Here is a 72,089-nt window from a genome sequence, read left to right as displayed (position 1 = left end):
AGGCGGACGGAAAAGGGCAAACAAAAACAAAGGGTTAAGTCGAAGATCCAAGGGCCTATTTTATTGGTAAAAATGGGTGAGGCTAAAAACGAAACAAACGTTAATGACCCGGATGCACTTTTCTTACATATTGCAAGGTTTTTTGACAGGATCTTTTTGGAAAATTGACTAGATTACCCTCATAATCGTTTAGAAATATCCGAAACATTTGTTTCCTTATTTGAACCCTTGAGTCCAAAGGGTACCCTTCGATTTGATCTAAATGGCTGGTATTATTACTATTCCCTCAATGAGGCGTAAAACTTACTTCGAAATCACAGGCGATGGGCATCCATCATGCCTCTTGTGCATGGTGTACAATACACAGCCGGGGCATACGCCGTCAATTGTGAAGTTGGATGGTGAAGATGGCTGGTAGTTTTAATTACGGGCATTTTAACTCACTCTTGTGGTTTGTTTTGACCGTCCATTTGGAGAGATAATCCTTGGGAGAGAATCGGCAATGGATGCCTCACCTCTATGTAGTGTATCACATAGTTATCAAGAGTTGGGGGCTACACCGGATTGGCAATTCAAGCAGTTCCACTGCCAACTGGTGTCTTAGCCAGTTTGATATGATAAAAATTATGTTTAGTAAAAAAGTTTGCCAAATCTAGTTTTTAATCAGTATGGCCTCCTGCTTTTGACGAATTCAATCATATAAAAAAAGTGAGCCACTTTTTTTCTAATATATTTACTTATTTTAAAACTATTGCCGAATCTCTCCCACGACAATCAAATGATTTGATCAAATGATTTGATCCGCAAACCAGATTGGTTTTGATTTGATCCGCAAATTAGCTTGGATTTGATCCGCAATCAGCTTGGTTTTGATTGAATTAGACCCTCATTAATTCGATGAGCAGGCAAAATTGTTATGCCAGACGAATATAACATGTTTTAAGGTATATTTATCAAACATATACGTTATATAGTATAGGTGTAGATATAGCTATTAATGAAAGTTATTATTGTGTTTTTTTTAGTTTTAAAAATTGCTGAGTTAACTCAGAATCTCTCAAGTCGACATATAATTGAGGGGTCGGCATTTCCATTTGAGGATCCCTGGGATGACCAAACCGATTTCTAGAACCATGGTGTTTTACTAGAGAGAAGTATCGTATGCCACACTATACACACTAGGGCCAAATCTTTGTATAGGATTCCCAATAGAATGGAGATGAATCGTAGACTTTTTCGACTTATAATCCAGTTGATATGATGAAGTGTGGCTCATCTCCACCGTCTATTATTAAGAGTGAATTGTTGATAGATGATATAGCTTACGTGTATCTATGTCAAAATGATTAAATGTCCTCCTCCTTACAGCGAATATGGCGTCTAGTTTGTGGATGTATACGTATCATTAGAACCAGTGTTTAAAAAAACGCCAAGTCAAACCGGACTCGTCCGGTTCGACTCGAGAATCGCCATGGACGGATTGAATCGGCGAAAAAAACGGGAATCGTCCGGTTCTAGAGAGAGCCGGACGATTTCTACACAGTGACGCCCCGATTCATTGTACGGAATCGACGAGTCATGTACGGATTTTTTTTTTTTGTTTGTTTGTTTGTTTGTAATCCATGATAGATTTTTTTTTAATACTTGATCGATTTTTTTGTAATCCATGATCGAATTGTTTTTTTTTTTTTTTTGTAATCCATGATCGAATTTTTTGTAATCCATGATCGAAATGTTTGTTTTTTTTTCTTGTAATCCATGATCGAATTTTTTTTTTTTTTTTTTTTTTTTGTAACCCATGATAGAATTTTTTGTAATCCATGATCGAATGTTTTGTAATCCATGATCGAAATGTTTGTTTTTTTTTTGTAATCCATGATCGAAATGTTTGTTTTTTTTTTTGTAATCCATGATCGAATTTTTTGTAACCCATGATAGAGTTTTTTGTAATCCATGATTGAATTTTTTGTAATCCATGATCGAATTGTTTTTTTCTTTTTTTGTAATCCACGATAGAATTTTTTGTTTTTTTTTGTAATCCATAATCGAATTTTATGTAATCCATGATCGAATTTTATGTAATCCATGATCGAATTTTATGTAATCCATGATCGAATTTTTTGTAATCCATGATAGAATTTTTTGTAATCCATGATCGAATTTTTTGTAATCCATGATCGAAATGTTTGTTTTTTTTTCTTGTAATCCATGATCGAATTTTTTGTTTTTTGTTTTTTTTTTGTAACCCATGATAGAATTTTTTGTAATCCATGATTGAATTTTTTGTAATCCATGATCGAATTGTTTTTTTTCTTTTTTTGTAATCCACGATGGAATTTTATGTTTTTTTTTTTTGTAATCCATGATCGAATTTTATGTAATCCATGATCGAATTTTATGTAATCCATGATCGAATTTTATGTAATCCATGATCGAATTTTTTGTAATCCATGATAGAATTTTTTGTAATCCATGATCGAATTTTTTGTAAATTGGTGATTTTTTTTTTTTAATCCATGATTGAATTTTTTTTTTGTAATCCATGATAGAAATTTTTTAAAATTTGTTATTTTTTTTTTTTAATCCATGATCGAATTTTTTTTTGTAATCCATGATAGAATTTTTTGAAAATTTGTGATTTTTTTTTTTAATCCATGATCAATTGTTTTGAAAATTTGTTATTTTTTTTTTAATCCATATTATTCAAAAAGAAAATGAGATAGATGATGATTCTGAGGCCACCCTATCCCAGCCATATTATTCACATATCGAGTCCCAACAACAACAGTGTAGGGATGAGCACGACAGTGCAGGTGAGCATAAAGGATGGACAAGCTTCAGGGATTTTAGATTGGAAACACAACAAAACGCTAACACTCAGGGATTTGGGAATAGTTAGACGCCTGCTAATATCGATGATTCGTTTTTAGATCGAATCAATGAATTGTTAAACGAATTCAATCAATGGCACCAGCGTGACCAAGAAGAACAATAACGTCGTCTATCATTTTATTTTTAGATCATATGTTACTAATTTTATGCTTTATTGTAGTCTATGTATGTTGATATACTTATTCCATGATAATTCTATGTTTATCCTTTTGTGTGATGTAAATTAAATGCTGAATGGCGGTTCATGCTGGGAAAGAACATATCAATATTCGCATATTCATTCAAAAACATGAAAATTCTTAATGGAGTACCCTCATTTCTTATTGAATTCCTAAAAAACAATATTTATAATGAATTTTAATATGTTTTTCGGATTTTTTTTAAACTTTATTCTGACCAATTCACCTGATTCCCTATCCGGATCGCCGATTCGCCGATCCGGATCGATTTTTTGGGTGCCCGATCGGGGTCACCGATCTGTTTTTTAAACCATTGATTAGAACAATAACTATACCAACCGTCCATCTCAAGAAACAACATTGGATGTCATGCTGTGGATACTCGAAGAATATGGATAAGGTGCTGATTGTAATGTATTTTATTATGTTTTCCAAATTTGAGCAGATAATGGGCATCAATCGGAAAAATAATGTGGGCGGGTTTGATTTTAAGAATATGCGGTTTTGAAACCGCATTTTCTTAAAAATGGTTATCTCGAGTTCCGTAGTCCAACAAGGACCGGTAGTATCCACTTTTTCATCTTAAATATACGTATCTAATACTTATCCATTATCAAACAATGAAGTACTGTAGTATCCATGTCCTCCAAAAATCAGCCCTAAAAATAAAAAGAATTTCCCATGTACAAAGAAATGAGGATAAAATGGTCATAATCAACCAACAAAGGCTTCAGGGCTTCTTTTAAAGAATCTAGTCTACATTCCTTGATTTGGGGCATTTCTGGAAACAAAATCTAAAAACAAGAAGATTCGCCCCCTTGTAATTAGGATATCCTGTCATTTGAGGAAAAAGTGAGGCTTTTTTAATTTCTTGTAACGAGTAGACGTTTTTGATATTTATGATAAAATAAATTGACATTTTGGTACTTTTCCTTTTTTTTTATTTATTTTTATTTATAACCAAGCAGAAGTGCATCGAGTTGTCGCCTCGATACCCTCTGACACGTGGAGCCTATCAGAAAGGTCTTGCCACGTGGCATATAGGCAGACGCCTCTATATATAGGCCCCACAATTTCATGGTATTTTTTTACTCAATGGATATTTATCGTACGATTGAGAGCCTAATAACGACGCTAAAGTCGATGGGTAAACATAATTCAACCGTTTCAAGATAAACTGATATGCCTTCTCTCTCTCGCTCTCTCCGAATTTTGAATCACGGATCCATGTATCACTTCATGCTGCAGGCTTCGATCAACCAATTTTGATGCGGGTTCACACATTTTAATTGTCTATTTAGTTTGGACGGTGCAAATCAACTCGATTATCGATACATAGCGGTTGCAAATAATATAAAAATAGACAAATAGAGTTTATATAACATATGCAAGTCTTGACATATTGAATATTTTGTTTTTCTCATCATCATCAAAAAAACTTCCTTTTCTATTCTAGCACCTGTAAAAAAAAAGATCAATTACTTTGTAGGCCTTGATGCGCTTATTTACTGGGGGTTTGCACATCTGGACTATTTATTTAGTTTGGAAAGTGTAAATTTAGTTCAATTATCACTTAATAATACTTAAGAGTTAGAATTGATTTACATTATGAACAAACAATACGAACATCAAAATCCATATAACATATACAGCCCTTGATGTATAGAACACTTTACCTTTTTTCATTAACATTAGCACCAAGAGGTCAATAATACAAATATTCTCTTTTTCTCTCTGGACTCCATGAGGGATGAAATTGAGAAACATAACTTTTTGTGGCAGCATGATGCCAGTGAGAAGGAAAAAGTTTATATAAGGTTGCAACTTTAAAATGTGGAATTATATATGCACCTCAAAACTCTACCAGAAAAAGTTATTTTAATGTCTAATCGATCATCTCGACAACGAGATAAATGAATATAAAAAAAAAAAAAGATTTTGAGTCTTAGATATAATACATCTTGCAACATAGTATCTAGACAATTCATTTTCAAGATTTTCACATATTTATAGATCTACTAGATTTTAATCATTTTTTAATATCAAATTTTTATAACTATTTTAAAATAATCTTCAAAATTTTTTACACTAAAAATATATATTATCATAAAATTTGGAGGTGTGTATTGCTTAAGGTTGCAACCTTATAGAAGCCACACCCGAGTGAGAAAGGGACGGAGTTTGCAAGGGAAAATGGTGACGAGGACATGGGCTTTTGGGTTGACCAAATGACGCACTCACTCTCTTTTCTTTATTTTTTGTCTCTTTTGCTCTTTATGGGTTGATCGTGCGACGCGTTGAATTATGGGCGAGTGCAGCTCGCAATTACTCTCTTCCACCAATCTGCAGTTGAAATAATAAATGGGACGTAGGTTTTTTTTATAGGAGAGTGATCGGAGCAACCGCCTTGGATTAGGGCTAGTTTAGTTGCCTGATTAACGCCCCCCAACCCTACCAATATTTAACATGGGACTTAGTTGTGGCTTAATAGTCTCTTTAAAAACTGAGTCTCTAGCATAGTTATCAAGATTAGATCGGACAGTAGGTGTGTCCCATCATTAGTCAAATAGACCAAAGTAATAATTAAATTTGGTTAAAATTTTGTTAATGTCTTATTAAAAACTGGTTATTTTTAATTGGTTAGTCAGTTGAGTCAACTAGTTTTGACTTTTTAAAATGATTAAACAAAATTGGATAAAATTTTAATATATTTGATTATAATTTTTTTATTCTTTATAAATCTAGTCCAACCAACTCGATCAAGAGTCAGTCCACTTTTAACTATAGACCGAACAATTCATTGATTGGTGGCCAATCCAATCTTAATAAAATTGGTATTAACTAGGGATTGAAAAGTTATGCCAAGTAGTTTCTATTCTGCCGAGTTACATGGGCTCAAACTCTTGCTGAGCCCGAGATTTCTCGAGTTGGGTGTCAAACACGATGATTTTTAAAAAATCATAAAAATAAGAAATTTATTTGAAATAGAGTAATGATTCTATGAGACCTTCCCACACCCATGTGTGTAGGATCATTACTCTTTGAAATATGGTTTTTTATGTTTTCTATCATTTTGGTAAAGAATGGAAAGTGTTTTAACCATAATTTTTTTTTACATATTCAATCTTTTTAGATTATTTCAAAAATACCTTTAGTCACAAGTTGATTTTTTAAAAACTGTCTTTACTACATTTTTAACATCATTTTGAAGTGTTTTGATTAATCATACTTTAAACATATATTTATTATATTTTGGATTTTTTTATATTTTTTATGAATTTTTAACCTTTTTTTTTGCTACGGCAGTACTTGGCATTGATCAGACCAAGTTATCAGACTCGGCCTCTGTAATCGGCTCGAGCTAGGACCAAGAACTCTATCCGAGTCGCAATTTTTTTATGTTTTCTATCATTTTGGCAAAGATTGGAAAGTATTTTGATCATAAATGTTTTCTTTTACATTTTCCATCTTTTTTATATTATTTCAAAAATATCTCTAGTCACGAGTTGATTTTTGAAATTATGTTTTTACTACTTTTTAACATCATTTTGAAGTTTTTTTTACTTAATCTTATTTTAAACATATATTTCCGATTGTTTTGATTTTTTATAATTTTTTAACCTTGTTTTTGTTGCAACAGTATGTGACACTAATCGGGCCAAGTTACTCATACTCAGCCCCAGTAATCGACTCAAGCCAGGACCGATTACTCTATCCCAATCACACTTTTTTATATATTTTCTATCATTTTGGTAAAGATTGGAAAGTGTTTTAATTATAATATTTTTATATATTTCGAAAATAACCCTAGTCAAAAGTTGATTTTTTAAGTACTATCCTTTTACTACACTTTTAACATTCTTTTGAAGTGTTTTACTTAATATTATTTATTTCCTAAATTGCTTTTTAATTTTTTATATTTTTATAATTGTTTAGCCTTTTTTTTTTGCTGCAAAAATACTTGACACTAATTGGGCCAAGTTACCCAGACTCATCCCTAATAATGGGCTCGGGGCAAGACCGATTGCTCTATCTAAGTCGCACTTTTTTTATATGTAATCTATAATTTTGGCCTATGTAATCCATAATTTTGGTAAAAATTGGAAAGTGTTTTGATCATATATATATATCAAAAAAATATTTTACATGAAAGACATTGACCAAAATACCCCCGAAACGTTTCGGGTCAATTTATTTTTCGTAAATTATTTTTTTATATTTTTATTATGTGCATCTCACTAAGATGTACACATGCTCGGGCAATAATCAGGCCAAGTTACTCAAACTCAGCCCCAGTAATCGGCTCGAGCCAAGACCAAGTCGCACTTTCTTACACTGGTATTAACATATGGATTTTGAACCAAAAGTTTTACATGTTGATAATCTGAATCACCACAACTATGAATTTGAAAAGAAATTGAGTTTTGAACTTAAAAAATAAAGTATATGAAATTTTGTTTTTTTTTTTTGTTTTTGTTTTTTTGTTTTGTTTTTTTTTTTTTGGTTTTTTTTATTTATTTAATTCTTCACACTCTAGCATTGTGTTTTTTAGATGCAAAATCATGTATCGACGGCAGAAACGATCTAAGATGACTTAAACTCCCTTTAACATATCGTAGGAAAGGAAAGAGAACATGTATTATATTACTACAAGAGTAAATCTCTACTCTCTTCTATCTATCATATGATGTGTGTTTGTAATAATCATTTCTTCAAGTCAAATATCAGTGATCGAATGGCTAGACGGATTCTCAGCTTATTTCAAAAAGGCTATTTCGAAAGTTTCGATGCAAGATTTTTGTTTTGAAAATTGGCTTTCTTTGTTTAGTCGTTTATTTGTTCACAACGGCAAACGGTTTGCCACTTCTATGTCTCCCTTCTCAGTTTCATTCTTGCTCGCACGGACCTTGTTGCAAGTTTGATATTCTAGAACTTTTCCTTTTTCATCAGTAGTTGAAATTCTTTGTTTTTTGAGCAATTTAGTAGTAGGATTCGAACTTGAGATTTAGTGTTGTAATTAGTGTTCGAAAAAGCAAATCGGACTCAGCCAAGTAACCGGTAAACCGGCCAGTGCAATTGGCTAACTAGGCAGGTTTCAAAAGACTCCTAATGATTGATCAACTCAGGCGGAGAGGGATGATTTTAACTAATATTTGCCTCTTTTGTAAAGAGGACGAAGAGAATATTGACCATGTGTTCTTTACTTGCCTCTTTACTGCTCTTATTTGGGCCTGGTTGTTCAGTTTGAGTGGCTGGAATGGGCCGTGGTCCCAAGATGCACTCCAATTTATGCATCAAATATGGAATCCATCCTTCTGCTCAGTGGGGTTGCACCCATGGAGAATCATGGTGGCGGCTTTGCTGTGGATTTTATGAAAAGAAGGCAACTTCATAACTTTTGAGGGTATTTTGAGAGATGTTGAATCATTGAAGATTGTTATTGACCTGTTGGCAATCTCTTAGGCCTTTGCCGCCCTCCCTCTCTCTCTGTTGTGTCCAATTTATTTCTCTTTGCCCATTTTGTGATATCATGAAGCTCAAGAAGAACCGCCTGTTGATTTATTATATCTAGGTCAAACCGCCGATTGGATGGTTTAAGTTGAATTTCAATGGCAGTGTTTGCGATAACCGCTCAAGTGGAGTACTTCCACGGGATCACCAAGGAATAGTTCTTTGGTTCCTCTCGGAGAGACTTCACCTATGTGAGGTCAATGAAGCATAACTATTTGCTCTTAGGATGGGGTGCTGCGTCTTGACTCTTCCTATTCCAAGATTATTCTGGAAGGTGATTCAACTAATGTTATTGGCTGGTGTCGACTACTGGCTCTTGTTGCTTGGAGGCTTAGTGGTGCCATGGATGAATAATCTTGGAACATGACTATGCCTTGCATCTCTCCTCTCGGAGAGACTTCACCAGTGTGAGGTCAATGAAGCAGAGCTATTTGCTCTTAGGATGGCGTGCTGTGTCTTGACTCTTCTTGTTCCAAGATTATTCTGGAAGGTGGTTCAACTAATGTTATTGGCTGATGTCAACAACCGGCTCTTGTTCCTTGGAGGCTTAGTGGTGCTATGGATAAAATTCTCTGGACCTTAAGGGAGTGGGAAGTTACTTTCAACCTTATCTACATATGTGCTAATTCGGAGGCCGACTCTTTAGCAGCTTTGGCTGCCGTCCATTAAGCGGCTTCTTTCTTCCTTTTCCTTTTTTTTCTTTCTTTTCCTCTTTCTTCCCCTATTTCGTTTCTTTTACTCTTTTGTACTTCTCGAAAGAAAAAAAAAAAACCTTTGAAACAAACCTTTCAACCTTCTCAAAAAAAAAAAAAAACCAAGCATGTCATGGCTTGTCAAAAAAGTGTCAAAAATAAAAAAATACAAATAAAAGCTAAAAACCTTTGAAAAGTATATTTAAATCATAATTAAACGAAGTGCATTCAAATGAAGTCGAAAATTAGTGAAAAAAAAAGATTTTAAATAATTGATTAGTGTCCACGATTATTTTTTATTTTTTCTAAAACAGATGAGGAAATATAAAAATAATTATTTATGGCCAATACACTTTACTATTTTTGCCAACATGATAAAAATATTCAAAAACACATTACAAACCAATCCCTTATTTTTTAGAATATTTATATATATATATATTTTAAATTTTTATTTAAATACCTGCCCTGATCACCAAAACCAGATTGACCATGGTTTAGGTTTGACCACCCAATTCCACGTTGGACCAGCTGAGTTTGTGAACACTTGCTGCAACTAGTTATGTTCCGCTGCGCTAGAATTTGTGATCGGCCCTCTCAATGTCAACTCAACTTGGTCACATAGGCTTGCCTTTGCCTGCATCAAATCCAAACCATACGGCTCAAGGAAACCACCATGCACTTCCATGGAAACACTATTACAATATTTATTTTCAATTGGATATGATTCCTCCTTAAAAACATCTTTGCCCGGAAGCTTGGTTCATTTGTCTTCTTGCATCCAGCAAATAATGTCCATGAAGGAATTAAAATGACAAAATAGAAAAATAAAGCAAGCACTACAAAGCATTCAAAAGAAAGAAGTAAATAAGAAAGGTACACAGAAAACGTACCGATTTTAAAAGAAAAAATATATAATGAGACAATTTACTTTGCATACCAGATGATCACAATTAATCTTGACCATTGGATGTGAAAGTAGATAGCTGCATTTATTCCATTGGTGCAATTGGTATAGGGGTGCATCCGTAGCCGTAGAGGTAAGGTGCACCTTCAAATTTTATCATGGTATATAATTTTGATGTAAAATGTTCTTAGGATTATCTCAAAATCTATTTTTATATCTAATTATAAAATTTTAAACTTCAAAAATGGTTAAAATCAAATAGATCTATAAACATATGAAAATCTTGAAAAGGGACAATGTAGATAATATGTTGTAAAATGCACTATTTCTGAGACTTAAAATCTTTTTATTTTTCATGGTCATACATCTCGATGTCGAGATTATCAATCAAAGGGTTTTTCAACATTAAAACTACCTTTTCCAATGGATTTTTGAGGTGCATCCGTAGTTCTATATTATAAGGTTTCATACTTATGTAAACTTTTTCTTTATTCTATTGACCAAGCTCAACCTTCAAAAAAAAATATCTCGAACTTTGTGACACACCCAAGTTTTTCAAATTTCACATCGGATAGTTGTACATAATTGGGACCGCCTTGTATAAAAGGTCAATGCACTCATTGTATCCAATCTCTTCTTAAAATTGGCTCTACATGCATATGCGCTCAGTTTTTATGTGCACATGTATGCTGACTTCAACATCAACTAACACATGTAATATTTAGGAAGTGTTTTTTGTTTTGTAATCTTTTTTTTTAGAGCTTTAATCTTTGGGGAATATTAATGCCCATATCTCCTAAACCATTGGGTGTTTTTTTATCAAATTTGGTGGAGATGTTGTTATGATGAGCCTTACAACATATGAAAATTTCGTGATTATATTTTTTAAGGGAATCTAGTTATTCCTCTTATCATTTGCTGATTTCTGCTCGGAATGATAGCCGAAATGCCTTAACTTCAAAGAGGCACAGCTCTCTCGATTCTTATCCAAATTGGGTTAGACTTTGACCATTTTGTTCACTATCTTCTTGCAAACTTTCATGATAAAAAGATTTCTCAGTGGAGGCTTATAGCCGTTGGATTGAAGCATGTTTAGTTAGACAGACAGTTTTGACAGTTGAAGCCTTGATATATCTTATCTCCTGAGCTTTTTCATGATTCAAACTTGTTCAAAACATGTTTGTTTTGGTTTGAAATCCAAATTAAAATTGAAAGAAGTCAAATATATCTAAAGAAACAATTGTAAAGGAAATTTTAAAATCAAAAGGGTTCATTCTTATTTGCTGCAACTATCAGAAGAGAGATCTACGGATTTTGGATAAGCACAGTGGAATCCAAGTCAATCCATCTAGAACAACTCTCACAATCTATAAATACACCCGCTCACGCAAATTTGATAATATTGGATTCCATGCCCTAAGTATAATATATATATATATATAGGAAAAAGCTGGAGTTAGCCCACTAGCTTATATAAACATATGAGCCCAATGATTCAGATTGAATCTAGGCCCATCTGACGATTACGGATGTCCGATAGTATTTGAATTTTATTTTTCTTTCTATAAATCCAAATCGCTTGAAATTTTATATGTGTGTTCATAAAAAATAGGTGAATCTTTGAAAAATATAAAAAAATTTTATTTTACATGAAATAAATTGACCGAATACCCCCAAAAATTTTCGGAAGGTATTTTGATCATTTTATTTTTCACGAATAATTTTTTTAATATTTTTATTAAGTGTGCCTTGATGAGAAGAACTCACATCTAAACTTTCAAGCGAGTTGGATTTGTAGAAAAATAAAATAAAATTCAAACACTACTAGACATCTGTGATCGTCAAATCGACCCAGATTCAATATGGGGCGTTGAGCTCATATGTTCATATGAGCTAGTGGGCTAACCCCAGTATATATATATATATATATATATATATATATATATATATATATATATATATATATATATATATATATATATATATATATATATATATATATATATATATATATATATAAGCAACCACCATTAGCTTTAATATTATTTCATCAAAATAATATGGATAATAGAAATAGCCAAAAGGGCAAAGAAATAGTTCCAGCTTATCCTGCTGAATCACCGATAATTAGTCTACCACAATGTAGTCCAAATTATCCTGAATATTCGAGCCAGCAAAGCCCTTCTCGAAACCAATCTCCAATCTTTATGCAGTCACCAACACTCAGAAAAACACCTACTATGGAGAGAGCCCAATATGCTGATACAACATTCTTGGTAGACTCGGTCATAGAAGATCGCCATGCTATGGAAGATCCAAGCCAGATCGCAAAAATTTACTTACATAATAATTTGAACCCTTCCAATGGAATCAAAAGACGAAAATAGTATGAAGCCATTCTGTTAGAAACTGGTTTTGTTTCAATTGTTCATTATCAGCAACCTATTACCAGAATGATAGCATATTCCAAAATACTGATTCGGAAAATATTACCTTATAGTGAATGGGGTCAGAACCCTCGAGAGCAAAATAATTGCAAGCCCAAGATTTTCCAAATAAATATTACCGATATGCCGAATATATTGATGCTTGGAGCAAAGTCTTAGCCCTCCAAAATAATTATAACTCTCATATCTGGTTCATACAATTCAAAATGCATATAACTGAACCATTTCCTAACTGGTTCAGAAGTTGGTTTTCTGTCTGGGGATCTGTCGCTCAAATTTTACCAGAAGAATTACAAATATCTCAGTCAAATTTCATGGATGATAATGGAAAAGACCCTAATGTCGACTACCATTTGTACTTTATAGCCATGTATCAGATACCCTGGATAATGAGGTGGCAATTTGCCATATCCAATAATGCTTCTGACAATTATGAATATATTCCCAAAATAGGAAAGAAAATATCCATAAAATGGTGGGACATATTTGTTTATGAAAATTTAAAGCCAGAAAAAATAAGAAAGAAAAAGATTCCAGAAGCAATAAGAGCCTTTGTATATGACAACCCAAATAATTTGACAGATTATATTAGGCAAATGAAAAAGAAAAATCCGCAAGTCACAAAAGAGGAATCAGAAAAACAATTGCTTCAAATCTTCGAAGAAGAAGCTGGAGCAGAAAGTGCCCAAAATGAAGAAGAGCATACTATGGAAGAAGAAGAAGAAGTCCAAACGCTTCATGGTTTCTCACAGAAGCAGACCCTTTACTAAAATCCGAAAACCAAAACTCGACAATATCCAAAACAACCATCCAGAACTCTCTAGAACCTTCCATAAATTTTTAGAATCTTCCAAGCTACAGTAAAAAGTACCGTCTACATCACCGACAAAATAAAGCTCCACTACCAACAGTAACCTCCACTTACCTAAAAGAATCTTGCCACCTGTTCACCTTTTTGACACCTGTCTCGCACAAGCTAAAGACGAATCATCACCCACCAGACATCTGTCTCGCACTAGCTAAAGATGATTCCATCTGTCGGCACTAGCAAAAGATGATTCCGTCTGTCGCACACCTGATAAAGGAACCCCATGGATCACCGCCACCTGGACCGACAACGCAGATGCCTGCCACCTGTAATAAAGAAGACTGAATACAAGGTTCAGGTCCGCCTCTATAAAAGGGAGTGAAGGCCATTTGAAGAAGTAGAGTTTTGAGAGTCCAAGCTCAAAAGCCATATTCCAGAGACTCTTCGTAACCTAATCTTTGCTCTCTATTCTTCTCTCTTCCTGCTCTCTACTCTTCTTAGTTTTTCATTTTATGTGTGATTGTAACTACAACAACCTTCCGAGTAACTGTCCATTCGAATGGAGGTCTTTCTCTAGCTACTGTATCTGTAGACTGTAAGTGCTTTAGAACAGTTTGTTATAGTTTGAAGTTTGTAACAGTTTGTTATAGTTTGAAGTTTGCAATAGTTTGTTATAGTCTGAGTTTGTAATAGTTTGTTACAGTTTGAGTTTGTATTAACAGTTGGTTATCTGTAACAGTCTTTGTTATAATAAAGAGTTTGTTTTACGCTTGCAACAATTTGCTTGAACTAGTTTTTAGATCAGAACAATTTAAGATATATGATGCAACTAAAAGCAATTTTTAAAGTTAAAATTAGACAAAATACCTATACTACTTGGATTATTCTTGATATAGCACCATTTCCTATCATTGTTTTCTTATCTGTATTAATTTACTTAGGTTATATTAGAATGCTTGCATAAATATTTAGCATAAAGTTTCAGTATAGTAGATCTTGGTCAGTTATGGTATCAGAGCCATTAGAAACTTTATTCTAAGGATTATTAAAAGTTGATTTTAACCTCTTAAAAGATAGAAACCTAATCAAATTCTTCCATTAAAGAAGTTAGTCCGATTGTTAAGACTGTTGTCGCCCTGTCCAGAAAGATCGTTAAGGCCAGGAAAGAGCCGCTGAGGTCGAAAAGAGACATAAGAGGTTGACTAAAGGTTATAATAAAATCGGCTATATAATTTAAACATCCTAGGAATCGTTGTAATTCTGTTTTATTTAAGATTATATCAAGGAATTTATTTGAAAATTCAATAGCTCGGTCTATTGGGATAATGGTTCCTTGAAAACTGTTATGTCCTAAAAATCTGATTTTGGTTTGACAGTGCTTCATTTTTTGTGCTGATACTACTAAACCTGCATAATTTATCGTCGTCAGGAAGATATTTAAATGCTTAAAATGTTGATGAATATCCTCTGAAAAAATTAGCACATCATCAATATACACAATCATGAATTTTTCTTATATGGATTAAATATGTCATTCATAATTTTTTGAAATTCAGAAGGAGCATTTTTTAAACCAAACGGCATTACATTTCACTCATATTGTCTGAATGGGACATTAAATGCAGTTTTATATCGATCCTTGTCTTGTATTTGTATTTGCCAATATCCTGATTTAATATCAAATTTTGAGTATATACAAGTATTGATTAGTCTATCTAATAAATCTTTTTTATCAGGTTTGGTATAAAGAATCCATTTTAAGCCTATTAAGGGGTTTATAGTTTATAACTAATTTAGGGACTCCCCTTTCCTCTTCAGTTGCATTTTCAACATAGAGAGCAGCACAACACTAGGGTGAAGAGCTTGGTCTTATTAATTTATTTTTTAATTGATCATCTATTTCATTTTTGCAAATTTCGAATAAACTGGAATTCATTTGTATTGGTCGTGCTTTAGTAGGTATTTTATTTTCTGTAAATCCTTCTTCATAAGGTAATTCTATCATATGCCATTTCCTATTCCAAAAAGCACTTGGTATACCAAGGTCTACTAACTGAAACTTTATTCTAAATATTTATGCAAGCATTCTAATATAACCTAAGTAAATTAATACATATAGGATAACAATGATAGAAAATGGTGCTATATCAAGAATAATCCAAGTAGTATAGGTATTTTGTCTAATTTTAAAACTAAAAATTGCTTTGAGTTGCATAATATATTTTAAATTGTTTTGATCTAAGAACTAGTTCAAGCAAACTGTTGCAATCGTAAAACAAACTCTTTATTATAACAAAGACTGTTACAGATAACCAACTGTTAATACAAACTCAAACTGTAACAAACTATTACAAACTTCAAACTATAATTAACTGTTACAAACTTCAAACTATAACAAACTGTTCTAAAGCACTTACAGTCTGCAGATACAGTAGCTAGAGCAAGACCTCCATTCGGATGAACAGTAACTCGGAAGGTCATTGTAGTTACAATCACACATAAAATGAAAAACTAAGAAGAGTAGAGAGCAGGAAGAGAGAAGAGGAGAGAGCAAAGATTAGGTTCTGAAGGGTATCTGGAATATGGCTTTTGAGCTTGGACTCTCAAAACTCTGCTTCTTGAAGCCTTCACTCCCTTTTATAGAGGCGGACCTGAACCTTGTATTCAATCTTCTTTAGTACAAGTGGCAGGCATCTGCGTTGTCAGTCCAGGTGGCGGTGATCCATGGGGTTCCTTTATCAGGTTTGCGATAGACAGAATCATCTTTTGCTAGTGCAGACAGATGGAATCATCTTTAGCTAATGCGGGACAGATGTCTGGTTGGTGATGATTCATCTTTAGCTAGTGCGAGACAGGTGTCAAAAAGGTGAACATGTGGCAAGATTCTTTTAGGTAAGTGGAGGTTACTGTTGGTAGTGGAGCTTTATTTTTTCGGTGATGTAGACGCTACTTTTTATTGTAGCTTGGAAGATTCTAGAAATTTTTGGAAGGTTCTAGAGAGTTCTGGAAGGTTGTTTTGGATATTGCCGGGTTTTGGTTTTCGGGTTTTTAGTAAAGGGTCTGCTTCTGTGAGAAACCATGAAGCGTCTGGACTTCTTCTTCTTCTTCCATAGTATCTCTTCTTTATTTTGGGCACTTTTTTCTCCAGCTTCTTCTTCGAATATTTGAAGCAATTGTTTTTCTAATTCTTCTTTTGTGGCTTGAGGATTTTTCTTTTTCATTTGTCTAATATATTCTGCCAAATTATTTGGGTTGTCATATACAAAGGCTCCTATTGCTTCTGAAATCTTTTTCTTTCTTATTTTTTCTGGCTTTAAATTTTTATAAAGAAATATGTCCCACCATTTTATGGATATTTTCTTTCCTATTTTGGGAATATATTCCTAATTGTCAGAAGTATTATTGGATATGGCAAATTGCCACCTCATTATCCAGGGTATCTGATACATGGCTATAAAGTACAAATGATAATCGACATTAGGGTATTTTCCATTTTCATCCATTAATTTTGACTGAGATATTTGTAATTCTTAGGGTAAAATTTGAGGGACAGATCCCCTGACAGAAAACCAACTTCTGAACTAGTTAGGAAATGGTTCAGTTATATGCATTTTGAATTGTATGAACCAGGTATGAGAGTTATTGCAAAAATTCACGCGTAAGAAAGTCAGGGAGATAATTAGTAGAACCTCGGAGATGTTCAATTGTAAAATCAAAGGATGAAAAAATGGCTTGCCATCGAGCAAAACTTTGTTTTGATATAAGATTTTGAATATCTTTTAAAAGAATGTCTTTGGCGGATTTGCCATCGGCGCGTATTAAGAATGGAGTATTAAGAACATCGCTTTGAAATTTGGTTACACAATGAACAATATGTAATATTTCTTTCTTTACCGTGGAATAGTTTTGTTGGGTACTATTCCATGATTTGGAAGTATATCGAACTAATTGTTCAGGGCCATTAACCAGTTGTTGTTTTAGTATACCACTTAGCCCAAGCTCAGAGGCATCATAGTCAATGATATTGAAAGCATTAGGATCGGAAAGAACCAAGCAAAGAAGTTCCTTTGCTTTGCCTTTAAGGATTTTAATAGCATTGGTATGCTCATCTGTCCATTTTGGAAGATTCATTTTTAGCCATTCATATAATGGTTTAGCTAAAAGTGCTAGATCTTTAATAAAATTGGCTATTTAATTTAAACATCCTGGGAATTGTTGCAATTATGTTTTATTTAAGATTATATCAGGGAATTTATTTGAAAATTCAATAGCTCTGTCTATTGGGATAATGGTTCCTTGAAAAATGTTATGTCCTAAGAATCTGATTTTGGTTTGATAGAGATTCATTTTTCGTGCTGATACTACTAAACCTGCATACTTTACCTTCGTCAAGAAGATATTTAAATGCTTAAAATGTTGATGAATATCCTCTGAAAAAATTAGCACATCATCAATATACACAATCATGAATATCATATATGAATTAAATATGTCATTCATAATTTTCTGAAATTCAGAAGGAGCATTCTTTAAACCATACTGCATTACATTCCACTCATATTGTCCGAATGGGACATTAAATGCAGTTTTATATCGATCCTTATCTTGTATTTGTATTTGCCAATATCTTGATTTAAGATCAAATTTTGAGTATATACAAGCATTGATTAGTCTGTCTAATAAACCTTTTTTATTAGGTATGGGATATCGAATCCATTTTAAGACTTTATTAAGGGGTTTATAGTTTATAACTAATCTAGGAACTCCCCTTTCCTTTCCAGCTGCATTTCTACATAGAAAGCAACACATCTCCAAGGTGAAGAACTTGGTCTTATTAATTTCTTTTTTAATAAATCATCTATTTCTTTTTTACAAATTTCGAGTAATCTGGAATTCATTTGTATTGGTCGTGCTTTAGAAGGTATTTTATTTTCTGTAAATCCTTCTTCATAAGGTAATTCTATCATATGCCTTTTCCTATTCCAAAAAGCACTTGGTATATCACTACAAACTTCTTGTTGTAATTTTATTTTGATTTCTTTTTTATATCGGGAAGTAAAAGGTCTTGTTTTATTTTTTTATATCTAAGTTCTTCTTTAAGATGATAGAGAAATTTTTCTTTATTTTGAACAGTTTGTTTAACATTATTTATCTCCTTAATTTTTGGTTTGTCTATGAATTCAAATTTTATCCTATTACCATCTAAGTTTGACTCTATTCCTGTATTATCATTTTTTAAAGGATAAAGTAGGGTTAAGAAGGGTGTTCCTAATATTACTGCCTGACTTAATCCTTTGACCATAATAAAATGTAATTCTCAATAAGTTCCATTATTACAAACTGCAGCATTGGATACATTATAATTTATAATTAACCTACTACCATCAGCGATATTTAATATTTGTGTTGTTTTATTAAAATATTTAGTAGGAATTAAACCTTCATTTATACAGTTTAAATCAGCACCTGAATCTATTAATGCTAAGGATTGAAAACTATATTCATTTTTAACTATAATTCTTACTAATGTGAACCATTTTTGTGTAATTATCTTATTTATCAAATTTAAAGAAATGTTTTCTTCCTGGATTTCCTCTTTGTTGCCAGAGGATTCTGGTAGATCAAGTTTTATTGGTTTTAATTTGTGAGATTCGATTAATTGATCAAATTCTAATTCATCATTTTCAGAAATAGATTCTGAGAATTCGTTATGTAATTCTAATATTCTAATCCTATTTTTAAGTTGTTGAACTTCTGCATTTACTTCGTTTATTTCTTGTTTTAGATCTGCCGTAGTTGGTTCTCTTTGAATTGTGTCTTTCTTGCTTACCCTTTTTAATATTTCAGAAAAGCTATATGCATCTGGAGTTTTTAGTAATGGGGTAGGCTTATTTTGGCTTTTACTATTTTAAGATATTGTGTTATCGTTTCTCTTTCTCATTAGGATTAGTTATTTTATCTATTAAATCTATTATTAGATTTTCTTCATTGGTTAATGTATTGCAGGAGCATTCCTCCATTTCTTCATTTGTTTGCTCATCTGAGCTGCTCCATATTAACTGTTCATCTTCTATATTTCCTACTAGTGAACTAGAACTTGTACCTTCTATAGAACTGTCTTCTGAATCATATAATTGTAGAATATCATAGATTTTGTTTCTAATATTTGCATCTAATAGCAGACTGTCTATTTTTCTTTTTGCTTTGCAGTTGTTCTTATAATGCCCAATTTTTCCACACTTTTAACAAACACGTAATTTTTTTTCCCCTTCTTATATTTATTTTTTGGAGAAAATCATTTTATAAATTTTTCTTTTTTATGTTTTCTAGATTTTTACATATTTTTGTTTTCTATTTTATATTTTTTCTTTTTATATTTTTTATTAGAAGATATATCTATACTATATCCGAATTGCTCACAAAAGTCTCCTAATTCCTTTTTACCTGTCATTTTTTGTTTATCTAATTGTCTTTTTAATTTCATATATGTACATAAGGCTAAGCCTTCTGCACAAATCTCGGCTAACAGTTCTCCTAATATATAAACAGAGTATGATATGATTCCGCCATTTTTATTTTTGAGTCTATTGCGAACTTTTTCAGCAAAGAGATGAGGTAAACCAGCGATGAATTTTTTTTTCCAATGATCTAAATTATTATCTTCTCGGGTTAATAATCGAGAAAAGAAAGCATCTTTGTACCATTTATAATGTGATAAAGTGGGACATTTTAGATTAGAAAGCAGATCTTCAGATCTTGCTTCTAGGAGTGTGATACTTCCTACAAAATGAAGACTCATTGTGTAAATGAGGGTATTAACAGCATCACTTTCGCTGTAGAGAATATCTTGACCTGTTTCATTTTTAACAGTCCATTGCCTAGTATTATTTAAAATTTGATTTTTTGATATTTCACTTAGATGGAAATCCCACCATCCTCTCAACCATCATGTGAATCCACAAACAATGGCTTTCGCTACTTCTTGATCATGATTTCCCGCCATCTTACAGGCAGATGCATACATTGTCATATGTTTCATTGTATCTAGAATTTGGTGTTTTAGACATTCTATCTATGTTCCAATTTACTATTGTTCTTCCTGAGTAGGAAGTTGTTTGGGAAATTAGATCTTCTTCAAACCGAATATCTACAGGTGTCGGCCTAGTATGATACATTCTAGCATTAGCTACATGCCTCCATTTAGTTCCGTATGATATTCTATTAATATCTTGATCATCTTCTGTGAAAGGAATTTCCATATTTTCAATTGTTTATTACTGGCTCTTCTTGAAGAATCAGCACTTTTGATTCTTTAATAACAATCCCTTTTTTCTTTTTATCTTTTATCTTGGAAGTCGGTCCTTTTAAGTCTAGATTTGATAATTTTTCTACTAATTGATCGATAAGATCTATATGATCGTTTTGAATTTTAAATCATGTTTTATTTATTTCAGGAGGTGGTTTAAATAATACCGCTTTCTTTTTTTCTTCTAATTTTTCGTAAGGTTGTCTTATCATATTTTCTATTCTAGTGGATTGTTTTCCTAAAGTTTGTAAATATAAATTGGTATAACTATTTTGTTTTATTATTTGAGGTAGTAATTCTATTCTCTGTGCATGTTCAGCTGGTATTTTATATGGAATGGCTCTGGCTTCTATCATCGTTCTGGCATCTGAATCTTTATCTTTCTGGGTTCCTTTTATTATAATTCCTCCTTTTTCTGGTGGATGTATACTAGTTATTTGTCCTCCTTCTATCATGTGAAATGTTTGGTACTACTGTTCTAATGTATTTATTTCAAAATTTGGTACTGGTATTCCTTTGTCATGTAATATTATTTTTAGCCATTTAAAGAATCCTATATTTTGTTTATCTTTTTTTATAAACTTGTTATATTTTTTATGAAATATGTCTATCAGTTTTTTGTCAAATGTTTCTAATTACCATTTTCGTAATTTAGTATTTTTTATAGATAGATAATCATTTTTTAATTCTTCTAAATCTATCTTTCCTTCTCTTTGTAAGGTTAAGATTTAAAAATCTGGATTTGAGAAGGAATGATCGCTACTTTCTATAGTTTTATAATGGGGTATGTGGATATTACTTCTTGTCCTGATTGAGCCTTGAATTTTTTGATCTTGGCTAATTGCAGAAGTAGAATTTCTAGCAGGTTCAAGGTTTCTTATTCAATGGTTTATTACTAAGTCATCTTTCACCTTTAATCTAGTTTGCCTCTGATTATTAAACTGAATTTCTATTTCGTCGTCAGGATGTTCAATGATATGTTCTGGATTTTTATTGGTCGAATTATTATAATGTTGGTTCTCATTATATACGGTCCAATTTGTTGGCAATATTATTTGAGACCAATCAATAGATTTAGGAATAATTGTATTGGATTTTTCAATATTATTTTGGAAAAATATTGTTTTACCTTTAGTATCTACTTGTAACACATTTGGGCATAGAGTGTTCATTACTTTATAACAGATGCTATATACTAATGCTATATTTTGAGAACTTGGATTCATATCAAATCCTTGTGTTTTTAATTTAAGAGTTAATACTTTTAATATGTTTGGATCAATAAGTGATAAAGAATAATTGGTAAAACAATTAAAGTATACTGGTCCACTGCATAGGCTTGATTCGACTATTCTTAATAAAGAGTATGAGAATTTATTATATCTATTATCCCTTAAGCATGCTAGTATAGAATTATTAAGTCCTAACCTAGTAAGTGGTTTTATAGCTACTTGTATAAGTCCTATATGTAAATATTTATAGTCTTTATCTCTATGTGATTGGATTATTTTATTAGATAATAATTGAAAGTCTTCTTGATCACTAGTGACAGACAAGCTTTGTTCTACTGTCTTTATAGCATATCTTGTTTTTAGATTGAATGATCATTTTTTATATATATCTGAGATAGGTACTTTAGGTATATTCCAATTCTGAATTTGTTTTTCTATATTTTCTATTAAAACTTCTTCTTTATTTTTTACTCTAAGGGTACTATTAGATGAAGGTAACTTCTTATTAGCTAGATTTTCCTAATGAAATTTTCATTCAGAAATTACGGATAATGACCTTTAGTCAACCTCTTATGTCGCTTTTCGACCTCAGCGGCTCTTTCCTTGCCTTAACGGTCTTTCTGGACAGGGCGACAACAGTCTCAACACTTGGACTAACTTCTTTAATGGACGAATTTGATTAGGTTTCTATCTTTTAAGAGGTTAAAATCAACTTTTAATAGTCCTTAGAATAAAGTTTCTAATGACTTTGTTACCATAGCTGACCAAGATCTACTAACTGAAACTTTATTCTAAATATTTATGCAAGCATTCTAATATAACCTAAGTAAATTAATACAGATAAGATAACAATGATATAAAATGGTGCTATATCAAGAATAATCCAAGTAGTATAGGTATTTTGTCTAATTTTAACGCTAAAAATGTCTTTTAGTTGCATAATATATATTAAATTGTTTTGATCTAAAAACTAGTTCAAGCAAATTGTTGCAATCGTAAAACAAACTCTTTATTATAACAAAGACTGTTACAGATAACCAACTGCTAATACAAACTCAAACTATTACAAACTTCAAACTATAACAAACTGTTTCAAACTTCAAACTATAACAAACTGTTCTAAAGCACTTACAGTCTGCAGATACAATTGCTAGAGAAAAACCTCCATTCGGATTGACGGTAACTCGGAAGGTCATTGTTTACAATCACACATAAAATGAAAAACTAAAAAGAGTAGAGAGCAGGAAGAGAGAAGAAGAGAGAGCAAAGATTAGGTTCTGAAGGTTCTCTGGAATATGGCTTTTGAGCTTGGACTCTCAAACTCTACTTCTTCAAATGGCCTTCACTCCCTTTTATAAAGGCAGACATGAACCTTGTATTCAATCTTCTTTATTATTGGTGGCAGGTTTCTGCATTGTCAGTCCAGGTGGAGGTGATCCATGGAGTTCCTTTATCAGGTGTGCGAGAGACAGAATCATCTTTTGCTAGTGCGGAAGGATGGAATCATCTTTAGCTAGTGCGGGACAGATGTCTGGTGGGTGATGATTCATCTTTAGCTAGTGCGGGACAGGTGTCAAAAAGGTGAACATGTTGCAAGATTCTTTTAGGTAAGTGGAGGTTATGTTGGTAGTGGAGCTTTATTTTGTCGATGATGTAGATGGTACTTTTTACTGTAGCTTGGAAGATTCTAGAAATTTCTGGAAGGTTCTAGAGAGTTCTGAAAGTTGTTTTGGATATTGTCGGGTTTTGGTTTTCGTGTTTTTAGTAAAGGGTCTGCTTTTGTGAGAAACCATGAAGCGTCTGGACTTCTTCTTCTTCTTCCATAGTATGCTCTTCTTCATTTTGGGCACTTTCAGCTCCAGTTTCTTCTTCTAAGATTTGAAACAATTGTGTTTCTAATTCCTCTTTTCTGGCTTGAGGATTTTTCTTTTTCATTTGCCTAATATATTCTTCCAAATTATTTGGGTTGTCATATACAATGGCTCCTATTGCTTCTGGAAGTCTTTCTTATTTTTTCTGGCTTTAAATTTTCATAAACAAATATGTCCCACCATTTTATGGATATTTTCTTTCCTATTTTGGGAATATATTCATAAATGTCAGAAGTATTATTGGATATGGCAAATTGCCACCTCATTATCCAGGCTATCTGATACATGGCTATAAAGTACAAATGGTAATCGACATTAGGGTATTTTCCCTTATCATCCATGAATTTTGACTGAGATATTTGTAATTCTTCAGGTAAAATTTGAGGGACAGATCCCCTGACAGAAAACCAACTTCTGAACCAGTTAGGAAATGGTTCAGTTATATGCATTTTAAATTGTATGAATCAGGTATGAGAGTTATAATTAAGACTTTGCTCCAAGCATCAATATATTCTGCATATCGGTAATATTTATTTGGGAAATCTTGGGCTTGCAATTTTTTTTCGCTCAAGGGTTCTGAGCCCCATTCACTATAGGGTAATATTTTCCGAATCTGTATTTTGGAATATGCTCTCATTCTGGTATTAGGTTGATGATAATGAACAATTGAAACAGAACAAGTTTCTAACAGAATGGCTTTATACCATTCTCGTGTTTTGATTCCATTGGAAGGGTTCTAATTGTTATGTAAGTAAATTTTTGCAATCTGGCTTGGATCTTCCATAGCATGACGATCTTCTATGATCGAGTCTACCAAGAATGTTGTATCAGCATATTGGGCTCTCTCCATAGTAGGTGTTTTTCTGAGTGTCGGTGACTGGATAAAGATTGGAGGTTGGTTTCGAGAAGGGCTTTGCTGGCTCGAATATTAAGTTTAATTTGGACTATATGGTGGTAGACTAATTATCAGTGATTCAACAGAATAAGCTGGAACTATTTCTTTGCCCTTTTGGCTATTTCTATTATCCATATTATTTCGATGAAATAATATTAAAGCTAATGGTGGTTGCTCAGGTTCAAGTGGAACGACCTTCCGAGTTACTGTCCATCCGAATGGAGGTCTTTCTCTAGCTATTGTATCTACAGACGGTAAGTGCTTTAGAACAATTTGTTATAGTTTAAAGTTTGTAATAGTTAGAGTATGAGTTTGTATTAACAGTTGGTTATCTGTAACAGTCTTTGCTATAATAAAGAGTTTGTTTTACGATTGCAACAATTTGCTTGAACTAGTTTTTAGATCAGAACAATTTAAGATATATAATGCAACTAAAAGCAATTTTTAGCATTAAAATTAGACGAAATACCTATACTACTTGGATTATTCTTGATATAGCACCATTTTCTATCACTGTTATCTTATCTGTATTAATTTACTTAGGTTATATTAGAATGCTCGCATAAATATTTAGAATAAAGTTTCAGTTAGTAGATCTTGGTCAGTTATGGTATCAGAGCCATTAGAAACTTTATTCTAAGGACTATTAAAAGTTGATTTTAATCTCTTAAAAGATAGAAACCTAATCAAATTCCTCCATTAAAAAAGTTAGTCAGAGTGTTAAGACTGTTATCGCCCTGTTCAGAAAGATCGTTAAGGCAAGGAAAGAGTCGTTGAGGTCGAAAAGAGACATAAGAGGTTGACGAAAGGTCATTATCCATAATTTCTTAATGGAAAATTTCATTAGGAATCTAGCTAATAAGAAGTTACCTTCATCTAATAAGACCCTTAGAGTAAAAAATAAAGAAGATGTTTTAATAGAAAATATAGAAAAACAAATTCAGAATTGGAATATACCTAAAGTACCTATCTCAGATATATATAAAAAAGGATCATTCAATCTAAAAACAGGATATGCTATAAAGACAGTAGAACAAAGCGTGTCAGTCACTAGTGATCAAGAAGACTTTCAATTATTAACTAATGAAATAATCCAATCACATACACATAAAGACTATAAATATTTACATATAGGACTTATACAAGTAGCTATAAAACCACTTACTAGGTTAGGGCTTAATAATTCTATACTAGCATGCTTAAGGGATAATAGACATAATAAATTCTCATATTCATTATTAGGAATAGTCGAATCAAGCCTGTGCAGTGGACCAGTATGCTTTAATTGTTTTTCCAATTATTCTGTACCACTTAGTGATCAAAATATATTAAAAGTATTAACTCTTAAATTAAAAACACAAGGATTTGATATGAATCTAGGATCTCAAAATATAGCATTAGTATATAGCATCTGTTATAAAGTAATGAACACTTTATGCCCAAATGTGTTACAAGTATATACTAAAGGTAAAACAATATTTTTCCAAACTAATATTGAAAAATCCAATACAATTATTCCTAAATCTATTGCTTGGTCCCAAATAATATTGCCAACAAATTGGACCGTACATATTGAGAAACAACATTATAATAATTTGATCAATAAAAATCCAGAACATATCATTGAACATCCTGACGGAGAAATAGAAATTCAGTTTAATAATCAGAGGCAAACTAGATTAAAGGTGAAAGATGACTTAGTAATAGACCATCGAATAAGAAACCCTGAACCTGCTAGAAATTCTACTTCTGCAATAAGCCAAGATCAAAAAATTCAAAGCTTAACCAAGACAAGAAGTAATATCCACATACCCTAGTATAAAGCCATAGGAAGTATCGATCATTCCTTCTCAGATGCAAAAACGATGATAGAAGCGAGAGCCATTCTATATAAAATACCAGTTGAGCATACACAGAGAATAGAATTACTACCTCAAATAATAGAACAAAATAATTATACCTATTTATATTTACAAACTTTAAAAAAACAATCTACTAGAATAGAAAATATGATAAGACAACCTCACGAAAAATTAGAAGAAAAAAAGAAAGCAGTATTATTTAAACCACCTCCTGAAATAAATAAAACAAGATTTAAAATTCGAAACGATCATACAGATCTTATAAATCAATTAGTAGCAAAATTATCAAATCTAGACTTAAAAGAATCGACTTCCGAGATAAAAGATAAAAAGGGAAAATGGATTGTTATTAAAGAATCAGAAGCACTGACTCTTCAAGAAGAGCCAGTAATAAACTATACAATTGAAAATATGGAAATTGCTTTCACAGAAGATGCTCAAGTTATTAATAGAATATCATACAGAACTAAATGGAGGCCTGTAGCTAATGCTAGAATGTATCATACTAGGCAGACACCTATAGATATTTAGTTTGAAAAAGATCTAATTTCCCATACTTCTTACTCAGGAAGAACAATAGTATATTGGAACATAGATGGAATGTCTGAACACCAAATTCAAGATACAATGAAACATATGACAATGTATGCATCTGCCTGTAAAATGGTAGAAAATCATGATCAAGAAGTAGCAAAAGCCATTGTCTGTGGATTCACATGATGGCTAAGAGGATGGTGGGATTTCCATCTAAGTGAAATATCAAAACATCAAATTTTAAATAATACCAGGCAATGGACTTTTAAAAATGAAACAGGTCAAGATATTCTATACAGTGAAAGTGATGCTATTAATACCCTGATTTACACAATAACTCATCATTTTGTAGGAAGTACCGCACTCTTAGAAGCAAGATCTGAAGATCTGCTTTTTAATCTAAGATGTCCCACTTTATCACGTTATAAATGGTACAAAGATGTTTTTTTTCTCGATTATTAACTCGAGAAGATATAATTTAGATCATTGGAAAGAAAAATTCATTGCTAGTTTACCTCATCTCTTTGCTGAAAAAGTTCGCAATAGACTCAAAAATAAAAATGGGTGAATCATACCATACTCTGTTTATACATAGGAGAACTGTCAGCCGACCGAGATTTGTGTAGAAGGCTTGGCCGTATGTACATATATGAAATTAAAAAGACAATTAGATAAACAAAAAATGACAGGTAAAAAGGAATTCGGAGACTTTTGTGAGCAATTCAAAAATAGTATAGATATATCTCCTAATAAAAAATATAACAAGAAAAAATATAAAATAGAAAACAAAAATATGTCAAAATCTAGAAAACATAAAAAAGAAAAATTTATAAAACGATTTTCTCCTAAAAATAAATATAAGAAAGGAAAGAAACAATTACCTCTTTGTTACAAGTGTGGAAAAATTGGGCATTATAAGAACAACTGCAAGTAAAAAGAAAAATAGACAGTCTAATATTAGATGAAAATATTAGAAAAAAAATCTATGATATTATACAAATAAATTATTCAGAAGACAGTTCTATAGAAGGTACAACTTCTAATTCACTAGTAGGAAATATAGAAGATGAACAGTTAATATGGAGCAGCTCAGATGAGCAAACAGATGAAAACAATGGAGGAATGCTCCTGCAATACATTAACCAATGAAGAAAATCTAATAATAGATTTAATAGAATAAATAACTAATCCTAATGAGAAAAGAGAAACAATAACACAATATCTTAAAATAGTAAAAGCCAAAAATAAGCCTACCCCGTTACTAAAAACTCCAGATGCATATAGCTTTTCTGAAATATTAAAAGGGTAAGCAAGAAAGACACAATTCAAAGAGAACCAACTACGGCAGATCTAAAACAAGAAATAAACGAAGTAAAAACAGAAGTTCAACAACTTAAAAATAGGATTAGAATATTAGAATTACATAACGAATTTTCATACTCTATTTCTGAAAATGATGAATTAGAATTTCATCAATTAATCGAATCTCACAAATTAAAACCAATAAAACTTGATCTAGGAGGAAATCCAGGAAGAAAAAATTTATTTAAATTTGATAAATAAGATAATTACACAAAAATGGTTCACATTAGTAAGAATTATAGCTAAAAATGAAAGCATTAATAGATTCAGGTGTTGTTTTAAACTGTATAAATGAAGGTTTAGTTCCTACTAAATATTTTGATAAAACAACACAAATATTAAATACCGCTGATATTAGTAGATTAATTATAAATTATAAATTATCCAATGCTATTGTTTGTAATAATAGAATTTGTTTAGAATTACCTTTTATTATAGTCAAAGGATTAAGTCAGGCAGTAATATTAGGAACACCCTTCTTAAGCCTATTTTATCCTTTAAAAATAGATAATACAGGAATAGAGTCAAACTTAGATGGTAATAGGATAAAATTTGAATTCATAGACAAACCCAAAATTAAGGAGATAAATAATGTTAAAAAAACTGTTCAAAACAAAGAAAAATTTCTCTATCATCTTAAAGAAGAACTTAAATATAAAAAAATAGAACAAGACCTTTTACTTCCCGATATAAAAAAGAAATTTGAAGAAATCAAAATAAAATTACAACAAGAAGTTTGTAGTGATATACCAAGTGCTTTTTGGAATAGGAAAAGGCATATGATATAATTACCTTATGAAGAAGGATTTACAGAAAATAAAATACCTACTAAAGCACGACCAAGAAATTAAAAAAAGAAATTAATGAGACCAAGCTCTTCACACTGGAGCTGTGCTGCTTTCTATGTAGAAAATGCAGCTGAAAAGGAAAGGGGAGTCCCCAGATTAGATATAAACTATAAACCCCTTAATAAAGTCTTAAAATGGATTCGATATCCTATACCAAATAAAAAAGATTTATTAGACAAACTAATCAATATTGTATTTACTCAAAATTTAATCTTAAATCAGGATATTGGCAACAAATACAAGACAAAGATCAATATAAAACTGCATTTAATGTCCCATTCGGACAATATGAGTGGAATGTAATGCCGTTTGGTTTAAAGAATGCTCCTTCTGAAGTTCAGAAAATTATGAATGACATTTTTAATCCATATATGAAATTCATGATTGTGTATATTGACGGTGTGCTAATTTTTTCAGAGGATATTCATCAACATTTTAAGCATTTAAATATCTTCCTGACGACGGTAAAGTATGCAGGTTTAGTAGTATCAGCACGAAAAATGAATCTCTGTCAAACCAAAATCAGATTTTTAGGACATAACATTTTTCAAGGAACCATTATCCCAATAGACAGAGCTATTGAATTTTAAAATAAATTACCAAATATAATCTTAAATAAAATAGAATTGCAACGATCCCTAGGATGTTTAAATTATATAGCTGATTTTATTAAAGATCTAGCACTTATAGCTAAACCATTATATGACCGGCTAAAAAAGAATCCTCCAAAATAGACAAATGAGCATACCAATGCTATTAAAATCTTTAAGGGCAAAGCAAATGCACTTTCTTACTTGGTTCTTTCCGATCATAATGCTTTTAAGATCATTGAATGTGATGCCTCTGAGTTCAGGCTACGTGGTGTACTAAAACAACAACTGGTTAATGGCCCTGAACAATTAGTTCGATATACTTCCAAATCATGGAATAGTACCCAACAAAACTATTACACGGTAAAGAAAGAAATATTAGCTATTGTTCATTGCGTAACCAAATTTCAAAGTGATGTTCTTAATACTCCATTCTTAATACGCACCGATTGCATATCTGCCAAAGACATTCTCTTACAAGATGTTCAAAATCTTGTATCTAAACAAATTTTTGCTTAGTGGCAAGCCATTTTATCATCCTTTGATTTTACAATTGAACATCTCCGCGGTTCTACTAATTATCTCCCTGACTTTCTTACGCGTGAATTTTGGTCGGGAGGCAAGGAATCTGCCACCACTTGAACCTGAGTAACCACCATTAGCTTTAATATTATTTCATCAAAATAATATGGATAATAGAAATAGCCAAAAGGGCAAAGAAATAGTTCCAGCTCATCCTGCTGAATCGCCGATAATTAGTCTACCACCATATAGTCCAAATTATCGTGAATATTCGAGCCAGCAAAGCCCTCCTCGAAACCAACCTCCAATCTTTATGCAGTCACCAACACTCAGAAAAACACCTACTATGGAGAGAGCCCAATATGTTGATACAACATTCTTGGTAGACTTGGTCATAAAAGATCGCCATGCTATGGAAGATCCAAGCCAGATTGCAAAATTTTACTTACATAACAATTTGAACCCTTCCAATGGAATCAAAACACGAGAATGGTATGAAGCCATCTGTTAGAAACTGGTTCTATTTCAATTGTTCATTATCATGAACCGAATACCAGAATGATAGCATAATCCAAAATACAGAAGTGAATGGGGCTCAGAACCCTCGAGAGCAAAAAAAATTGCAAGCCCAAGATTTTCCAAATAAATATTACCGATATACCGAATATATTGATGCTTGGAGCAAAGTCTTTGACCTCCAAAATAATAATAACTCTCATACCTGGTTCATACAATTCAAAATGCATATAACTGAACCATTTCCTAACTGGTTCAGAAGTTGGTTTTCTGTCTGAGGATCTGTCCCTCAAATTTTACTCGAAGAATTACAAATATCTCAGTCAAAATTCATAGATGATAATGGGAAAGACCCTAATGTCGATAACCATTAGTACTTTATACCCATGTATCAGATACCCTGGATATTGATGTGGAAATTTGCCATATTCAATAATACTACTGACAATTACGAATATATTCCAAAAATAGGACAAAAAATATCCATAAAATGGTGGGACATATTCTTTTATGAAAATTTAAAGCAAGAAAAAATAAGAAAGAAAAAGATTCCTGAAGCAATAGGAGCCTTTGAAAATGACAGCCTAAATAATTTGGCAGAATATATTAAGCAAATGAAAAAGAAAAATCCTCAAGCCACAAAAGAGGAAATAGAAAAACAATTGTTTCAAATCTTCGAAGAAGAAGCTGAAATAGAAAGTGCCCAAAATGAAGAAGAGCATACTATGGAGGAAGAAGAAGAAGTCCAGATGCTTCATGGTTTCTCACAGAAGCAGACCCTTTACTAAAAACCCAAAAACCAAAACCTGACAATATCCAAAACAACCTTCCAGAACTCTCTAGAACCTTCCAGAAATTTCTAGAATCTTTCAAGCTACAAAAAAAAGTACCATCTACATCATCGACAAAATAAAGCTCTACTACCAACAGTAACCTCCACTTACCTAAAAGAATCTTGCCATCTATTTACCTTTTTGACACCTGTCCCACACTACCTAAAGATGAAACATTACCCACCAGACATCTGTCCTGCACTAGCTAAAGATGATTCCATCTGTCCGCACTAGCAAAAGATGATTCCGTCTGTCGCACACCAGATAAAGGAACCCCATGGATCACCGCCACCTGGACTGACAACGCAGATGCCTGCCACCTGTAATAAAGAAGATTGAATACAAGGTTCAGGTTCGCCTCTATAAAAGGGAGTGAAGGCCATTTGAAGAAGCAGAGTTTTGAGAGTCCAAGCTCAAAAGCCATTATCCAGAGACCCTTCAGAACATAATCTTTGCTCTCTCCTCTTCTTTCTTCCTGCTCTCTACTCTTCTTAGTTTTTCATTTTATGTGTGATTATAACTACAATGACCTTCTGAGTTACTGTCCATCCGAATGGAGGTCTTTCTCTAGCTACTGTATCTGCAGACTGTAAATGCTTTAGAACAGTTTGTTATAGTTTGAAGTTTGAAACAGTTTGTTATAGTTTGAAGTTTGTAATAGTTTGTTACAGTTTGAATTTGTATTAGCAGTTGGTTATCTGTAAAAGTCTTTGTTATAATAAAGAGTTTGTTTTACGATTGCAACAATTTGCTTGAACTAGTTTTTAGATCAGAACAATTTAAGATATATTATGCAACTAAAGCAGTTTTTAGTGTTAAAATTAGACAAAATACCTATACTACTTGGATTATTCTTGATATAGCACCATTTTCTATCATTGTTATCTTATCTGTATTAATTTACTTAGGTTATATTAGAATGCTTGCATAAATATTTAGAATAAAGTTTCAGTTAGTAGATCTTGGTCAGTTATGGTATCAGAGCCATTAGAAACTTTATTCTAAGGACTATTAAAAGTTGATTTTAACCTCTTAAGAGGTAGAAACCTAATCAAATTCCTCCATTAAAGAAGTTAGTCCGAGTGTTAAGACTGTTGCCGCCCTGTCCAGAAATACCGTTAAGGCAAGGAAAGAGCTGCTGAGGTCGAAAAGAGACATAAGAGGTTGACTAAAGGTCATTATCTATAATTTCTTACTAGAAAATTTCATTAGGAATCTAGCTAATAAGAAGTTACCTTAATCTAATAATACCCTTAGAATAAAAAGTAAAGAAGAAGTTTTAATAGAAAATATAGAAAAACAAATTCAGAATTGGAATATACCTAAAGTACCTATCTCGGATATATATAAAAAATGATCATTCAATCTAAAAACAAGATATGCTATAAAGACAGTAGAACAAAGCTTGTCTGTCACTAGTGATCAAAAAGACTTTCAATTATTATCTAATAAAATAATCCAATCACATAGAGATAAAGACTATAAATATTTATATATAGGACTTATACAAGTAGCTATAAAACCACTTACTAGGTTAGGACTTAATAAATCTATACTAGTATGCTTAAGGGATAATAGACATAATAAATTCTCATATTCATTATTAGGAATAGTCGAATCAAGCCTTCGCAGTGGACCAGTATACTTTAATTGTTTTCCCAATTATTCTGTATCACTTAGTGATCCAAACATATTAAAAGTATTAACTCTTAAATTAAAAACATAAGGATTTGATATGAATCCAGGATCTCAAAATATAGCATTAGTATATAGAATCTGTTATAAAGTAATGAACACTCTATGCCCAAATGTGTTACAAGTAGATAGTAAAGGTAAAACAATATTTTTCCAAACTAATATTGAAAAATCCAATACAATTATTCCTAAATCTATTGATTGGTCTCAAATAATTTTGCCAACAAATTGGACCGTATATAATGAGAACCTGTATCATAATAATTCGACCAATAAAAATCCAGAACATATCATTGAACATCCTGACGGCGAAATAGAAATTCAGTTTAATAATCATAGGCAAACTAGATTAAAGGTGAAAGATGACTTAGTAATAAACCATCGAATAAGAAACCCTGAACCTGCTAGAAATTCTACTTCTGCAATAAGCCAAGATCAAAAAATTCAAGGCTTAACCAGGACAAGAAGTAATATCCACATACCCCAGTATAAAACCATAGAAAGTAGCGATCATTCCTTTTCAGATCCATATTTTCAAATCTTAACCCTACAAAGAGAAGAAAAGATAGATTTAGAAGAATTAAAAAATGATTATCTATCTATAAAAAATACTGAATTACGAAAATGGTATTTAGAATCATTTGACAAAAAACTGATAGATATATTTCATAAAAAATATAACAAGTTTATAAAAAAAGAAAAACAAAATATAGGATTCTTTAAATGGCTAAAAATAATATTATAGGACAAAGGAATACCAGTACCAAATTTTGAAATAAATGCATTAGAACAACAGTACCAAACATTTCACATGATAGAAGGGGGACAATTAACTAGTATACATCCACCAGAAAAAGGAGGAATTATAATAAAAGGAACTCAGAAAGATAAAGATTCAGATGCCAGAACGATGATAGAAGCGAGAGCCATTCCATATAAAATACCAGTTGAATAAAAATTTTAGATTGAAAAGAGGTCATTTTGAATTTTCTGGTCGAGCTTTTGTAGAGATTTTATTTTCATTAAATCCTGGTTCATATGGTAATCCTACTATATGCTTTTTCCTTTCCCAAAATGCATTGGGCAATTCACTACAAATCTCTTTTTCTATATGTGTTCTAATTTTAGTATTTTTTTCTATAAGTTCAGAGGTTTGTAATTCTCCTTCTATAGTTCTATATTTTATTTCTGTTTTTAATGAGCAATGAAAATTTTCTTTATGTTTCATGCTATCTTTGACTCTATGGATTTCTTTAATTTTTGGTTTATCTATAAATTCAAATTTTATGATATTACCATCTCTAGTAGTCTCTATTCCAGTATTATTTATAGTTATAGGATAAAGTAAAATAAGAAATGGTACACCAAGTATTACTGCTTGGCTTAGTCCTTTTATCATTATAAAGGAGTATGAAAACAATATCTATTATTACATATAATAGCATAAGATAGTTTGTAATTAATAAACAGTCTACTTCTATCAGCAATATTTAATATTTGCGTTGTTTTGTCAAAATATTTAGTAGGTACTAAACCTTCATTTATGCAATTTAAATCTGCTCTTGAGTCTACCAGTGCTAATGATTGAAAGTCATATTCTTCTTTTACTATTATTTTAACCATTACAAACCATTTTGGTGTAATTATTTTATTTATTATATTTACAGATACATTATTATCTATTCCTTCTATTTTCGTTCCTGATGATTCAGGTTCTTCTAGTACAGAGTTATTATGATCATCTACTAACTGAGTAAATTCTATTTCATCAGTATCTGTTATATTTCTTGAAACTTCATTTTGTAATTCTAATATTTTAATCCTATTTTTTAATTGTTGAACTTCCAATTTTACTTCATTTACTTCTTTTTTTAATTCTGCAATGGTTGGTTCTTTTTGAAGTGCATCTTTTCTATTGATCCTTTTTATTATTTCAGCAAAATTATATTCATCAGGTGGCTTGATTAAATGAGTAGGCTTATTTTTTGCTTTTGTAATGTTAATGAATTGAGTTATTATTTCTCGTTTTTCATCTGGATCTATAATTTTCTCTATTAAATCTAATACTAGATTGTCTTCTTTAGATAACATGTTACAAGAACAATCTTGTATTTCATCATCATTAGATTTTTCTATCGTACTAGTCCATATAAAATCTTCATCTTCAATATTTTCAATAAATGAAGTATTACTAGAATTACTAGAAGTTTCTGTAGAACTATTTTCATCTTAAATCTATATGATATCATATATTTTGTTTCTAATATTTTCATCTAGAATTAGTGTATCTATTTTCTTTTTAACCTTATAGTTACTTTTGTAATGTCCAACTTTTCCACATTTATAACTGACAGATAATTTTCTCTTTCTTTTTTTATATTTATATTTTGGTGAAATTTTTTTTATAAATATTTCTTTCTTATTTTTCCTATATGATTTTCTTTCTTTCCTTTCTAGCTTATATTTTTTCTTTTTATGAATTTTATCTTTGGATTTTTCAATATTGTATCCAAATTGTTCAAAAAAATCACAAAGTTCTTTTTTACCAGTCATTCGTTGTTTATCTAATTGTTTATTTAATTTCATGTCTGTACATAAGGCTAATCCTTTTGCACAAATTTCAGCAGATAATTCTCCTAGGGTATAAGAAGAATATGGTATTATTCCCCCATTCTTATTTTTAAGTCTATTTTTTACCTTTTCAGTAAATAAGTATGGTAGTCCTGCTATGAATTTTTCTTTCCAATGATCTAACTGGCTATCTTCTCTAGTTAATAATCTGGAGAAAAATACATCTTTATACCATTTATAGTGTGATAATGTAGGACATCTTAAATTAAATAATAAATCTTCAGATCTAGCTTCAAGTAGCGCTATACTCCCCACAAAATGAAGAGTGAAAGTATAAATAAGAGTATTTACGGCATTACTTTCAAAATATAAGACATCTTGATTTTGTTCATTTTTAATCGTCCATTGTCTAGTTGTATTTAAGATTTGATTTTTTGTATTTTCAGGTAGATGGAAATCCCACCAACCACGAAGCCATCCCGTAAATCCACAAATTATGGCTTTTGCGACTTCCTGATCATGGTTTCCTACCATTTTACATGCAGAGGTATACATGGTTATATGTTTTATTGTATCATGAATTTGATGTTCAAACATTCCATATATATTCCAATTTACAATTATCCTTCCTGAATAGGAGGTTGTATGAGATATTAGATCTTCTTCAAATTGAATATCCACAGGGGTTGGTCTAGGATGATATGGTCTGGCAGTAGCAGGTTTCCAATTTTTTCCATAATATATTCTTTGAATATTGTGATCAGAATTAGTTTTAGTAAAATCTATTTCCATATTTTCTATTGTATCATTGATTATTGGTTCTTCTTCTTGAAAGGTTAAAGTTTTTTATTCTTGAATTAATTTACCTTTATCTTTACATCTTTTTCTAATTTAATTTCTTTTTCTTTTATATCTAATTCTTTTATATCTAATTTAGCTAATTTTGATATTAACTGATCCATAAGAGTTTTATCTAATTTTGATATTAACTGATCCCTAAGAGTTTTATTATCTTCTCATGTATGAAATCTTTCTTTATTTATTGTAGGAGGTGGTTTGAATAATAAAGATTTCTGGATTTCTTGTATAGGACTCGGTCTCAGCATATTTTCAATTCTGAGTGTTTGTCTTCCTATAGATTGCATGCATAAATTGGTATAATTATTTTGTTCTTTTATATGGGGAAGTAATTTTGATCTATGGACTATTTTTCCAGTAGTCATTTTATATGGAGTAGCTTTTGTTTCTAGAGTTGGTGCATTATCTGATTCTTTTCCTTTTATTATAAGGCTTCTTTCTGGAGGATGAATACTCGTAACCTTATTTCCTTCTATTGTATTATAAGTAGTATATTGATTTTCTAATGTATTGATTTCAAATTTAGGCATTGCAATTTTCTTTTCATGCAATATTTCTGTTAACCAAATAAAGAATCTTTTATTTTGTTTTTCTGTTTTAAGAAACTTATTATATTTTTTATGAAATAATTCTATTAGCCTTGGTTCAAATGTTTTAAGATACCAGGTTCTAATTTCTTTATTTTCTTTAGATAAATAATCTTGTTTAATATATTCTTTATCAACTCGTTTTTCTTCCTGCAATGTTAATATTTGAAAATCTGTTTCATTGTCAAGAAATTTGGGTCTGTTTGATAATTAATATGGGTTGGTTTTTATTGGGGTATTACAATATTTTCTTTGGTTCTATTTTTGGGTTGATGGAAGAAGTAAAGCTTCTAGATGGTTCAATTGGCTGCTTATTTATTTTTATTTTAGAATCATCTTTACTGGTTTGACCTTTTTGCTGAGTTTGGAACTGAATTTCTATGTTTCCATCAGTATGCGCAATTATTCTGTCAGGAATATTTTTAGAGGGACGTTTTTGGAATTGTTGGTTTTCATTGTAAATAGACCATGATTCTGGTAGGATTATTTCTGACCATTCGATTGACTTAGGTATTATAGTATTAGACTTTTCAATATTCGTTTGGAAGAATATGGTTTTACCTCTAGTATCTGTCTGTAAGACATTTGGGCATAATGCATGACCTTATAATATATCCTATATACTATATCAATGTTTTGAGATCCTGGGATCATATCAAATCCTTGGGTTTTCATATTTAATGTTAATACTTTAAGAATATTAAGATATTTAAGGGAGATTGAATAATTGGAAAAGCAATTAAAATATATAGGTCCACTATAAAGGCTTGATTCTACCATTCCTAATAATGAATCTGAGAATTTATTATGTCTTGTGTCTCTTAAGCATACTAGAATGGAATTATTAAGTTCTAATCTAGTTAGGGGTTTTATTGCTACTTGTATTAATCCTATATATAGATAATTATAATTTTTATTTTTATGTTCTTGTAGTATTTTTTGTGATAATAATTGAAAATCTTCTTGGTCACTTGTTACTGATAAAGTTTGTTCTACTGTTTTGATTGCATAACTTACTTTAAGATTGAATGTTCATGTTCTATATATATCATTTATAGGTACCTTGGGTATATTCCAGTTTTGGATTTGTTCTTCTATATTATCAATTAAATTTTTATTTTTGTTTTTTATCAATTAAAATTTCTATATTATCAATTAAATTTTGTACGGATCTATACAAAAGTCAAGTCCCACACTTATGTGATAACTTTTTTAGAGATTCGTGCCAACTTTAATGGTGATCCTTTGAGGTCTTATACACATGGGTGGGGAAGGGTCCTATAGGATCATTACTCAGACCTCAAATGATCACCATTAAAGTTGGCACGAATCTCTAAAAAAGTTATTGCATAGGTGTGGGACTTGACTTTTGTATAGATCCGTGCAAAATTTAATAGTGATCCTTTAGGGTCCTATAGGATCATTTCTCTTATATATATATATATATATGGAAAAATTTTCTGTACGTCCATGTGCATACCGCTACAGTAAATTCTTAATGGCCCAAATTGAATCTGGGCTGATCTGACGGTCATGGTTGTTTGAGAGTGTTTGTATTCTAATTTCTTTTCTACAAATCATAATGATATGAAATTTTGAATGTGTGTACATCTTAATGAGGCGTACCTAATAAAAATATAAAAAAAATAATTTGCAAAACCAAATTAACCAAAATAACCCTGAAATTTTTTGGAGGTATTTTGGTCAATTTATTTCATGCAAAATATTTTTTTTATATTTTTTATAGATTGGTCTGTTTTTGATAAACACATGTTTTAGATTCGTATAAAAAAAATAAAAAATGAAACACTATCGGACATATGTAATTATCACATCGGCCCAGATTTGATCTAGGTTGTTCGACGTTTACTGTAGCGGTACGCGAATCGGCATACCGTAGCATCTGCCATACATATATATATAGGAAGTACCTATGCAACATATATGGGTGAGTGAGATGCTACAGTGCTGTCCGTTTTTTCAGGCGGTGAGGATTTTTCGATCGTCACAGACATAGCTTGACGTTACATCTGTCATGGACTTGCTATGTTTGTGACGGCCGAAAAATCCTCGAAAACCGCCACGGACCACGTGCTATCCGTTGCGGCCCCATTCAATAAACTGCCATGGACATAAGATGTCCATTACAGTAGTGAACACTATTTATTTTTGCCTATAAGTGTTTTTTAGCTTTTTTCATATATATATATATAGAGAGAGAGAAAGAGAGAGGGGTCCCACTTAAAGCATTTTGCTCCACTTTCTATAAACTGAGAAGTTTACCTACTAATCTATTCTCTATCTCAGATCGTGGGAACTTAGAAAGATAAACATCTAATATCCTCACTCACTTGAAGGTTATAAAGCTCAAGAAGATTAGACGTAAAGGAAGGCTACATGTAGACAGGCATGATGCGCCAAGGCACTTATGTTTTCTTTCTCTTTTTTTTTTTTTTTGGCATATTTTTCTTTCTTTTGAGTTGCAATGTTCAAGGCTTAAATCAGAGGTCCCTGGGTCTATATTTTCTCAATGTAAATTGTAAAAGGATTTAAATCCCTGGAGTTCCTTACGATTCCATTTATATTTATAACTACCCATTTCTCTGATTTCAATGATAATGGAATTAGTTTGGGTGAAATTCAAGATGTGTGCTTCTCTGGTTGTTTTCTCTTGTTTGGAGTCTATATCAAATCTCTTTTTTACACTCATTTTGGGAAAACACATAATTGCAAAAGGCGAGGCACATAGGGAAGACATTGACTACAATGAGACCATAAATTTATTGGGTATTACTAGCTATGGTTGCAGTCCCCTTTCCCTATCTTATTGTATAGGAGTAGTTAAGGAAATGACAACAAGGTCAAAGCCCTTAACAATGAGGACTTTGATAATATTTAGCTATTATTTGATTTGGAATTGGAAGAATTTGATGTCAATATTGCTTTTTTGCATGGAGAGTTTGAGGAACAGATTTATATGACTCCGTCTTAAGGATTTGTAATTAAATGTATAGGGGACCATGTCTCCAAATTGAAGAACTCATTGTACAACCTAAAGTAGTCTCATAAGTACTACAAATTCTTTGCTACATTCATGATTAAGTAGGGGTATATCAAAATTAAATATGACAATCATAACTATTTTAAAAGATTTATTGATAATTCATTTATCTATTTTTTACTCTATGTAGATGACATGTTTATTTTTTAAAAGATTTCTTCACAAACAGTGAATTGGAAACTTATAGCTTGATAGAGAATTTGATATGAAACATTTATGTTCAATAAAGAAAATTTGAGCATGAAGATATATACAGATAGCAAGTTGGATAAATTGTGGCTATCTAAGAGTACATTAAGAAGGTTCTCACCAGTCTTACATGGACATCGACCCGAGTGTCGCAAAGTGTTTAGTGCAGCAACCTAAAAAGTCAAACAGCTAGACATGTATGTATATTTATTTTTTATAGGAAAAAAATGTATTGTGATTAACATATAACAACTGTGCAAATGAAGGAGGCGGTAGTGCTTACGCTACTAAGCCAAGTCCAAGATGGTAGGGGTTCGCATCATGATATGAACATGTTTCAACTTTTAGTAAGTGACACAAAACTATATCTATATATAATTTGATTTTTCTTTTCATCTCACGCAATTGGTGATGACCTGATGTCAACTTTTTTAAAGCTAACACAATATTATATATATTATAGAATTCAATTTTTCTTTATCTTTTTTCATACAATTAATGATGATGGAAGTGCCACATGAAAGGTTGTGGAGATGGTGACATTTCTTGCTACATGCACCTAGTGTTGTTATGCTTTTATTTGATTAAAATCTTGAAGAAAAAAAACAGAAGAACGAAAGGAAACGTATTGCTAGCCAAGGGAATTTATCCATAACTTTGGTGAAGGACAAACAACTCGTCTACTGTGTAGGGCCCTAGCTATTTTTATCATATAAAAAGAAAGACACTTTTATTTAAAGCAGCAATAAAAAAGTCGGTCGGGTAGCTTCTACTCGGTCGAGTTCTTCAGGCTCGGTTCCTTGGTGAGCCCGAGTTGTCCCGAGTTACAGGGCCAATTTGGGGATCTTAAAAAGTTTAAAACAAGTTATAAAAAATTCTAAAAAATAACGAATATATTTGTAACATGTTTATTTATGTTTTTGATTATTTTGGCAAAGATTAGAGAGTATTTTGGTTATGAATATTTATTTTTTAAAAAAATATAAAAAATATCATTTATCACAAACATATTTTTTAAAATATTTTTTTTGCTATTTTTAAATCACAATAAGTTGTATTTTGTTCAATTTTACTTTAAATATATTTTTTTATTTTTTAGATTATATATTTATATCATTTTTTAATAATTTTAAGGTGCTACAATACGGCGGTATTCATGCCGAGTTACTCAATCTCGTGCAAGTACTTGGCTGAGGCATGTGCCGAGTAGTTAGCCCGAGTTGAATTTTCCAGCACCGATTTAAAGTGTCAACATCGTACTCGTAATTGATGTCATTACCAGGCTTGTACTTTCACATATCAAGGCCATGTTGTGAACGGTGGATATGTGCACTAAGCTCCATTCAAAGGTCGGTTAGCACTACCCCTCACAATATTCATGGTGGAGCATTCAAATAAGGGGGTACTCTTTTTGCCACACATTTCATATTATTGATTGTATTATTTCTAAGTTCAAACATAAAAAAAAAAATGTTTCTCGTATTTTTTAAATAATTGCAGTTGGAAGCTTCATGAATGCAATGATTTATACTTATGCAAATATTTCTCATCCCATCAGTGTTATTAACAAGTATATAACCAATCTATAGATGAAATGAAATGGAATGGATGCTACATTACTCAAGGGGTATGTTAGATGGGTCTGGTGCTTGACAGTAGTAGCAAATATGGTGGCAAGGCTATTAGTTATATAGATGTTGATTTTGCAGATGATTTGGATTGTAGAAGATCTACTACAAATTATGTGTTTGCAATTGCAGAAACTCCGATTAGTTAGAGGTCGATGCTACAACTACGATTGCCTTGTATATGGCCAAAGCAAAAACACATGGTTGTTACAAAGCAACGAAAAAAGTCAATTGACTTAGAGAGTTCACAAGTGATTTGGGCTTACAACTAGATGGAACTATCATTTAGCGTGATAGTTGGAGTGCAATATATTTAATGAAGAACCAAGATTATTATGTAAGGACAAAGCTGAAAGAAAGACCTATGTGATCTTTTACCAGGGAAATACATTTTTTTTTTCTTTTTTTTTCTTCACCCCTTTCCCTTGGGGAAAGATTACTTACATATGGTCTTTATTATAATAAGATAAATTTCAAAATAAAATCAGCATAACAATAAAACCAAGATCTTAAAAACTTGATACCACTGAAACAACTATGCACTATGTTAGAGAATAAACGATAAGATTGTAAGAAACAAAAGGAAGAGTACCGGAGATTACCTAAACCGGGCTTATTACACCCCATACCGAGTCACCACCATCTGATGGCGCGGGATCAACAGTCTAGTTTCAATCTCCAACTAGGAAAGCAAATTTCGGCTAAGCCACATCAATGGCACATGAACCCCTTTGATCACAAACTCAAACCCTAAGTGCATTCTCTTAGAGACCTAGCTTGAGAGAGATGGATTCTCTTTTTGCTAAACCCTAAAACCCTTAGCCATAAATCAATATTTGAGAGATATGAAAGAAGAACTCTATAACCTAAACCCTTAAGTTCTTTCACAATGTAGGAGAGAAAGATCAAATATGAGATAGATAAATTTTATTAAGAGAGAGATAGAAAGATAAGGTGTAGAGATTTTTTTGGTAAAGACAATCCATTTTTATAGGCTTTGAACAACATTAGGGTTTTTTGGGATTTTCTTTGGCTTGCCTCTTCTTGTGAGATTGAACATAGACCGTCAATCAAGGGTGACTTGTGGGGTGAGAGATCCGAGTCATCCATTCTATAGATAAGGCATCAACATTATGGAAGGTGCTTGGACCATTATCCCCCTTTTTTTTAAACCATTTTCCCATTAATATATTTAAATAAAATAAAAATCATGCACTCTATAAAATTGCACGATCCATGTCACATATTCCATAAGAATATCAAATAGATAAATACTACCAAATATAAATAAGGTAAGATCCATATCTCTTTAAAACAAACTTGCTACAAAATCGATAAAGCCATGGCCAATATATCCCTTCCAAGATTTGACCACATGCCACAAATCAAAAAACTAGGAACAGAGAATAAGGGCGGGGCGTGCCACCCAAGGGAGGCACTCATGGGCCCCACCTTCTAAAAATATGGCAGGCCCATGTACACAATGGCCCCATGATATTTTTATATATTTAAAATTAATAAAAGATTTTAAAATATTATTTGAATATTTAAACAATTGTAAAAGCAATATCTTTAATTTTATAAATCCAAAAATTATAAATAAAATATCCAGGGATTAAAAAAAAATCAAATAATAATCTTAAAATAATTTTCATCATAAAACAAATACAATTAAATTAATTTGATGGGAAAATGATCCATATGGTTTAGGAATCAACAATCATGGCGCATTCCACCTTCAACAGTGGACTACAAACCACACTTGCTTTATCAGATCGCCCTAGTGTTTTTCATGACCCACAGTCCAAGCAGGGGCTCATTAGCGGGTAACCAAAGTCTAGCGGAAGAGCCAAGGGGTCGCAATCCCAGTCTGTGGATTACAGGTCCTCCCCTAGAGTTGAGTCAAGGTCACAACGACTTGATGCGACCACAACTCTATGGCGCATAGGGGTATCTCTCGCACATGCATACACTTCACCCAAAGGTAGATATCTTGCTTTCTCGAATGATCTATTAATATGCATGCCGTGTGATGGAACATGGATGAGGTTTTGGCCCCCGTCTCAGTAGGCCACCATCACACACAAGGGTCACACAGTCCCTCCTCTCACTCATCCGGGCATATTCTCCGGCCTCATCAAGGGCTAACCCATTAGAACCCTTCTCGGTTTGTTAACATGGGTGTTTTCCAACCGACTGGCCTAGATCGTGAAGCACAGTTCGGTATCTGCAAACATTGTTTGCTTAGTATGGTCTACAAGGGAGCACACTCCCACTGAGTTCATGTTCCACTATATCACTTTATTTTACAAACACTCATAAGGCCTTTAAAGGCCACATAAACCCAACAAAAGCATATTTAATGTCAAGTATTATTCTACTGTGAGATAATAGTTGGGGGTGATATCTTTTTGCTTATGATTGACAAGTAGAAAAATATTGTAGGTATACTAATAAAACTGGTTTCATTATAGAAATTTAAGATGTGTTTGAACTTGATTAATGTGTTATCAATTGTCTATGGAAAAACGTGTGGAGAAGATGGCCAATGTAAATCTCTTTTGAAAAATATGCCAAGATAGAGATTTGTTGAGATGTCTTGAATCCTAAGCAAATCTATATGGGAAAACTTTTTGGTTTCCTAGTAATAGGGTTTGGTTTCCTACTATTTGAGGTGTAACTCTTTATCTTTAGGGATCGCTATATTTTTATTACCTGAAAATAATGGAATTTATGGGGTGATCTTGTTGACTAGGACGTTCATGTGAACCCAAAATGAATAGATAAAAAGTTGCCTAAAAGCTAGGAGATTCGGAAAGATGGTTCCTTCTTTTCTCTGTAAATAGGTGTTATGTAGAGAGAAAAAGGTCAAGGCGCAAAGAGTACTTCTATTGTGCAAAAAGAAACGCTTGGTGTAGAGAGAAAATGTACATACGTTAATTGAGAGATGAGTTTTTATCTCTGGTTCTCTCCGGTAAGAACTTTTTTGTTTTTTCTTTTTTTTTAGTCAATCGTTTTCATCCAGAGATATTATGATTATAATCACACCTGTGATAAGTCACATTTTTGGTATAAAAAAGCATCATTTTTCATTGCTTTGCTTTTATTGTTTGTTACTTCTGATCGGTTGCATTTTTCTGACTCTTTACTTTATTAAAAATCAACGCGTCAGGTTTTAAAACTTGTGCATACACTACAATTCATACAAATTCGACCTCTACATACTTGAAAATATTAAAGAGTTGAGTTAAAAATTCATCTTTGGTTAAGTTGTACATCCCACGATGTGCCTGACCTACCTAAAACGGGAACCACTTGTTACCTATGAAGTGCATATACCATGCTCTTGCATGAGTGTATTGTACACTAGCTCCCTCAATCGAAAGAGCTCTATCAATTATTATTTTTTATCTAAAATTTTGGGATGCACCTAAGATTAGATGATTAATTGCTAGAAAAAATTGAGTTTTGAGATTTTACCCATCAAAAAGTTGGGCAGTCCTGTTCAATCTCATGATGTTTTATGTTTTGGGGCACATACACAATCTTTTTCTTCTTCTTCTTTTTTTGGATTTTTTTTTTTTGATTTCTCTTTTTGAATTTTGCCAGAAGTTACACCCCAAATTTGTGATCCTAAAAAAAGCTCCTAGCTTGGGTTTTTCCTGAGAAAACGAAAGAGCAGTATGCTCCCAACAGTATTGAAAATCATTTGGGTTGCTTATATATCTTTGTCAATATCTTTTACATATCTTCTTCTAAGCTAAAATCTTAAATGATGAAAACACTGTTTGAAATATATATGATTTAAAAAGTAAATAAATTTCATCAAAGTTCGCTTCAAGAATCCCCGTGTTTGCTACATTAATTGGTCATGGTTCCAATCATCTAGGCTTGGCTTCAACAGTCAATCCAGCCTCTTGAGGGAGAGAGAAAAAAAACAGGTACTGTTTTGTTATCAAAGGAGAGTAGTGATCGAATTTGGGTTGGATAGAGTGAAAAGTGATCACCCACGCTATATCTTAATTTGGATTGGAAACAGCAGAGAACTTTTATAAAAAGAAATTACTTGTTTCTAACTAATTCCAAATTTGTATCGGAAAAGAGAGGAGGAGCGCGTTTCTAGAAAGGTCAAAAGTACTTACTCTAAAAGTTCATAAAATCTGCCACCTTATACTGTATGAGTATGGTCCACCTAAAAACCCACCAGAAAAAGTTGTTCTTAGGATGAAAAATTCTCAAATTAATCATTTCGACTTCGAGATTCTTTGACATAAAAAAAAAAAAAGGGATTTTTAATCCTAAGTATATATAGATCTGCTTGAACATCACCATTTTTGGAATTTTAAATTATATAATTGGGGGCAACAATAGATTTTCATAACATTGCAAGGCTCTGTGGCACCGAAACTATATTTTCAGCATGATTTTGAGGCAAACCTTACTTCAATAGTATAAGGGTGACACCTTATTCAAACCTCACCCCTATGTATATATACCCCAGATTTTGTATTTTTGGAACGAATTTATTCGATGTCCTCTCTTCTATAAGGTTTTCCATCCAATTGAATGCCATGTGGCTACCTTTATATACGGCTTTAATAAATATATCAAACAACATGGAGGGAGGACAATTTTGGATATCAGCATATAAATACGGCAGAGAAATAACCGAGTCTAATAAATACCCAACCAATGTTTGCAAATGTGTACAATGGGATTGTTTTTTAATTTACTCTCATTATTAATGTATTTATCTTTAAATCAAAATTTAATAATATTGATTGAATAAAGAAATAAATTTATAAGAAAGAAGTTGTTTTTATAAATTTTTTTGAAAAAAAAAAATACAAATTTATATCAGTTTCATAAAAAAAAATGCAAATTTTTGAAGATATTTTAAAAAACTCAGAGTTCTTTAACAGATTAAATTTTTGAAAAAATCGTAGACAAAGACTTGCCAAATATGGAATGGTGAATCATGCTCCATTCATACCTAACGATGAGGTGAATGATTGTTGGGTGATAGAATAGAGAAGATAATTGACTACCAGATAGGTAAACAAGGACACTCATGGTCAAAGGGAAATTAGTCCCCTGGATATAGTAAAAACGTGTTTGTATTACTCTTCATCTTTATTGTACGTTCTATAGTACAATAAAAAGATCTCGAAATTATTACCGAAAGGTCACTTGTGACAATTTCACTTCCATTGAAAAAAACCAGAACCACATAAAAATATATCAACATAGGGCTAGAATTATACTAGGTGTTTCAGTTAGGTGGCTCAAATGCTTGAGAAATTTATTGCAAAATGTATTTAAGAGATGAATTATTTAACATTTTACTTCTAAATTTTTATTTAATTTTAAAAATCTCATCGAAATACACATGAGTAAGAATAGTTAAAAATTCGTAAAATATTAAATGATTAGTAATTAAATATATTTTGTTAAATTTCCCCAAATTTTCTTTAATCTTACCCAGATTTTTTAGCTGTTATGATCTTTTACACCGTATATTTTGGAAATATAACTCCTTTGGCAGAGAAAAGCATAACAATGCCAAACATTGGGCCATGCCTTCAAAAGCAAAATCCAATCTTTCATGCCACCTCATAATTGGAATAAGGGTGAGGTTCATATAAAGTGTCAATTTTATATTATTGCAGTAAAGTGCATTTGAAAACTGTGCCAAAATTGCAGTTTCAGTACCATAAAGCTTTGCGGTGATATAAAAATCTATTGTTCCCTGCCAATTATGAAATTTAAAGTTTCAGAAATGATGACAATCAAACAGATCTATATACACTTGAAAATCTCAAAAATGGATGGTCCAAATAATGTGTCAAATGATTAACTATTTTTGGTACTAAAAATACCTTTTTTTTTTTTTCCAAATCTATAAATCTCGAGGTCGAGATGATCAATTTGAGGATTTTCCAACAAAAAAACAACCTTCACTACTGGGTTTTTTAGGTGCACCTCAGTATAAGGTTGAGACCTTATATGAGCTTTTTCCTTGGAATAAGGCTCCAAACCAATGTTGCGATTTTGAGGTCCAAGCCCAAACTCAATGGAGTTGAGAACCAAAACTCCAGACATAGGAAAAAAAGAATTAAAAACCCAAGGGCCTAGCCAACCATTGACAGTCTTGATTGTGTCTTTTCATGCCAATAAATGCAAGACCACTAAGTCAAAACCTGGAGAGATAATTAGGCATCCTTTTACACAATAATTTTGAGCTTCTATCGTATAGGACCCTCTATTCACATCGTGTGCCTCTTACTTAGTATCTCTTAACCCATGGCTCCCGTCTCTTTTATATAACATGACAATTTACCTTATTTCCACCACACATGCAAAGCCAGTGAAAAGAAGATAGTATGAAAGGAGAAAGGACCGATCGTCTCCTAAAGGTCTATTTGTTAGGTTGCATGACCCCTTCCCTCTTATTTTGTTTGGATTTCGATAAGGAAAAGTAGAGGTGGAGATGAAATGTCACATTAGCTCTAAAAAATGGTCCCCAGCTCTTACTGCCTTGTACTCATCTTTTTTGTATGGATTACATTAGGCTACTTAAGCTCTGAAAATAAAATAAAAACTTAAAACACAAAATTAGACCCATTGCAACTCATGAGCTTGCAATAAAGAAACCGAAAAACAACTTTCATTCCTAAAAGTTAACAAAATTATTCCGTGTTAACCACAGTCAGAAACGAACTTTTCGAGGAACTATAATTTCGAAGAAATAAAAATCTAAATGATTTTTCCTTCTCTGGTTAATCCCGAAGGAGAAAAGAGCTGGCCCTGTCTCCCCAAATGTGTGAACCCAAACAAGAATGGGATGTGTGGGGAACCAATAATCAACTCTATCTACTCTCAAAAGCCATGCAAAGATTATCTTGCCTTTTACTTTTTTATTTTTCCCAAAGAGTAAGCCCACTATGATGCTCGTACGTGCATGCACAGTGTGTACCCTTTAGAGCAGCATTCAGAGCTATGGTTGAGGTGCTCACCAAAGGCTTCTAAATATCTACTTTCTATGCGGGCTGGACTGCATTTCTACAATATGCAGTCCCAAAGTATAAAGCATCCATCTTTAAGATGGATGCAAATAGGTGGTCCATCTAAAAACAATTTAAACTAACGGTCCAAATGTTTTCTTCATAAAATCATTATTTTTATTTCTTAAAATTTATTTATTTATTTATCTTCATGATCTCCATATTAGAGATTGCATGTCGTTAAAAATTTGGTCCAAAAATCTATCTCAAAAATAGATTTTTAATAGTCGACTCTTTTCTACATGGACCCATAGAAACCGTGTCCATTTGTAAAGGCTACTGTTCATATAAGGTGTCAACTTTAAATAAGCCATACATCTATTGTTAAAATATGTGCTTTTGGTGTTGGAAACTCTTACAATATCCTAAAAATCTACTTTCACCTATAAATATGAAACCTAAAACTATAAAGATGGTATAAATCGAGTGCATCTATAAATTTTTTATTTTTATTTTTTAAAATGGTTGGTCTAGATAATGGATTACAGGGTGTACTACTTTTAGAACTTAAAATCTTTTTTTCTTTGAATCCATATATGTCGAGGTCGGGACGATCAATTTCAGGATTATTTGACATCATAGCAACGTTTTCAATACACCTTACTTCTACAGTATGAGATTGACATTTTATATATACTTTTTTTATTTATAAACTAAAAATAATTTCTTGATATTTTAGTCTTAGGACTTTTAAACTTTGAAATAATATTGAAGAATTCACTACGGATTTGGCCAAATTAGAGATCACAAAGGAAGGGACATGGTCCCTTTTGTGGATTAAAGCAAACAGAGGCTCTTTTCTTTGTCATTGAATGAATTGAGCGGGCTCCAATTTCTGAGGGTGCTTTTGAAATTAATGGTCGGTGGTAGTCAAAAAGTCCAAACACTGACGCACAGTGTTGGCTTCATATACGCCGCGTTTACTACAGTTTTCGTCAATATAAGTCTTAGCTTCACACGGTAAGTTAACTAACCGTTTACAAAAATACCCATGTCTCCTCCTCGTAATCTCAAACCAACAACACTCAACAAATACCACAGTACTTGGCCGCGGTAACGGTGGCAACGGGCGGGGCCACACTTGTCCCTTGGCAGGGCTCGCCTACGCAGGGTCCCTGGCCCGGCCTTTTTCCCTATACGGCGGACTCAAGCCCTATCCTGGTCCTATTACCGCCAGGTCGAGCCAAAAGTGAATGAAGCAAAAATAAAATAGAAAACAAGAAAAAAAGAGGGCCGGCCCAGCTTGCACTGCCTCCCTAGCCTGGCCCTCGGGGCCACAGTTTGTGTCCTAGGCTCTACGTTTTTAGGGGTGAGTCAACCGAGCGGGGCGGACCACCTGACCCATTGCCGCCCCTAACCTGTTGCTTTCTCTCCTATTTATTAACCGTTAAACCAAGTTCTTTATGTGTTTAATATTTATTATTCTTGACAAACCACGTTTAACTTCAAAGTTCAAGTTTTAACAAAGGGAAAAGTTCATATGAGGTTGACACATTAAAAGTATAGAATTAAGGCGTACCTCTAAAATCTTTCCAAAACAGTTGTTTTGATGTTGGTAAAACATTTAATTGATCATCTTGACATGGAGATTTATAGATATGGAGAATAAAAAAAAAGAGATTTAAGAACTAAAAATAGCACATCTTGTAACACATTATCTAGACTGTTTATTTTCAAGATTTTTATGTGCTTATAGATTTGCTTGATTTGAACCATTTTTGGAGTTTAAAATTTTATAATTAAAGATAAAAATGGATTCTTACACCTTCCTAAAAATTTGTGACCCTAAAATTATATCTCATACAAAAATTCAGAGTTGCACCTTACTTTGGTTGTTTAATATTGCAACATGATTGAAACCACACCTTCAATAAAATCCAATATATTAGTACTAATGTGACTACACCCTCTCTGATATTTTATACGAAATATTGTTGTAAAATCCATAGCTCAAATTTTGTGATACAATTTTGGGGTAAATTTTTTTGTCACTTTGATATTAGGTTTTGATTTTTATTAATCCTAAAAAATTGTCACTAGACATATACATACACGGTATAATTCCCATCACCCAACTAGCAGGAGGTATTGTGATCATTTTCCAATTTATTTGAGATATATGGGAAAAGGGTTGTATACCATAATAGCGGTGTATAGGTTATAAAGACCATGGGAGTATGAATCACCGCCGTCTATCCTTATGGACGAATGAAGTATGCTAGCATTGTGTATCATATGCCATACACCTTTGACGAACCGTATACTTCTCTCTCTTTTTCTTTTTTCTGTTTGGGGGGAGGAGGTGGGGGCGAAGGCGTACTTCAAAAACAAGGTCTTGTGATGCTAGAAAATCCTCCAGCTGGTAATCACAATTTTTACTATGGATCTAAAAAGAAGATTTCAAAGTTTACAAATAGTGCAGATTTCTTGATTGTTATCAAGTATTTATAGATTCACTCCGTCTTACCACTCAAAAGCTACAAATTCGCAATTAGGAGTTGAACTACATTTTTAGGCTCTAACAGGGTTTCAGGTTCTGGATTGCGTCTTAGACAAGATTAGAAGGTTCAACTTACTTTTGATTTTTGTGTGTGTGTATTTTTTTTTTTAGTAATTTACGTACGGACTCTAAAATTTTAGGTAAAATACAAAATGATACGTTTATAGTAAGAAATTACAAAGAAAGTCGGTCAACCGGTCGTTTTTTGTTTTTTCAAAATTGCCTTTCGGTTAACCCGAATTTAATCAAATTTTTTCGTTAGTAGGGCAGTGCCTCAAACTTTAAGGCATTGCCCTACTAACAAAAAAACAAGAAAAAAAAAAAATCGAGTTGATCAAGAGACAATTTTGAAAAATAAAAATAAAAATAATACATTGGTCGACTTACTTTTGTAATTTTATTATAGAAGAGGAGCATTTTCGTATTTTACCTAAAAATTTAAGGTCAGTACTAAAGCACTCCTTTTTGTTTTTCTAATATGAACTTAACTGTGATCGTTTAATGTTGATACCCTCCACAAACCGCAACCCTTTTTAAGTAGGTGGGTAACTAATTAAAGTAACGCCAAAAGAGAGGGCAGAAGGGCATTTTAGTCTTTCTAAAAATATTGGCAGTTTCAGGGAAAGAGATGTTATTTTCAGTGCAGCACCTGCCCTGTGTTTCGATTGTCCTTAAAAACCCACAACTACCTCTGCCAAAGATCTCAAGCTCCCTCATTTCCTAACTAATTGGCGCAGTCAACAAGAACTCAGAAAATAAGAGAGAGAAAATGGAAAACATGGAGCATCAAGGTTCTGCAAAACCTGAAAGAAAGACAATCGAGAAACTGAGGAGGATGAATATGAAAGCCCTCTTCTCCAAGCTTATGGCTCTCACACCACAGCAGAGCTCTAAGGTGAGCACTCATTTAGAGAGAGAGAGAGAGAGAGAGAGAGAGAGAGGGAGAGAGAGATTTTGGGCTTACATTACTGAATTACAGGTCTACCTTTCTTTAGATGATGATGGAGTTGAAGCATTTTCCTTCTTATTTATTTATTTATTTATTTTCTCGGGTAGATCAGTGAGGCCCCTACCCGATTCCGAAAGAGTCGATTTTTTGAAAGTGTTAGTGAGAATGGTGGCCGTGACCCCAGTCCCATTCTCAACCTTCTTCTTCTTGTTGTTGTTGTCATGAAGATGCCACCTTCTAGTAACAATGTTTTTAGCAGTCACACTGATCCTGTAATTTTAGTTAAATAAAACAGGGATGAAAATATGAAGTGTGCGATAACTATAAAACATTAAAATATGGGTGCTAATATTAGCTCCAAATTGTAATTACTGATCCATTAATAAGTTGTGAACCGTATTCATTCGATACAAGTAACGAGTTCGTTGGACTCTCTCTGTAGGAAGCGATTTCGATGCCGGATAGGCTGGGGGAGGTGATTGAGTACATAAAGAATTTTGAGAAAAATATAGAGGTTTTGAAAGAGGAAAGGGACATGTTGAAGAAGAAGGGTGTGAAAATTGAAGAGGAAGAGGGCGTTGGAGTGAGGAAAAACAGCTATTTGCCGATTATAAAGGTTCAAGCATTGGGGTCGAGTGTAGAGGTCAGCATAGTTGTTGAGGTGTGTAGCAGTGACAGGTTTAGGATCCATGATGTTGTATTGGCTTTGCAAGAAGAAGGGGCCGAAATTGTGAATGCTAACTTCAACACCATGGATGATAAGATGATCGCAGTTCTCCATTGTCAGGTATGTTTTACCTCCTATTCTCTCTCTCTAGGGATAGGGAGAGAGAGAGAAAATGCATGTGATTCTCTCTCTCTCTCTCCCTAACACACACACAAACAGTCTCTCTCTCTAAAACACACAGAGGAAAACAGGTCTCTCTCCTCAGTGGGAAACTTTTGCTATCTCCCTCTCCCTCCAAAAATAAAAAAATCAGTTAATCTAATGTCTTTAGTGTCCTCGGTTAAAAAGAAATATCTATCTGATACTTCATTTTCACGTGTAATTCGTGGCATTCCTCCTTGTCTTATCTTCTGCCATGTAATTATTGAATGTGTCCTTTCGTTTCTGTCAATTCGTACGACGATCACACCCTGCCTCTGCGACACGCATAGAGAGAGACATTGGTAACTTTCCCTTTCTGTAGTTACAAACTTACAATAGGTGAAGAATATTGTTGCCATAGTTAATGATATCGCATTCAAAATAGGGTGCCGTTTTGCAACCTTAAACAATCCAATAAGGGCGCACCTCCAATTTTTTTTTGATAACATGTATTTTTAAGGTAAAAAGTTCTAAGGATTATCTGGAAATCTATCTTCATATCTAAATATACACTTTTAAAATCAAGTAGATCCATAAATATATGAAAATCTTAAAAATAAACGGTCTAGATAATATATTACAAGATGCACTATTTCTAAGGACTCGAAATGTTTTTTTTTTTATCTCCATATTCATACATGTCCATGTTGAGATGATCCATTAGAGGCTTTTTCAACTTTAAAACCACATTTTATGATGGATTTTTTATGTCCATATGTAATTCTACATTTTAAGGTTGTATCCTTATATAAACTTTTTCCTTCAAAATATGAACCTCTTCAAAAAGATTATGGTTGTATTTTAAAAGTGTTTTTTCAACGTTTTTAAAACCTTTTTATTTTATTTTAAAGGAAATATAGTCATGTTCTATCACCATTAACAAAAACTATGAAAATATATGCCTAATATTACTTTGAAGTTCTAGCTTCATTAGACCAAGTCCCATTCATTCATCTTTCTCCCTCTGTTTCAATTTTATTTGATCTTACATCTCGCCTTTGGGAGCCTGACCACAAGACCTGGTATTCATACTTTACTATGACAGCCTTAATCAAAATCAGTTTGTCCAATGAATTTTTTCTCGTTACATTGTTTTATATATATTCAAGAAAAAAATAACAATGTCTTCATGATGACCCGTGCTTGATTACTTGTATGATAAATTGCTTCTTTTTGCTTGTAATTCATTGTCCTTTTAATTCTCCCTGTGCGAATTTCCCCAAATATATAGAGTTAAAATACCTTTTTTTAAAAATCTTATTTCCTTCATAAAATACTAAATAACTAGTTTTTGTAATATTTTTTAGCATTCCATAATTTATTTATTTATTTTTAAATAAGTCAGTGGGGATGATGAACTCCTACTCTCTTTTTTTTTTTTTTTTGAGATAGTGTATTTTTCAATCATTAGTGAGAACGGAAGTCACTAAAAACCTTTAAATGGGGCTTAGGTGGTCCTACGACCACGACCCCATTAGACCATCAAAACCAAATTGATACGCCCACAAATATTTTGTTATGGGTGCAGTTTGTATAGAATCAAGGCTCTAAACAATCAAATTAGAGTCTACCTATTCTTTATTTATAAAGTTTAAAGCTTAAAAAATAGTGTAGATTGAGCAGATCTATGAAAATTTGAAAATCTTGAAAATTGACGGTCCAAAAATGCATTACAAAATGTACTATTTCCAAAATTTAAAATCCATTTTTTTCTCATATCCATGCATTTTGATGTCTAGATGATCAATTTGAAGATCTTTGGGCATCAAAACAACATTTTCTAGTGAAATTTTTAAAGTAGACTCTAATTTAATTATTTAGAGCCTCGGCTCTTTATAATTTTTTCCCTTTCTTATTTTTTATGATATCTCTCTCTTTTTCTTTTTAATGTTAAAAGTAAGATTTCATTAATATAAGGAGATAAAATAGTGAAGGCTGGCCTGTGCAAAAGGCCAGGTGTGCAAAAGCTTAGAGATAAGTGGAGGCTTTAAAAAAAGTGTTGCTTACGTCATGAAGTGTGACGTGCACATATGGCGTAAGGTATGGAGCATCTTCCTTGCATCCACACTCAAATGGTCTTTAATTGGCTTTTCCATCTTTGCCTACACCTTACTCCACTTCCTCCGATAAGCTTCCACCAATTCAGCCGCCTTAATTAAACCTTATGATAGATTTTAAAGTATTGATGAAAAGGTTTTTTAATGAATACAAAGAAATTAAAAGGTTTAAGAGCATTAAAACTAATTAAATACTAAACAAGTTTAGGATACCAAAAGAAAAAGCGAGGACCTGAGAAGCCCAAATGACTTGTGGATTCACGTGGTCCTAAGAAAGAAAACATAGGGTGGGTTTCGAATCCGATCCGCGTGGGCCGCCAGGTCAACCCGATCGGGTACCCACGAGGTGGATTGGTGGCCTGACACTAGCCTGGCAAATGGCAAATCTAGGCCCAATTCGGTTGGACTCTAGCTTGGTGTGGGTTGGTGTTTGAGCTTGACTTGATCCAACCTGGGACTAATTAGTTAAACTAAAGATTGGGGTTCGAAAAGCTTGGACCACACCTTTTTCGGGTCATGTCCGGACCCTATAGGATTGGGGTCGACCCCATTCAGACTTGTCTCTTTGCAGTCTTGATGTTACTAGGGCATACAAGTAAAGAGCAAAAGGAGAAGAATAGCACATCTGAGAATGCCATGGTGAAGGGTGTGAAAGAGGGATAGACTTTGCAAAGTGTCTCATGCTTTGAAACCTATCACAATTCTATTGGGATGAGACCCCTTTCTGCAGCGTCACTCACGGGGGCTATGTGGAATATGCTGTAGTCCTTAGTCCTTACAGTAAGATAATTTTTCGACTTAGAAAGTCCTATATGACTTATGCAACTTTAACTATTTTTTCTGATGGGCTAATTCTTTAGATCGGCAAATATTTAAGGAATTTGAGTTCTTTAAGTCATGACCAAACTTCGGTAGGAGGTGAGGATGGTGTAGCGTGGTCCGTGGATGCGCAGACACATGTAGGCTTGCAGCAAAAGGCCCTAGTGCAAGACATTGGATAGCAATCGTACGGATAGCTAGGTTAGTGGGACTTAGCGGACCAACAATAAGAACGGGTTGAGGCTACGTTAGTTGAGCCATGGGTACCAACCTGACGGGACATAGGCATGGTCTTGACTATACAATATACGCACGGTTGAGAAAGTGTGTTACCCATGATGACCGAGGGTGTGGGAATTTGAAATTGAAATGTGTAACTGCTCTAAGCACGAACTTGTGTAATGATCATAGGTATTATGAGAATAATTGAATAAATATTTAGTCGGCTAATAGAGATTAGTAGCCCTAAGATGATCATACATACATGATTTGCATGCATTGGAGAACACGATAAGCGGGTTTACCAAACTTGTAAGTTCCTCTTAATGAGTCACAAGGGCATTTATTGATGCTGCAGGGGTGGGGCTGGTACAACTACCACACCGTTAATTGGATGTAGGGGAGGTTCATACTTTAGAGAGTAAAATGAGGATAATGGTATGATTGCATACTCTAGGGCTATATAAACCTCTTGCCTGGTCCCTTAAGGAACATATGTGGCTGTAACGACCAAGTGTATAGAGTAATAAGAACGGTTTATAACCTCCCTGATTTTACGGAACATTTTTCGATGTTTTCCATACTCTATGACAAGAAAATTTAGGAAAAGGGACATTTTTTGGCATTTTCCATACTCTATGACATAACAGAAAAGGGCTACATTTTCCTTAATCCATATTTAACACTAGCTTGGTGGGGTACAATTTGGTTAAATAAAAAAAAGAAAAGTATACAATGAGATCATTTATTTTTCTCAGTCTTTTCTCATATTCTATGGTAAGAAATTTAAAGAAAAACAATATATTTTCCTTTGTTTCTTTTTGGTCAAGTGTCCAGCAGTCATGTTTCCTTAGGGGTGGCAATGGGGTCGGCTCGAACCACCGACCTAACAGGTCGACCTGAAATGGGTCCGGGTCTAAGTTTTGGCCCCAGCAGGTCGGGTTTGGACCTGGCTTGGACCCCTCTCAGATAGGCCAGGTCCAGGTTGGCGTACACCCGACCTGATATAAAATATATAAAAAATATGCTATTGTACAATACAAAAATATGCTTTTTAAAAAAAAAAAAAATTTTAATTTCTATTTTTTGGTCGGGTCCGTGACCCGATCCATTGACACCCTTAAGGTTCCTACTCTTAACGAACACAAAACTTTTTCTCATCTTTCCTTTCCCCCCTCTCTCTCTCTCTCTGTTTTTCTTTTCTCCTTTTCGAGTATTTCCCTTGTCTCTTTAGTTTTGCAGCACTGATTATTCTTATAGCAAACAAATTCTCAAGACATATGTTGTGTCATAACATGTTGGTGAAGCATAATTTATGTGATTTTTGATCTTAATATTGATCCACTTTTATGTGGATGCAGGTTAGCGATTATAGAGTGGGATTCGACACAGGAAGGGTTTATGAGAAACTAAGGACCTTGGTACAACGAAGTCTTTGACAGCATACAGACCCTTGCACCCTGAAAAAAAAAAGAGAGAGAGGAAAAGAGCTTACCAAGCCAAGACCTCCGTCTTTGCATCTTCAAATGTGCAAATTTCTATGAAAATCAGTAAGCCCACATCCGTGGCCACTGACTTTGTACATATATATCGGAGCATTTCTACCTTAGGTAACAGACTATAGGGTAGAGATATATATAGAGAGAAGGGAAGAGAGATTTATGTTGAAGTTCGAGTAGCGTTATGAGTATGTTGCCTCACAGCTTTCACTGCTAATAAAACTCAGTGTGCTACTCCCTCCGGTTTCACCAGTTGCCTGGAAATTTTTTGAGTTTTGATCATATAACCACTACCCCTTGCTCACAGAGTCTCTCACATTACATTAACATTACTTATGAGAGAGAGAGAGACAGAGAGATTTTTGTGTTTGAGATGCGCAAATAATATTCCAGGCAGTGCTACATGGACTCTTGGGGTTTTACCCTTGATCGAAGTCGACACATGCTGACACGGTTGATATTCTTCCAACACTTTAACTATACTTGTGAAACTATTTATTTATTTATTTCTATTATGTGTCATCACTTCAACAGGTCCCAAAGACATGCCATGTCCTAATAATGATTATATCAAGAGAAATTTACGTATGGACTATATTGGGAGGGGAAATACAAATGGAAACATGTTTGTCGTAAGTTTTGGGTAGCACCCCTTACCCTGGTTTTTTATTTTCAAGTTACCCTTGTTCGGTAAACAAACATTAAACATGTGGGTTTTTTTAGAAAAACAGTTGTCCAGTGTTCGAAATACTAGACAACCATCTCTATCTTCTCCAATTCCAATGTATTATGTCTCTATCTCTAAACTCAGGGACCTATCTCTACCTTCTCTCTCAAACTCTTCAAATAACCCAACCCAGTTCCACTAGAATTAGCAAAACTTGTAGAGTCAACCAGATTCTTAGGAAAAAAAGAAGTTGAATGAACAATGCGTCTTTCAGTGGATTCTGATGATTTCCCAATCTGCGTTCCACTAAAATTAGCGGGACGTGGTGCAATGATCATTTTGTGGGGATAAAGGCAAAGAACTGGTCGAATTTGAATTCCTGAACCGGGTTTCACTAGAATAGGTAGGATTGTAGGGTTTTCATGAGAAAAAGGAGAAGAGCTCAAAGAGTTCAAACCACCATGTTGGGTTTCACTAGAATCCGCGGAAACGACAGAGTAAAAATATTCTTGGGCGAGAAGTGCCGGGAATTTGAAAACACAAAGAGTATTTGTAGGACCAAAAGGGTTACTCGGTGAAAACGGAAGAATACCCAAATTGGGTTTCTCTAGAACTAGCAGGGCAACCAAATTGGGTTTCTCCAGAAAGATCAGGAGTTGAGTAATCAAAGCGAGGTTTGCTCAAAAGAGGTAATGAATCTGCCGAATTTAGGGGTCTTGCCTGAGAAACCAAAGTGGGGTCATAAGGGAGAATTGAAATCTTGAGGTGGGAACCAAAGACATCCATTCTAGCCTCGTACAAGTTTTTGGAGAGAAAGAAGGTGGAGATGGGTCTCCTGAGTTTAGAGATAACAGAGAAATTAGTGGAGATGGGTCTCCTGAGTTTAGAGATAAAGAGAAAGAGGATTGTTGAATTGGAGAAGATAGATACGGATGTCCGGTATTTCTAACATCGAATCGCCGTGAGGGGTTGCCTGTAATTTGGGACAAACGCGTTACCGTTTGCAATTGACCAAAATTCTCTTATATTAAAAAGAAGCAAAAGACAATATCCTACATTGCATTACACATGAGAGAGAAAGTGTGTATTTGAGAATATGGACACTGGGGTTCTTTTGTGTCGCGTATTGACACCAGCAATCACTTCAAGGCTTCAGCTATGCATGTTGGATTATTTATTGTATGGACAGTTGGGTTCTTTTGTGTCGCGTGTTGACAACCACTCTATTGCTTCAACTATGTGCGTTGGATTATTTATCGATTTTTTTGCTCATGTCAACGCTTCAAGAGGAAGAGTCCACTTCGACGACACATTATGTCCTTCTAATTATTATATTAAAAAAAAGGAAAATACCAAACTTTCCATGTTGGGACTTGGATTCAAAAATTGTTTTATAAACATTTGAATAAATTATAAAAAGGTAACATGTCGGCGAGTTGTAAACGTGCAAAGGAAGTACTAAGTTTTTTGCCTCATATACCAAACACTCCAATACATATTGGGCTTTGAACTTGGTCGGTGTCCATGTAACACTAGTTCTAAGAATTGCATGTATGTAAGCGCGATGGCACGTAAAGGTTCTTGGGTATTCTTTTTGCGAAATGTAATGAAAACTCAGACATGAACTAACACTTCCTCATAACAATATTTGCTTCTTATTTATGAAATCATGTGCAGCTAAATTCTATCATCGGGATACATTTAAACAAAAGATCAGACATTTATCTTATCTGTACAAATGTACAAGTGCAACGAGTTGTAAGGCACCAAGTAGTCTACTCTTTCTTTATAGAAAGTAAGCGAGCATAAGCTATTTAGCAATTGTGTCGAACAATCGTACTTGCTGAAAAGATCCAAAAGTAATTTATAGAGAAAGTGCCTTTTTAGTTTTGGTAAAATAATATCATGTGTTGAGATATTGTGCTCATTTGTTGAGGCAATGTGACTCTTCATTTCTGCGTATTTATAGTCATATAACAACTAGATAATAATAAAAGAACATGATTCATGTAGCCAACCCTAAATAATTGAGATAAAACTTGGATAATGATGATGTTTATTATCATAATCATATAACAACTCCTAAATTATATCTTTTTATGAAACTAGGTATCCAGAAGTCTCAATTGTTCATAATCAATACACTAAGTTTAGTCATTGTCAGACTGCTCAATCTATGCAGCATAGAGACATGTTCACACAACATTTGCATCGACTATGTCGTGTTTGGCCGGCAATACATCGAGCGACATTTAATGTGACACCCGTCAAACATCACAATTCAGCCTCGAACACTTGTCAAACCAGCTCAACCAACGCTTTTGCATAGGCCAAAGTCCCCTATGCAAGCATAAGAAGTGCAAAATGCATCTCAAGCACTATCACACACATATGCACCGCATGCTCTGTACAGGTCTTCTCTCCCTTGGTTTCAAGGAAACGATAGAAGTGGGTATTCCAACATTGAAACTTACCTTAGCCTTCCCCACTTTTCAATGTGTTCTCTCTATATGATAACTCTATGCTTCCGGTAGAATGACCTACGGTGGTTTATACCATCTGCTGAATATTGGGTTCAATGTTCCAGTAGAATGCCCTCCGGTAGATCGTTGCCCTCCGGTAGATTGGTGCACCCGGTGAAGTGTGCCCCACCGGATGGTTCCGATGTATTGGAGCATCCCAGTACTTTGTGCCCTTTTGGTGGAACGCGGAGCTCTAGTGAACTGGTGCTCTGATACGTGTGTTCCACCGGTAAAGACGTGTATAAAATGCGTGATGATTGGTCTTCCAAATTTGAAAAGGCACAATGCAGTTGTGTTTTGGAACTAGAAGAGTTACTGTGCCATATTAGTAGTTGAAATTTCAAGAATCGCAACTTTTGTCTTTTGATATCATGCGGGTATGCAAAAAGGCACTTTATATCTCTATAAATAGAGACTTGTTTCCTCTGGTTTTGACTCACATAAGCCATACAAAATTTTTAAGTGTTTTTTTTACAATTTTTTCGCTATAGAAAGAAGGCAACTCAGGTGCTTTAGATCTTGTTGTGCATTTGTTTTGACATGATAGTTTCTCCAATCCCCTTGGTTGCATCTTAGATGCAAATTGATTTCTATTAGTAAAAAGGAAATATTATCTTATGAAAGTGATATATTGTGTCTAGAATAAGAGAGATTAACATAATTTTGTTTTCTATATCTTTTATTTTGCCCAATTTTCACTCTTCTAATTTCAACCCAAACCAGGCGAGACATAAAGCCCGTGAAAATTAAAATCACAATTGAGCATTTTGATTTTATAAATTGGGTCGTGAGTTTTGTCTAGCACTTCTTAGGGAACCGTAAATAAAAATCATAATAAGAATTCATTCACTTTTTCTTCATAAGAAATCTAGAACAGTTCATGACATGACGAATGTTTTAGAACTTACCCATAAAGAACAAAGTAGAAATCAAATAATTTCCTTAGAAAACTATTTGAACCACTCAATGTGGTAGTTTAGGTTAAAAGAAACATAAAATAATCAAAGATGCCGCTGTTACAGGTGCTTTTTATAATCACATCCATCCCCTTAATTCACACAACATTATGGTGAAGGAAGTCGTACGCGTTAGCTCTGAGGGCCCCCAAAAACGTGATTAAAATTATGTCAAAGTAGAGTACTATACAATTTGGACACGTGTGTTTAATGTCTAAACAACTGATTACTAAGACGTGACATGTGTTTAAGGCTTAATATAAAAACATGCTTAAAATGTAGAGAAAGGATAAACAAACAAACAAAAAATATCAGAACAGAGTTTATATAGAACCGTGGCTCAAAACAATCAAATTAGAGCCTACCGCAAGAATTTCACTAAAAGAAGTTGTTTTGATGTTCAAATATCCTCAAATTGATCATCTTAAGATCAAGTTGTTTGGACATGAGAAAAAAATAGATTTCAAGTATTAGAAATGGTGCATCTTGTAACACATTTTTTTTACTGTCAATTTTCAATATTTTCAAGCTTTCATAGATCTGCTCGATCTACACTATTTTTGAAGCTTTAAATCCATTGAGTGGATGTGCCATAGGATGCAGTTTCTATAAAGTCCAGGCTTTATGAAAACAAAGTAAAGCCTCAACATATATCTTTGTCCTTAAAGCAATTTAGGTATCGAAAATCTCCATAATGGCTCTAAAGTCAATCTCTAACATCGACTATAAATTTGAAGCTAAAAAATTAGTACAGATTTTTTAGATCCATGAACATTTATTTATAGCGCAAAATCGACAATCTAGATAATGTGTTCCAACTTCCAATTTATACTATTTTCAGTATGTAAAAAAGTGGGGATTTATAGTCTTATAAATAGTTCATCTTCTAAAACATTACATGGACCATCCATTTTTCAAGATTTTTAAGTGTTTATAGATCTGCTCGATCATCACAATTTATGGAACTTTAAATTTCATAATTAAAGGCAACAATAGATTTTCATATGATTGCGAAGCTTTGTGGCATCGAAACTGCACTTTCGGCATAGTATTGAGGCGCACCTTACTTCAATAGCATAAAGCTGACACCTTATTTTTTAAAGTTTATCTTTTTTCTTTTTATTGTTAAAACCATGTAGCTTCCCACTGAATTGCTCTCCCTTTACACTCTGATCTCCTCTCAAGTTCTCTCTTTGCCTCCCTTCCCTTTAGATCCATCCATGATCTCCTTCAAAAATCAAAAGATGCATTACAATTTGCATCAATATATACTTCCCCCTCTATCCAGCCATTTAATTTTGATCAAGTGAGCCACTGATTGTTTGATCTAGATTTGACGCTTTAGAATATTTTATTTTTAATATATTTTTACAAATTATATGAACATGAAATTTGGCATGTACCATCGTCTCAATGTGACGCACCTAAATAAAAAATAAAAAAAAATATTTTTTATAAAATAAAATGATCAAAATACCCTTAAAACTTTAGATACATTTTAAATTATTTTTTTAAAGGTATGAGTTTAAGAGAGGAGTAGATGCCGAAATTTTGGTGTCAATTTTTTATAGATAAAAATTAGAAATAAAATTATGTAGAGGTGTGACATTATGATTGAAGCCATCTGAGCCATCCATTTAGAAGGGACGGTTGGATAAGGGAAAATATACAGGTTTTAAACATTAGAGGAAATATAGAAACTTGCCCCAATCTTTGTAATGACTCATAAGAATCGTTGTGCATGTAAGTTCCTAAGTAAAATTGTCCTCGTGTATTAACAACAAATGCTTTACCCCGAGGGATGCTATGAAAAACGGCTCAAAACACTTGTTTAAGAATATTTATTTGGTCGAAAATTTTATGATCCACATAAGATACCCCCTGGATGCTATGAAAAATTGCCCAAAACACCTATTATATACTCAAAATCAACTACAGACCGGCATAGATACCCCCTATATTTCACTTTTTAAGCATGCTACCCGCCCCCTCCCCCAATAAGAAAAGAAACTACGATAAGAAAGAAATATTTTTAATAATATACTATTAACCCCAACATTTTTTTATTTTGCATACCCTGTGACAAGCAAAGAAGTGGGCTTTTTTTTCTTTACCGAATACTCTCATTTTAACCCGCATTTCTCACTTTTTGTTTCTAAGCTGGTCCAGTGCAAAACATGTGGGACCGGCACAACTTGAACATGAAAACCAGTCCATTATAAAATGTGCCGGTCTAGCAAAATTTTAATATAAGCTAATCTAGTGCATTTTGTGTCGGACCAACACAAAGTAAATATCATGAGCCCGATTCTTCAATCTTCTAGTTCTAAAGCCATCTCTCTATGTAACCTAATGTCCAATGGGATTCTTTTTTGAGCCCATGTTTTGCATGGGCACACTACAGAGGAATCGTATGGAGGCACAATCTCGAATTGATGCTTCAACGTAGTTTATGCCCTACTCAATATGTCTCTTTCTTGGATTTCCTTAAAAATTGTAAAGAGAGACTCACATGATAGTTCTAATAGGAAGAAAATAGAATACATATTAAAAGTAGGTCATTAAAGTAGTACTTTTTAAATTTTTAGCTTTGAAAAATTCTATTTCATTTATCCTACATAATTTCCCTAAACTTCTTATCTTTTAAGGCCACCTGCCCATTAGGGTATGTACGCATTAGAGCTCATTGGTTTCATTTTTTGAATAGCCTTCTCTGTTGGGTTTATGTGGCCTTTAAAGGCATTATGAGTGCTTGTAAAATGAAATAATATAGTGGAACATGAATTCAGTGGGAGTGTGGTCCCTTGTGGGCCATATTAAGCAAACGATGTTTGTAGATACCGGATTGTGTTTGACGCCAGTCGGTTGGGAAAAACCCATTTTACCTGGGCATAAACAATAAACTGAGAAGGGTTCTAATGGGTTAACCCTTGATAAGGTCGGAGAATATGTCCGGATGAGTTAGCCGAGGGACTGTGTGACTCTTGTGTGTGATAGTGGCCTACAGAGACAGGGGCCAAAACTTCATCCATGTACCATCACATGGTATGCATATTGATAGATCGTTCGGAAAAGCTAGAAATTCAACTTTTAGAGTGAATCGTATGCATATGGAGAGATACCCCTATGCACCATAAGAGCTATGGTGGCATCAGGTCAAGGTGACATTGACTCGTCTTTAGGAGAGGACCTGAAATCTACAGACTGAGATTGCGATCTCTTGGCTCATCGGTCAGACTTTGACGACTCGTTAATGAGCTCCTGCTTGGACTGTGGGTCATGGGAAACACTGGGTCGGTCTGATCAAGCAAATGTGATCTGTAGTCTACAGTTGAAGGTGAAGTGCCACATGATTATTGATTCCTAAACCATATGGATCATTTTCCCATCAAATTAATTTAAGTGTCTATGTTTTATGATAGAAGTTATTTTAAGATTATTATTTGAATTTTTATGAACCCTTAGATATTTTATTTATAATTCAAAATAAAGATATTGCTTTTACAATTATTTAAATATTCAAATAGTATTCTAAAATCTTTATATTAATTTTAAATATATAAAAATATCATGGGGGGCCAATGTTCACATGGGCTCGCCATATTTTTAGAAGGTGGGGCTCATGAGTGCCTCCCTTGGGTGGCACGCCCCACCCTTATTCTCTTCCTTATTTTTTGGTGTATTATTTTTTGGTGATATGACATGTGGCCATATGGTTGGAAGATATTGACTAAATATTGATTTGATATATTTTTGAAAGATTTTGTAGAAAAATTGAGTATACGTGTGCTATTTTATGGTATGCACAATATTTTGATTAGATTTAATTTATTTAATTTCTATTGATGGAAAAATGGTTTAGAAAAGGGGGATAATGGTTTATGCACCTTTCAAAAATGTTGATGGATCAGATCTCTCACCCCACAAGTCACCCTTAATCGACAGTCGATGTTCAATCTCACAAGAAGAGACAAGCCAAAGAAAACCCTAAGAAACCTTAATCTTATTCAAAGCCTATAAAAAGAGATTATCTCTACCAAAAAACTCTTTACACCTTATTTTTCTATTTCTCTCTCTTAAGAAAGTTTCTCTATCTCATGTTTGATCTCTCTCTTTCATACATTGTGAATGAACCTAAGGGTTGAGGGTATGGAGTTCTTCTCTCTTCTATCTCTCAAATATAGATTTATGGCTAAGGGTTTTAGGGTTTACGAAAAAGAGAATCCATTTCTCTCAAACTAGGTTGCTAAGAGAATTCATCTAAGGCTTAAGTTTGTGATCAAAGGGGTTCATGTTCCATTGGTATGGCTTGGCCGAAATTTGTTTTTCCGTTCGAGATTGAAGCTAGACCGTTGATCCCATACCATCGGATGGTGGTGACTCGTTGTGGGGTATAATAAGCTCGGTTGAGGTAATCTTCGGTACTCTTCCTTTTGTTTCTTGTTTATTCTCAAGCATAGTGCATAGTTGTTTCAATGACATCAAGTTGTTAAGTTCTTGGTTTTATTGTTATGTCGATTTTATTTTGAAATTTATCTTATTATAATAAAGACTACCTGTAAGTGATCTTTTGCCAAAAGAAATGGGTTAAAAAAAAAAAAATATGTATTCTCCGGTAAAAAATCACATAGGTCTTTCTTTCATTAGTATCAGAGCTATTAATACTTGGGGCCATTAGTTATATTTTCTTTTTATTGAATTTAGATCAAGTTTGAAAATGAGATATAAGAAAGCTAATGACCTTTGTGGTCAATAAATACACACACAGTTAAGAATTATTGAAATATTTCAACACCGAAAAGGCACTCTCCATAATGAGCATTATGGGCTATTTTGAAGTAAAGATATGAAGAATATAATGAGCAATTTTTCTATTACATACTCTACTGATATTTTGTGTATTTAAGAGTATGATTTACTTGCAAAATTTCAGTGGGAGATCCTAAGGGAATTGAGAGTTATGGAATCATCAATGAAGGGTGTCAGTTCTGACCCTGCAAAATCCAGGAACTATCCATTGAATTCCGTGATTTTTACCACCAACCATATGATTTTATTTCTTATTGATATTTAATTGCAACTCACAAAATTGAGTCTACTTTCAAGCAAAAATTCTTTATCAATAAATTCCTTGTGGTTTGAAAGATATGATCAATTTATTGAAGGGTACGTACGTGCTGTTTTTTGCAATGAAAACTATTTCTATAACTTGGAAGTCATGATTTTATTTCTATACTTAACATAATGTTTTATGGTCCACAGTAAGTTTTTAGACTTCCATTCTGAGTCTATTTTCTAATAAAATTTATTTGAAAAGAAATATATATGGGAAGAGAGGAATAAAAATTTTAGATTGAAAAGAGGTCATCCTGAATTTTCTGTAATTTAGTATGTCCTTCATTGGAGATATGAATAGCTATATTTATCAAGCATACTTAACATAGTGATATAAATCTTGTAAAAACATGTGTTAATATTATGCATCTAATTTCAAACAAAATTGGTTTGAAAGAGAAACTTCATGATGGTAGAGAGAAAAAACAATTTTACTAGATAGTGTTCATCTTAGAATTCTACAATATGATTTATTTTGTGATGTGAATGTCACTTATTTATTTCTTTGAAGAAAAATACTATTTAGGATTCAAACTATAATGTTATGATTTGGTTTTGAGTCTAGTTTTCAACAAAAAAGACTTCATGAAGAAATTCTTTGAGGATTGAGAGAAACAAATTTTTTATTGAGAGGTACTCAACCTGATTTTCAACTAAAAAATTTGCATTGTGACGTAAATGTCACTAGAATGAATATTCACTAAATGGTATGATTTAGAGATGGAACTTAGCACTATTTTATATTTTTTGAGTCTATTTTAATATTCAAAAGGATTCGAAGATTAACTCTTTATGAGTTGAGAGATATCATATTTTTATAATGGGATGCTCAAGTTCTATTTTACAGTAAATTAAAAGATGTGACATGTTAAGATACATCCTTGAATTTCCAATTATAGAGACCTTTAAGACTCATTTAAAAAGGTTTTATAGTGTGCTATGAGTATGATTTATTATAATAAAACTTCAGAGAGAGGTAATACAAAATTGACTAGATATGATACTCTATGTAATAAGTATTCGATCTGGGAATAGCAGAAAGAAGAAGAAACACAATACCGATAAAAACATCTTGGCGTCTTTGAAATGAAGGGATATATAGAGAGACTTGGTGGTAGTATAGAAACGCTAAAGATTAGTGGGAGAATTGAAATTGTGATATTTAAAATAATGGGATGAAGAAGATATTTTCTTCACGGTGTAAGACAGGAGAATCCAAGTGCCGAAGAGATGGACACTTCATGACATGTGAAACCAATGACCAATATATTTTTCATCAATTGCATGCACTTCCAAGATCACAAAAGCTTGCCAAACAAGTAAAAGCAATGAATAAAAAAAGGCCAGGTCGCACTACATGGTTTTGAGGTATGAATTTTATCGTACATTATAGGAAAAGGTCATATAGGGAAAGATGATTCAATAACTTTATTTAATGTGTTTTGGTTATATTTTGGCTAATTATTTTATGAATATGTATGGAGTGTATGGACATTAAGTGATAAGTGCTAACAAATTTTAAAGTGTCGATTTTGATTATCTTGTGTTTTTGTACCTCCTTATGCTTGAGTATGAACTACTGAAGGTAGTGATACACATAGAGATGTGATTTGATCAAGGGCTTTGAGCCCTAAGGATGAAATACGAGATTAGTGATCGAGGAGGCTGTATGGATTAAGAAAATTTTAATCGACTTGACTTTCACCTCGTGCGTTGTGAGACAGTAAGATTTTTTTACGACAGCACAGTGACGATATGCGTGTCAAAGGAGCCATGATTCTATAAGAACTCTAAGCATATAAAACCATGTTTTTATCACCTGAGAAATGAGGTGAGATTGAGAAAGATCGAGATTGAGATCCAGATAAACTAAATATTTCAATGGGAGCACCTACTAGTATTTGACATGCTAAATGGAACAACAGATTATAATGTTGTTCACCCATAGAACCTAAATGTTTGGTGCTAGTTGTATGGCTACAAAATGGAGCAGCTTATTTGAAGAACTTTTTTGAGCCCATGAACATATGACCTCATGCGATGAGGGTACGTGATAGTCTTTGGCGACAACAAGTTCATGATTCGCAATGTGATGTGAAAGATGAGCTACGACTATTTTTGGGATGAGATCCAAGTAGCAAAGAGAAAAATGTGTTGCCTTTATAAATCCTCTTGTGAAAGGATTGATGGCGAAAGCCATGATTAATGTATTGAGAGAATAAGTAAAAATGCTTGAGAGAGATTGTAATTAGGAGAGAGAGATGGGAATGAGAGAAAGTGAGAAAGAAAAAATGTAAGGACTTCAAAAGCCAAGTGGGAGATGTTGGGTCATGTGGCCTTTAAAGGCCTTATGAGTGCTTGTAACATGAAATGATACAGTGGAACAAACCGAGAAGAATTTTAATGGGTTAGCCCTTGATGAGGTTAGAGAATATGCCCGGTTGAGTGAGCTGAGGGACTGTGTGACCCTTGTGTGTGATAGTGGCCTACAGAGACAGGGGCTAAAATCTCATCCATGTACCATCACACGACATGCATATCGATAGATCATTCGAGAAAGCTAGAAATCCACCTTTTAGGGTGAAGCATATGCATGTGTGAGAGATACCCCTATGCACCACAGGAGCTATGATCGCATCAAGTCTAGGTGACCTTGACTCGTCTCTAGGGGATGACCTAAAATCCATAGACAGGGATTGCGATCCCTTGGCTCATCGTCGGACTTTGATGACCCGCTAATGAGCCCCTGTTCGGACTGTGGGTCATGGAAAATACTGGGTCGGTTTGATAAAACAAGTGTGGTCTGTAGTCCACAGTTGAAGGCGGAGTGCCTCATGATTGTTGATTCCTAAACCATATGGATCATTTTCCCATCAAATTAATTTAATTGTGTTTGTTTTATGATGGAAATTATTTTAATATTATTATTTGAATTTTTATGAACCCTTGGATTTTTTATTTATAATTTTTAGATTTATTAAATTAAAGATATTGATTTTACAATTGTTTAAATATTCAAATAATATTTTAAAATCTTTTTATTAATTTTAAATATATAAAAATATCATGGAGGCCCATTGTGCACATGGGCTCGCCATATTTTTAGAAGGTGGCCCATGAGTGCTTCCCTTGGGTGGCATGCCCCACCGTTATTCTCTTTCATATTTTTTGGTGATATGACATGTGGCCATATGGTTGGACGATATAGACTAAATATTAATTTGATACATAGTAGACTTGTGTTATTTTATGGTATGTACAATATTTTAATTATATTTAATTTATTTAATTTTTGTTGATGGAAAAATGATTTAGAAAAGGGGGATAATGGTTCATGCACATTTCATATTGTTGATGACTCATCTATGAAATGGATGACTCAGATCTCTCATCCTACAAGTTACCCTTGATCGAGGGTCTATGTCCAATCTCCAAGAAAGAGGCAAGCCAAAGAAAACCCCAAGAAACCCTAATTTTATTCAAAGCTTATAAAAATGGATTATTTTTACCAAAAAAATCTCTACACCTTATCTTTTTATTTCTCTCTCTTAATAAAGTTTCTCTCTCTCATGTTTGATCCCTCTGTCCCACATTGTGAAAGAACCTAAGGGTTTAGGTTATAAAGTTCTTCTCTTTTTTATCTCTCAAATATGGATTTATGGTTAAAGGTTTTAGGGCTTACCAAAAAGAGAATCCATCTCTCTCAAACTAGGATGCTAAGAGAATTCACCTAGAGTTTGAGTTTGTGATCAAAAGGGTTCATGTTCCATTCGTGTGACTTGGCCGAAATTTGCTTTCCCTGTTCGATATTGAAGCTAGACCATTGATCCCGTGCCATCGGATGGTGGTGACTCGGTGTGGGGTGTAATAAGCCCGGTTGAGGTAATTTCCAGCACTCTTCCTTTTGTTTCTTGCAATCTTATCATTTATTCTCAAGCATAGTGCATAGTTGTTTCAATGGCATCAAGTTGTTAAGATCTTGGTTTGATTGTTATGTTGATTTATTTTGAAATGACCACTTGTAAGTGATCTTTTGTCAAAAAAAAGGGGTGAAGACAAAAAAAAAAAAATTTGTTTTCTCTGGTAAAAGATCACATAGGTTTTTCTTTCATTTTCATAGTGGTGGAAACTATTGTGCGTATTTTCTATAATGTTGGAAATGGTTGGGTGAAAAAGGGAAAAATTTGAAACAAATTTTCTTTTTGTTTTTGAGCACGCAGGACAGCTTCCTTTAGACTATATTTGCCGCCCTTCAATACTGTAAGTAGTGTATGTAAGAAGGGTAATTTGTGTGTAGAGAATGGCGTCTCAAGAATAGGAAAGTGAACCCATTATATAGAGTTCTAAGTTGATATGAATTAACTGTTCAAGTGAACATTTTCGTATTGTTGCACAACATATTGTGACTGTTGGATTCCAAACAACCACTATCAACAATTATCAGCTGTTGGATGTGAA

General features: G+C 33.0%; 1 protein-coding gene across 1 annotated transcript; it reads left to right on the top strand.

Moving 5' to 3' along the window:
- Window positions 1-52,671: 52,671 nt before the first annotated feature.
- Window positions 52,672-58,617, top strand: LOC18448902 (transcription factor bHLH162). Its single transcript, XM_006858957.4, has 3 exons — window positions 52,672-52,855; window positions 53,352-53,696; window positions 58,234-58,617. Exons 1-3 carry the CDS (start codon window positions 52,730-52,732, stop codon window positions 58,309-58,311), a joined length of 549 nt encoding a protein of 182 aa, XP_006859019.2. The 5' UTR covers window positions 52,672-52,729; the 3' UTR covers window positions 58,312-58,617.
- Window positions 58,618-72,089: the final 13,472 nt, after the last annotated feature.

Source organism: Amborella trichopoda, chromosome 1 (assembly GCF_054954075.1).
Source record: "Amborella trichopoda isolate Santa Cruz 75 chromosome 1, AtrichopodaSantaCruz75HAP2 v2.0, whole genome shotgun sequence".
Classification (NCBI taxonomy): domain Eukaryota; kingdom Viridiplantae; phylum Streptophyta; class Magnoliopsida; order Amborellales; family Amborellaceae; genus Amborella; species Amborella trichopoda.
The sequence above is the reverse complement of the archived record's forward strand: the minus strand, read 5'-3'. Positions and strand labels throughout refer to the sequence as shown.

What these genes read in the sequence shown, in the direction of transcription:
- LOC18448902 (XM_006858957.4), top strand. Translation starts at nt 52,730, where the DNA reads ATGGAAAACATGGAGCATCAAGGTTCTGCAAAACCTGAAAGAAAGACA. An exon ending in CACCACAGCAGAGCTCTAAG is followed by an intron (nt 52,856 to 53,351) that starts GTGAGCACTCAT and finishes CTCTCTCTGTAG; the next exon opens with GAAGCGATTTCGATGCCGGA. An exon ending in TCGCAGTTCTCCATTGTCAG is followed by an intron (nt 53,697 to 58,233) that starts GTATGTTTTACC and finishes ATGTGGATGCAG; the next exon opens with GTTAGCGATTATAGAGTGGG.